Below are 70,950 nucleotides of genomic sequence, written 5' to 3'. Positions count from 1 at the left end.
ACAAACAGCTTTTTGTTAACATTTTCACTAGCACTGCAGATTTCTAGGTTTAGAATAACACTGATCACTTTGAGCCAGTACCGTTTTGCTGGGACGGAGGGATGGGATGTCATACATCGCAGTCGAAACCCTGAGATGCAACCATTTTTCTGGCAGTGTCCCTGAAATTAACTGGAATGAGTATCAGCCGAAGGCATGACCCTCAGGCTTTGCCTTGGCTTTCAGAGCCCGGGGGAGCTGCTGGGTTACAGCTTCATCTCACCCCGCAGCCGGGGAGAGCCATGGGCAGCAGCACTATGGCAATGGGCAAGGCACCCACTTCAACCCGTGTGCCATGGCTGGATGGAGGCAACAGAGAGAAGGAGCGGCCGGATCTGTTGGAAGAGTCATTGCAGGGGTGAAAGGAGGCTGCCAGAGCTGATCTTTTCCTGGAAAGAGAGGAGGATCTAAGGAGAACGGCCTTGCCAAGGAAAGGAAACAATTCCTTTGCCCTCGGCTCCTGCTCTTTCTTCATCAGGTTCTCCTCCTCCAGCACTGCCGGCTGCCGGGCACTTCGCTGCTGGACTGGGCCTGGCTGGGGCAGAGTGGAGTTTCTTCAGAGGCACTGGTCGGGTGCTGTGTTTTGGATTTGTGACTAAACCAGTGCTGATAACACCCCAGTGTTTTAGCTGCTGCTGAGCAGGGTTGGCACAGCGTCAAGGCCTTTTCTTTTTCCCACTCTGCCCCCGCAGCAAGGAGGCTGGGGGGGTGAGAAGCTGGGAGAGACACAGCCAGGACAGCTGACCCCAAGTGACCAAAGGGGTATTCCATGCCACAGGACGTCGTGCTTAGCAATAAAAGCTCAGGGACAGGATGAAGGGGCGATGCTCGGGGTTGTGGTGTTTGTCTTCCCAAGTAACCCCTATGCACTTTCCTAGGAATAGCCAAACACCTGCCGGCTGATGGGAAGTGGTAAATGGTGATGGGAAGTGGTGAAAGGTTCTTATATTCCTTTGCTTGCTTGTGCAGCTGTGCTCCACTTATTAAACTGTCTTTATCTTGACCCACAAGTTTTTTCTCCCTTTTGCCCTTCTGATGCTCTACCCCATCCCACCAGAGGGGAGCGAGCAACTGGGTGGGGGCTTACCAGCCCACCACAGCTAGATAGGTTTCCTTCCATTCATCCTTTCTGTTTCTTTTGTTATATATCCCCTCTGTCCTATGAGATGGTTACCGCTCTTGCCAGCATTAAATCTTTGTTATTGTTGCTTTTTCATTTTACCTCTCTTAAATCTGTACTTCTCCCCTTATCTCTGCTCCAGGCTGCAGGAGCGATGTTGCTCTACCCAGGGCAAGAAAGGCCATATGGCCACGGGAAGGGATGCCCCTCTCTATGATACGGGGCCTGCGTGTTGTCTGTCAAAAGTGATTTGTGGAGTAGGTGTGAACAGGAGCTGTGTTTTATCAACACAGCAATTGCTGTCCTGGCAAGGGATTACAGAGATAACAGAAGAAGCAGAACATTCTACTAGGGAGACACTTTAGAGGAATGCCCATAAAACCCACCACCAGCTGTCTCTGATGGAAAGGAGACATGAGAGGAAGCGTGGCCTACTAGTCAGAGCAGGAGTCAGCACATTCAGATTATTATTTTTCTCTTTGCTATCACTTTGCTGGATATCTGGACATCTGAACTGGATACCTGCATCATTCCAGCTGTGAAACTTCTCTTCCCCAGCAGAGGCACCATGGGCAGGGTAACGAGTGTACCTAAAAAATCTAGATCCTACTGCTTGGATTCCCAACAATCTGCTAAACAGCACTGGGCAGAGATCTCCACTTCTCTGGCTGCATCAGGGCTACTGAGCAGAAGCAGGCTGGAAGCTGGGAAGACCCAGCTGGTGGGAAATCTGTGTGCACACTGTCATTAAATCACACTTTGGAGTGCCCACCCCAGGTGCCTCCCCGTGTCCCAGCTGCCTTTGCTGTGCCATCCCGTTACTGGCAAAGGGCAGAGAAGACTGGCATCCTTCTTGGAAGGGCCCTGCATTGCCTCCTGCGAGGGCTGGCAGGTTTTGGAGGCAGCTCGAGAGCAGGCTGCTCATATGAGCATGAGGTGACAAGTCCTGGGAGTGCCCAGCAGCTCCAGGCTACCGCCGTCAGCGAGAAATGCAGTTGTTTGTACAGTTGTTCTCTTTTCCCATTGCCATTTGTTTGTAGACATGTCACAGCAGATGCTTCTCACCAGTACAACGGATACTTGGACTCATTTGGGGCTGGTACCAGTAACTGTAATCCAGCTAACAAAACACTCTGTTTATCAGAGTTGTCACAAAGATTTGTTAATCCCCACTGACAGAAGGGCTTTCACGATAGTCTGTAATAAGAAAGGAGGAAGAACTTTTAATTTATATGCCAACAAGAATGTAAACCAGAGAATACCTAAATACTGCCCTCAACAAAAAGGTATTCAGCATTAAAAACAACCCCCGGCAGAGGGGCAGGCAGTGAAGGAGTGCTGTGGGAGGGAGGAAAGCAGGGGACAGGCAAGGCCAAGCTCCCTGCAGCTGGTATTCGGGTTTCACCTCCTGGCTGATGAATGGCTTCTGTCCGGGAAGCAGCTGCCGCCGGGTCACCAAGGGCGAAGGCAGACACAACGCTCATGGTCCCCCCCAGTGCATGGACCCGCGTCCAAGGAAGCTGGTGGCAGCCAGGTCCAGAACAGAAAAGGAGGTGGCTCTGCTCACAGCCCAATGCAAACAGGGGACTGGCTGCCAGAGGAAGCGTCAGATACTGTAAGTTTCCACAATTTCAATATACTGAAGAGTAGCTGGAGAGGCTATCGGGAGCAGGACTGCATCTGCTTGCCCTGCTCTTTTGTCTCTCGAGATGTCTGCTTACGGCCTCTGCTGGCTTTCTGTAGGGGAAGGGGTGGTGGTGTTTTTTTAAATTCTAATTCTAGCCTGCCCATAATTGATTCTTCCATTCTTGGTTATTTTGTTTGTTTTTCTTAATTTACAAATGATGGTTTCTACTGCTGGCATCTTCTTTCCCTGTCATCCCCTCTACACATGCACACATGCAAAGTGCCATCCAATTCTGGGATGGATACACATGCACCAAATATATAGATACACTCCAGAAATCACACGGTGTGGGAGGCTTAAACTTGCAATGCTTGTTTGAAATTAAGCATCGAACAGCCCTTTAAAGAAGAAACTAGCTTGACTTCAGGAAGACTTTCAGGAAGAAATGGAAAAGGGCGGTACTTTGTCATCACTGCCTTATCTCGCCTCATTTTCTGAGCATGCAGAAGCATTTGGAGACCACTGCTGGAAAGAAGACCCAGGGCCTGCAGGACCTGCTGGCCTGATGCAGTGCGGCTGCGTCCCTGGGCCTGGCAGAAGACACAACTGTGGAGCTGCATCATGCTGGGCTCCAGCTCGTGGTGCGGTCAGCGCATGTGGCTGGTTGCCTGTGGTGGCCAGAAAGGTCAGATAAGTAAGTGGTGTTAGTGAAAGCCATCTGTGCCGGTAAACAAACAGAAACCTGTTTACTGGGAGATTAGGGTGAAAAAGTGGGAGCAGATTTCCCCAGTCTTTGCAGGTCTCAAGACAAAGTGCTGCTTAGAGAGCAGGAGACCCTGTGAGATGTGCTTCCCAGCTCACCTGTTGACTCGCTGTCCGTTTCAGGGCCGTTTCTCCAGCCTCTCTGTGCCTCAGTTTAGGCATTTGTAAAATAGCAACTGCCTCCTGCTGAAGCCTGTCACTAAGCATAAGCCATTCACACTGGGAGAGTCACGTCTTGAGACAGAAGGCCCATCACACACTGCTGCGAGAGCGGACTCGGATGAGTCACGGCGCACAAGCACAGCACCAGCTCTGAAACACATGAAATGCCTGAGTTCTCAGAGAAAAAAAATTCACTGTTTAAAAGCAAAATCGAGAGAGGACAATTCTTCTATGTCCTGTCTCTGGGGCAGCACCTCCTGCCCCCACTTGACAGTGTTTGAACCATTCACCCAGCAGAGCCTATCTGTTGGGAAGCCGGTGAGCTCTGTGGATGGGGACTGTCCTCTGTGTCCGCCTACCCGGCAGAGCGGCTGTTGGTGTGTGGCAGGGCACAAGCCAGCGTGAACAAGCATCCGGTCCCAAAAACAAGGAAATGAGGCTGGGGTCAGGAGGGCTGCGTTTCCCTGAAGGGCAAACAGGGCTGGAGAAATCAGCCATCGCTTCTCGACAAGGTACTCCTCACACCGTCCCCATGTCCAAGGCAAGGGGAGTTCAGTCTCCTCAGCCTGTGTATTCAGCCACTTGACTAGCAGTGCCAGCAGGTGACATGACAGTGTCCTTGGGAATATTCCGTCCTGCTGCCCTTTGGGTCCCTGGGCTGATCCCATTTGTTTGCATTTCAGGCAGATCGCAACCTCTGGTAACTGGCTATAGCAGCGCATCTTGCTGGGCACCGATTACAGCCATGCGATGTGCTTCCCTGTGTCACTGCTTCCTCCTGGATAAATTCCAGATTTAGCATGTCAAAAACAGACAAAACATGAAATGAAAAGCAAACAAACCAAGCATCCAATAGTTTCAAACAACAAATACCAAAGCAACAGGAGAGACATTATCTGCTGAAAACTCGTGCCTGGAATTTGTCTCTCTCTCTATTTGTTTATATTTATACGTATGAGTGTGTGTATATGTATGCACACAGCATATGCCTACTGCATATATCTAGAGAACAAGAGAATAAGATGCTATATATACTAAGACACATTAAGAAGATATAGAGACAAATCTATATAGTGATGTGTTTAAAACAATTTTCAGCATGTCATCAGTCAGCCTAAGGGAATCCTTCCCATCTGCCCAAAAGCAATAAAGCAAGCAAATTACACGGCTGACTCTTTGCCTACCTTCTTAGCGGCATGCTTAACCTTTGCCTGTATAATAAATAAATGTCCTGAGTTTGATAACAAAGATCATTCATCCTTCTTTTTAAAGTACAATCAGTTCTCTCTTTCTCAGTCTCATACTGGCGTGCAGGAAAATCGAGAGAAGGGAGTAGGAGGAGATGAACTTTTTGCACAGAGGTTGTTTTCAGGCCAACGCAGCTCCCCGGCATTCACATCCCAGCCTGCCAGCATCTTCAGGAGCTGTGATAGAGCTGATCCTGGGGGATGATGAAGCCCCCAAACGGCAGGTCTTCTGTAAGCAGTAAGTGCCCTGTTGTCACTTCGGTGCTGTAGCCATAGGCATTTCCTCACACACAGCCTACAGACACTGACATTTTAAGGCCACTGCTGTTTTTGGTATTGTCGATACTACTGATTTTGCCTGATGCCTTTGAAATCCCAGGCTCATCTTCTTGTTTGGCCCATACCATATTCCATGCCAGAATCAGAATCTGGCCTCAGGTGAGCTTAGAGCTGAACACCTCTCCACACCCTGGGAAATATTTTATTTTTACTATAAAGCCAAGCTATGAAGGTGATTGGAATATTTAAATACTTGCATGATAGTTCTACAGTAAATCTAGGTGAAGCACTTCCACCTTCCCTACAACATCTGGCAGCCTCCTCCCACTGTCTAACCGCCCAACACTGCAGGAGGAAGTTCAGTGCTCTCTATTTCAGGAGACCTTGAATCAAGGGTGACTGTTCAACCCGCCTGAGATCACAGTGTTTATAGATAATCTAAAAAGCTAACGCAGATCTCTCCAAGGCCAAAGACTGACATAACTGCTAAACCCAATCCCTAGAGTAAATCTGGCATGCCCTTGTTCTTTAGAGCCCGCAGCCTCCACTTGTTAGAGAGAACAAAGTCCTGTGTCTGTAAATTAGCGCCTTCCCCTACGTTTCCAGCACGAGGTTACAGCTGGTCACTTACTCATCTGTGCCTGCCCTCAGCGTTCCACATAGCTATCTATTTAGGCTGCTCTGTATAATTTAAGAATTAAAACTAAACACTATGTTACCTACAGCCACATCATCTTAGATGAGCTTAAACGACTGTGAAATTCCTGGGATCTATTAAAAGCAACATTCAGCGCACACATTAATCAACAGATGCTCAGTAGCTGTGCATCAGAAAACCACAAGTGAGAAGCAGGCTGAAAGGCCTCCTGCCTAAATGATTACTTTCTGCTGCAACCAAGTCCTTGAAAAACCATCTGTACAGCGATGCTAGACCGGTGTTTGGTTCAGTAGTTATCTCAGTGGTAAGTCTGACTTACCCCTTTCTCAGTGGCAACAACTGGTCAAGCAAGCAGTAGTATTTCCTGCTGATGAGTCAGAGATGAGACATGAAAATCACCATCTCTTCATACAGAACGTTTTAGATGTTATAATTCGATATCACTTGTGGTTACTTCACCCATAGTGCGCAGCTCTGAGGTGACGACATTTCGTTTCAGTGGAAACCATAGAATCATAGAATCATAGAATCATTCTATGTGACAATTCACAGCAGCTGACCAACTGCACCTCCTGGTACCTGGGGCTTCCTGTTCGCACACAGTCGCTTGACCCAGCAGCCCTTGATCCCTCCAGCCGCTCTGATGCTCCCCCCTCCTACAGGGGTCCCTGGGATCCTTGTCCTCCTTCTACCTTTTCCCTTTTTTTTTTTTTCCCCCTTCAGATCCTGGCTTTTGTGAGGTTCAGTCCTGGGTTTGTGTTTCTCTAGGTTCCCAGGCCTCTACTTTCCTGGCTCAATCCTCCTTCCTTCCACACCCCTTCCTGAACCCTTCCCATGGCCTCCAACACCCATCTGTGATCCCCCTTTGGCCAGGGCCAGCAGGCACAGTGAAGGAGAAGGTCAGCTCACATCCTGAAGAGTTACATCTGCAGTCATCCCTTTTCTACCTCAATCTCTCATGATTAAAAGCACATGACAGCTACAAGGCCAGTAAAACAAAACAAGCGTGGAGTTTCCTGATCATGCCAGTTGAAAGATTTAAGGAACAAAAACAACCGAAAAAACGAGGCCAAGGCCAAAACCAAAAAAACCCAAAACAAAAGCAAAGAAAAAGCAAAGAGAAAACAAAAGAGCTAAAATTTCCGGCCTTCATTCTTAGGCCAGATGACCTACTCTTCACACCAAGCAAAACTCGAGTGACTAGGAAAGATAAGTTTTAAGATTTTCTTTATTCTGCACCAGCGTGGTACAGAATTGAACATCACTCTGGTGACAACTGCAAGAGCCCATTGCAACAGGTGAAGATTACACAAGGACTCTAGCCATGCCCTTTTCCCTGACGGACACTGCTGCAATGGCTCTACATCTTCCACCATTTGCTGATTTGCTTTTAAGAAACTTTGCCCTTGCAGGCAGATGCAGCTACTCCTTTTAACTCAGAGCAGCATAGGCACAGCTGTAAGATAGGGAGGAAGGCGGCTACAGGGAGGAGGAGCAGACTTGTCAGAGCTGCACAACAAAAGAGGCACCAGTTATGAAGTGCAACAAGGGGGCTTCCAGCTGCACAACAAGGAAAAAGTTCTTCACCCTGAGAGTGGTGCAGCACAGGGACAGGTCTCCCAGAGCAGCTGGGGATTCTCCACCCTTAGAGATATTCAAAATTTCTCTGGACAAGGCCCTGAGCAACCTCCTCTAACTTTGAAGTTGGCCCTGCTTTGAGCAGGAGGTTGGACCGGAGCTCTCCAGAGATGCCTTTCAACGATTTTTTCTCCAATTTCTAGGTGGACAGAATAACGACCAGGTGAGGAGGACTGGATTGCACAGAAGGGGAGCTTCTTCCTGCACGAGCCGTCGTATAGCGCTGAGGTGAGACGTATGTGGCCCCACCGTCCTTCTCTGCCACATTCCCACCTGTTCTCCCTCAATCCCTTTCAATTTAACTTGCATTTTCACTGGGCTTCCCAGAAAAGCAAAAGAAAAACCCCAGAAGTTATTATGAGCTAAAAAGATGCAAATTTGCAGAAGACCGATTTCTTTTTAGAGGTGTTCTCAAGGGAAACACTGACAGTTCACCTTTTAGCGACCAGCTACTTGCAGCCATCTAGAGAGACCTGCACCAGCCTCTGCTCACACTGAAGCGACCCTCCATACCCCTCTGGTGCTTTGACAGAGCACATTTGGAGCACTTCACACATACTGAAATTGGCCAAGGCTTGGCAAACTTTGAATTTTGATTTTTGCACAAAAAAGGAAGACAGTGTTCACAAGGAAATTTCCTGTGTTTCATCAGCTTAATTGTAACACATTCTAGATCAAGCTTCATTATTTACGGATGAAGTGTTGTTCATAATCTCCACTCCAGAGCATCATGAAAACTGAGATCAAAGAGCAGAAGCGCCTGAGCTTCTGATGTGTTGGAGGCCCACAGGCCCCCCAGATTCCAAATGGAGTAAGATGTGCACATCACCTCTGGAAATCAGCTTGCACCGCCTTGCAAAGTGCCATCCTCATTTTTCACTGGCACCAGTGAGCTTTAAGTGTGCCACTTCACATGTGCCTAAGCTGAAGTCATGCACTCTAAACTGTCCCAAACACTACTGGGATGGACAGAATGAGTTAAAGCAGATGGGGATTAGCAAACTGCAGATTGTCGGAAATTAGCCAGTGTGGAAAAAAAAATTTGGTTATAACTGTAGTAAGACTATCTAAGTAGGTCACCACAAAACCACATCAGAAGATGAGAGCAATGAAGGAGGTGTGGGTTTAGTCTCACTACAGGAAACCAGACGTTCTCCAGCTCTGCCCCGCCTGTGACACGAAGAGAAAAACAGCTGCTGCCCAAATCTCACTGTTTTTTAAAACTCATGCATGTTTGTACCTATTTGAATGGCTTTCACTTTCATGTAAACGGATCACATGTCAGTGTGCCTGTGCCATGAATCTACAATTTCATTTTGATTAAAGTGCACAGCTGATATTCTAAAGGGCCTTGAAAACGACCTGAGGTATACAAACCAATTATGTCTGTTTGTACAACCCCCTTTTTTTTCCCTGAGGAAGTCCAACCAGAAATGAACAGAAATGCATGTGATGCTGTTACACTATTTGTTTCCATAGTGCCCGTCATGCCAGCATCTCAAACTTTCACAGACTGGCTGTATGTATGTCCATGACTGGCTGTGTAAGCTGGGAGGTGCTAATTAGCCCCATTTTCCAGGTAAGAACGGATGCGTGGGAGAGCTTAGAGACCCAAGTCACAGCAGCAGCCTGTGCCAGAGGAGGGCATTTGAAACTTACACCAGATAAGGCTGACAACTCGACGATATTTTAATTCAAGAGCATTTTGACACTGATTTTGAGGCAGTGGCTTTCTGATTCAGCTTGATGGTAACTGGATAAATGCTAATTTGACACTTTCTTTTTGCTGTAAGGCTAGGTTCTCAGTCTGTGATTCAGCAGTGAAAGTCAGCCATGGATCCGCTGTGCACTTACCCAGGTCTGCTCAGCCAGCAGGACAGGGTTAGGGGAGCTGCAGGTTGAACATGTCTTATTTAAAAGGTCAGGATCCATTTCCTGCTTTTCAGCACCACAGAGTATTTTGAAGTGATGCTTCAGCACACTTTTGCAGTCATTATACCCAGGTTTCCAGCACACCCTCTGAAACAATAACCCTGTGCCACCATGACCTCAGTCTCCATTTAAGCACAAGGGGTTACTTATGAGCTTGGGTGATGGCAGTTGAGGGCCAAGGAGCTGCTGGGTGATGGCAGCTGAGGGGAAAGGAGCCAGGCAATAGCGCTGGGGAAGGAGCTGCCAGCTAACAACAACTGAGGGACAAGGAGCTACTGCGTGACTGTGGCTGAGGGAGAAGGAGCTGCTGGGCAATGGTGGCTGAAGCAGAAGGAGCCACCAGACAATGGCAACTGAAGGACAAGGTGCAAGGCCATGGCGACTGAGGGACAAGGAGCTGCTGGATGATGGCAGCTGAGGGACATGGCGCCAGGCACTAACGGCTGAGGGACAAGGAGCCGCTGGGCGATGGCGGTTGAGGGACACGGTACCAGGCAGCAATGGCTGAGGGACAAGGAGCCGCTGGGGGGTGGTAGGTGAGGGACATGGCGCCAGGCAGCAATGGCTGAGGGACAAGGAGCCGCTGGGCGATGGCGGCTGAGGGACATGGCGCCAGGCAGCAATGGCTGAGGGACAAGGAGCCACTGGGGGGTGGCGGCTGAGGGACATGGCGCCAGGCAGCAACGGCTGAGGGACAAGGAGCCACTGGGGGGTGGCGGCTGAGGGACATGGCGCCAGGCAGCAATGGCTGAGGGACAAGGAGCCACTGGGCGATGGCGGCTGAGGGACATGGCGCCAGGCAGCAATGGCTGAGGGACAAGGAGCCGCTGGGCGATGGCGGCTGACTGACGGTCCCCAGCACGAGCCGCGGGCAGGACACCCCCGCTGGGCAGCGCGGGAAAGGTGACATCACACCACAGCACCAGCGCATGACGACGCAGCGTCACCACGCAATGGCAGGACCGCGCTGCCCGGCGCGCGAGCAGCCGCCCCCGCTCTCACGTGACAAACTCCCCCCCCCCATCACGCGCCCGCTTGAAGGACGCCGGCGGCAGGCGGCCGTGCACGCATGCGCGCTCTCGCCCCCGCGACTCTCCCAGGTCCGATCATAGAGATCGCGGACGCGCCCGCTAGAGTGTCGCCCAGGAGCCCCGGAAGTGGCTGCGTGCGGGGCCGCAGGAGCGCGGTGGGAGGCTTAAGCCGGCGGCCGGCAAGATGGCGGAGTGAGTGTGGTGGGGGTCGGGCCGCGGGAGGGGTCGGCCCGCTCCGCTCCGCTCCCCCGGGCCCTGCTGGCGGGAAAGCCTCGCCTCCGGGGCAGGGCCTCGCTGCCGCCTGCCCGACGGGGGTGCCTTTCCCCTCAACAGGAGCTTGCGGGGGGGGGGGCAGCGTCCCCAGCCTCTCGGTGCCGGCCCCTCCGCTCAGCACGGCGCCTGGGGCTGAGGGGCGGCCCGCCGTGTGGTGCGGACAGCCCGACGGGTTGTGCCTGCCCCTGGGCTGAGGGCTGCAGCGCGGGCCCCTGGAGGGCTTCCGGGAGCATCCTGCCCACGGGAGGGGGAGGCCGGCTCTGAAGCGGCGCTGCGCGGCAGGGAGGGCTGTAGGAGCTGGCAGGTGCGGTCCCGCAGTCCCTGCGGGTGCCGTTGGTCCGACACAGCGGGTTTGTTACGCTCGACGGGCCAAGTGGGCTAGTTCATTCTCTGTGTCAGGCTTTCACCTGCATTCCGAGCTGCAGTGCGGAATATTTGGTGTCTGCAGTGCATGAAGGAACTCGGCAATAATCAGCTCCATGAATCTGAACTTCCAGTATTTGTCTGTGATCAGAGACCACTTTTAAAAAGCAACCTTAATGTGTTGGTCACGAGTACAAATTCAGTATGATCTGGTGGTTGTTTCATGCGTGCATGTTGTTAGTAGGCTAAGTCTTTGTCATGCTGCTCCCATCCAGTATAATCATGTATTGTTTTATCCTGACAGATCTGCAAATGCCAGCCATGAAGTCATCAATGTCACCCTCCACACTACGCTGGCTGCTACTACCAAATTGGTGGTACCTACACCTGCTAAACCTATCCTTCCAGTTCAGACTGGAGTCCAAGCACAGCAAGAGGAGCAATCTAGTGGCATGACGATTTTTTTTAGTCTTCTTGTTTTAGGTGAATGATGAACTGAAAGTCTTTTAATCTCTGTTAATCGTACTCTGTATCTGAGGACATAGGCCAACTTTCAAAATCATAGCATTTTATTTCTCCTCTGGTTTTCTCTCTATGAAGTGGAATATTGTACAGGCACAGGGATTTAGAAAGTTGGGTATATAACTGCCTGAACCTCCCAAACCTGTGGAAAGCTGAGGACCATTGCAAACCTTTTCATCATGGTCTCAAAGCGCAAACAACATGTTTAATTGTCTTTGCCTTCTTTATCAAGTACATGGCATGTGTTCCTGTATGAAAAAGACACTGTCAGAATACTCTGTGGTGCTTGCAGCTGTCTTTGCAAACAACGTACTGGATAGATGTCAATTTAACTACTTCTAGCACTTCTGGACAACCCTCAGATATTTTGTTATATAAGCCAATAGAAGGCAGTCAGATTTATATGCACGAGTACTAAAGTTCAGTATGTATTTTTCTGGCTGTCCTGTTGTTCTTAAGCTCCTACAAGAGTGTGATAATAACATGCAGGTTGCCATAATTATATTAACATTGTTGTACATATATAGGCATTTTGAATGGCAGATGCACGCCCAACTTTTCTGTAAGTCTGGGCTGTTATCTTTCTTTAACAGAATATAGTTATCTCTCACCATCTGCTTAGAGCAATGCTGTAGTCAAAACTGTAACAAAAACAAAACTTTCATGGAGGGTTAAGGGTTTGTCTGTTATCTGTGTGTTTGTGTGCTTGGTTCCTCCAAAGCAAGCTACACAGAGACTTTTCTGTGACAGATGGGTCACATAGTCTTCGAAGTGGTTATTCTTTCGGTAGCAAATGGAGAAAATAATAGGTATGGAGTTGACAGCAATGCAGAAACTTCTACAAATCATTTGGGTTTAAAAAGAAGAAAAATTGGTCTCCTATAAATAACTATTCTTAGTGCGGCAAAAAGTAGAAGGGTAGAAGGGTTCTGCTTATTTCTAAAGTATCTGTCTTCAAAGAGGGTTAATATTTTCCCAGAGATCAATGGCATATTAGAATTTGAACAGAAACGAAAGACCAAAGCAAAATGCAGTGGATCAGAAGACTTCCAGGATTAAAATAAAATTTCTGGATATGTGTGTCTCATGGATTTTAAAAGGGCCATTCATAGTAAAATTGTATTCCTAGGACTTAAGAACAGAGCTATAATTTTTTTGGCTGTGTTCTAGCCTATTTATGCCAGTCTAATAGCTTGATGGATCTTAAAAGCATCACCCTCAGGACAGGGGAGTTCCCCGAACAAAGTAAAACCAGTATAAAAGCTTATTGCTCATAGTTATTCCCATTCATAATCTCTGATTTAAGGGTGTAGGAAGGGTGAAAATGAATGTGTCTACAGTACTCTTAAATCTGGATGTTGTGAGCTGTAAAATGGCCTTTAAAATGTTCTAAACTGGAATAGACCCAGAAGCAGATCTGTTCTGAGCTGTGTTGTGTCAAAGCCAAGCCGTAAATTTAAAGTGCCTGGAGTAGCATGAGTTAGTCTCTGACCCCAGACTTCTGTGCCTTATTTATCTGTTCAAACACCACTTCACTTTCAAAGTCATACCTCTGTTCTGCCAGGTTTGTGTGATCCATGAATCCCTTCTGTTACATTATATGCTTTTACTGTGCCCTTCCTTAAGGGGACACTCAACGTTCTTTTAGCCTGTCCAGAACACCGCTTTTTCCAGCCTCTTGCCTGATTGTTATACTCCTGATACGTGCAAGTGCCTGGAGCAGATGATAGGCTGCCAGATACAAACTGAGCAGTCTTACACAAGGAATGGGTGACCAACAGCTAAAGAATATACCAGGCTGCCATAATATTTATGGTGGTGGGAGTTACTTCTTAGACTATGGTTGCTTTTTGTTTTATTGCCAAAGCAAAGTAGTCGAAAGCTGGTAGAAAGGAGCTGGTGATTAGATCTGCTAAATAGAAAGCATGTTTGTGCTTGCATTGGAGCTGCTGGAAATGCATAACGTCCAGATGCCTTTATGGACCTATCCCAAAGAGCAGCATGGAATGCTTTTAACACAGTAATCCTAGATGTCTTTACTGGGTGCATATTTTTCATGTTTAACAGGCAGGAAATTGATACAAAACTCAGTAATACTGATTGACAGGTGAATAAAAACTTCGCTTGAGATACACGATGAAGCTATTGCTCCCATAGTCTGTTTGGCAGTTGGCAGCCAAATGTCTGAGTTGCTTGTTAGTCAGCTTCTGAACTGCTGCAGTTTCTAGTACAACGTTTTAAAGTAAACACCAGTTTGAGTCTGCATTAACGTATGGTGCTGTAAACTCAGGTGTTTTGAGAACTGATTGATCGATATTGTAAAGATTGGTGGAGTGGAAGTGGGGTAAATATGTGGGGAAGGGACCCCCACCAATCTTCATGAATGGAGCCATCCCTGCTCATCACTCTGAACCCACAGCTTTGTCCCTGAACAAATTACATGCCAGTAATTGAGCAAATACTACTGTTTTTCATGAGTCCTTGCTCAGTTCATAAGCCCATGCATCTATTCATGTGCTCATCAGTGAAATGCTCACCATGTGTACGAACTGGGTGTACGAGATAACAAATGGGAGAATGCAGGCATCGGTGTGATACCCGTTCCTTAGCACCGTATTGGAGAGTAGGACGATGAAAAGTGGTGTTTGTATTTGAGGTTTGTACTTTGTTTTTGTGACACTGTATAGTAAATACAGATCACGTTGTAGACCCCAGTAGTTCACAGGTGGTGTGATCCAGCAAACCATGCCAGTGCTCAGAACTACTTGTGGACCGTTTTGCACCTTTTCAGGCTGTAAATTGAAAGCGCTTTTCTGAACCATCTGCGCGTGGCTGTTTGGTTTTTAGTTAACTAGAAGGAGCTGTTAAACCAAATCACTAAGAGCAGTTCCGAGAAGCTAGTTCACTCCCGAGTTCAAAATGTGTGCTGTTGTAGTGTGGCCTGGCACTGTGCTGCCCACACTGAAGTACGGTGAGAGTCACAGACACTTACAGGGCACAGAGTAAGGAGAATGAAGATTCCCATTGCAGTTATGACTATCTGTGTTTGTCAGACACATAGTTTAAAATAGTCTCTGCTGCGATTAACAGGCCACAATTTGATTACAGTATATAAAATGCTGTTGACTTAGCTTAAGCTTCAGTTGCTTTCTGACAAAACGCGAGCGGTAATACTGTTTATATCCCAGGCCACTGCAGGAGGATTTGTTAGCAAGTAGAGCGAAATACATGTATTACAGACATGCAGGTCAGATGTTGTTTCTTTGTTTGACCCTTTGTTGAGCTAAATTAAAATGGTAGAAGAATTGTGGTACTTTCAATGCGGGGAATATTCAGATAAAAATTGTTAGGAATTTAATAATCCAGCCTTATTTGATTCTTATAGAGAAGTTTCCCACCTGTAGTAGTTCTAAAAGAATCAAGCGGTGTCTTCCAACCATATCTGCGGATGGTACCCAGATCTGCTAGAGATCCTTTGTAATTTGCCTTTACCCTTGGCATAGAGGCTGTGATGGGATTTTCATATTACTGTAACCTCCGTTTTTGTTGTGAGACATAGACTTTCTCCCTACTAGGTGAAATGTATTACTACAGTACAAAATTGAATTTTTAAAAACAATACGTGAATGTTGCATCAGATTTAGATTCTAATTTTTTTTTTAAACTTCAAGCCAAATCTGTTCCGTGTTTTTCTACACTGGTCCTTTGCCCTTACTGGTTTAACTTTTAGCAACGCTCAGCAGTAAATGTTTCTTGCTGATTTGGATAAGAATTTGGCTGATGCTTGTTATGAGAACCAGGATATTTAAATGGTTACCCATTGTGCAACCTCATAGCCCCACTGAACGGGAGTTACAGAGGCTGTGGAGCCAGACTCTTCGGAGGTGCACAAAAGAACAAGAAGCACCAGTCACGAGTTACAACAAGGGAAATGTGGATTGGAAAGAAGAAGAAAATTCTTCACCGTGAGACTTAAGCACTGGAACTGGGATTGAGAGAGGTTGTGACTTCTTCATCTTCAGAGATTTTCAAACTTGACTGGACAAGGCCCTGGGCAACCTTCTTTGACTTTGAAGTTTGCCCTGCTTTCAGCAGGAAGTTGGACTAGATGACCCCGAGAGATCCCTTCCAATGTAAATTTTTCTGATTCTGTGATTATCCATTTGGGTAAAGCCCATCTGCTCAGAGGGGCTTACATGTGAAAGTATGTAGCTCTGAAATCTTAATTGAGGCCATGTGTACATCTATGTTTTGTTTAAAAAATACGAAATGTTTACCAAAAACGTTATTAAAACAGTGTATTCTGTATAACTGACTTTTTTTACAGCTACCGCTCAGAGAACGTTTTCTTGTAAGCTGAATCAGGCTCTAAAAGTAGTAATACTGGTATTTTTAGAAGATAATTTTAAGTCCTAAAATGTGCGTTAGTTATTTTCTGTCATTTGTAGATCCATTGACGTACTTCAGTGAGAATTAGGTTTGAACTAAAATTTGGTTACTTGCATTAGTGGATTTCTACTAAATCATTAGGAGAAGTTTTGCTGCATGTATTTTAGAAATACTACTTAAAAGTGTATTTTATTCTCTTCTAACACTTCTAAATCTACAATTTATTTTTTTTCCTTCACAGCTATCTGCATCATATTGGTGCATTTACTGATAAAATACCGACTTCATTTTTTACCAGAGAGTGTGGCTGTTGTTTCTTTAGGTGAGTAACCATGAAATTTTTATATTGAATTTGTGTTAATTCAGGGACTCTCAGTAGTCTGTACTTGGAATTAGGCTCTGTTGTGTGTTAACTATCGCTAGAAAGATGCAGCAAACTGGATGCAGTGAAGAAAACAACAAATTCATAGAATTAAATTCATGGAAGAAATCAGAAGATGAGCATGTGTGCAGAGACTGGCCCAGTAAAATGACACATATAGGCGCTATAGGGATGTCACTACCTAAGTACCTTGGCAGCTTCTTCTATTTTTGCATCTGCACTGTAGGACAAGAAACTGCAGCGCTCCTGGCAGTGAGACTCTGGCCTTCCCTTTGAAGTGGTACATGTGTTTGTATGAGTTTTGGTAGAATTATGTCTGTATATGTGACTTTAATTTTTTAGCTGGGGACTGTAATTGTATCCTGAAAACTTGCCTGGACTGCCAGATACTTAACTATCCCTGCAGTACCATGACAAGAGCTCTTCCTATGACTTGAGCGATAAGAATGTCACCCTTAATGAAGATCAAGTGCTTACTTAATTTGAATTAAATTTGGAGTATTCCTAAGGCTGTATTTTTATGTTCAGGTAATTTCATTTATTTGTATGCTGTTGCTCCTGATGTATAAATGTGTAAATGAGGAGGAAATCAGGCCAAATATATTTATTATTTTCTCTACATACTGTCTAACATCATGTTTAAATGACCTGGTCTAACTAATCCCAGCAACAGTTTTTCAGCTGTCTCTGTAATTTGTTTACAAGAATCTGTGATATTTGTGCTCCTATTACTAGTGACGCTTTCACTGACAGCCGTTCTAAAAATACAACAAAAAGAGGAAGATGCTTAGCTATGCAATTCTAATGTAGTGTGGAGGAGTGTAATACTTGTTGAGCAGGTAGATTTTTTTGTTTCTCCTGGACTTTGCCTGCTGTACTCTCTGGTACCTTCTTCTCTCATGTTTCTTAACTGTATTTTCACACAATTTCTCAAGGGGAGGCCATAAGCTTTCTGGTGCTTGTCAGTACCTTATGCTTTCTGGGAAACAGGAATCTTCTTGCATCTTGGGTGCTAGATTGAGAAGATCTTAGAGCTGTTACTTAGCAGAAAGAAAAACATTTTCCTGCAGGCGTGACTCCCTGAATTTTTAGATAACTCTATTTGATGCAGACCACATCACATTACTAGCATACTAGAAGGTATTGAAGCTTAAAGAGACATTCACTTGCAAGGCCCTATTTGAGTTTCGATATTTCTGTGCAGCTGAAAAAAAAATTGACCTGTAAAAAATCTGTCATAGTGCTGGTATGGATTTCCTGGGTATTGCATGCACACCTCATCTTCATAGGAGCAGCATCCATCAGACTTTTGTGCGTTTATGCTTCTGTCTACTGTAGTATGACGTAGAAAGATGAGAGCTGCTGCAGATCATCCTGACTTACTTTGTCATCCCCATAGGAACCATGCAGTGTTTGATTCACTATTGACACACTTCTCTTTCCTTCCCTTCTTCATTATTGCTGTGGACAGGTGTCTTCTGTGGTATGTCTGCCAGTGTCTTGAAAGGTTCCAAAAGGACATTACTATCCCTTCAGTATCCTTGCTCTTTGTACACAAAAATGCAGGTGACAGGTGTTAATTTGGCTTCTAATCAGGTTAGTTACCATTGTTATTAAATAGCTAATCTAAATTAAAGCATAATCCCCAATTTAAAATGCAGCAGTATATTGATTGCTCTTGCTGGCATAGTTCTGGATTTTCTTTACTACCATTCCTTATATTCTGCCCCAAGCCAACTACTGGGCAGTGCTGAGCTGAGGCGTTAGGCGAGCTTGCATCACTGCTCCTGCTGAGCTTTGCAGAGAGCAGCAGAGGCACAGATATCGTTCTCTTTCTGCTTCTTGTTCTTGGCATCTCAGCAGCAGGACAAGGATTTTAGCTGTGCTGGTATGTTCTGTGCTCCTGTCAGTCCCAACAAAAGCTTGTTCATGAAACTGGTAAGTTTTCGTGCTGGGGCTGTCACTGCTACTCGAGATGGGTAAAAAGGAGCAGCATTGCATCTCTTGTATTTTCACATAGAGGGCATATAGGAGACTTGCACAGTTCAGTTTTCGGTGTGAACCACAGCATAGCTGTAGTCTGTCTCCCAAACCAGATGAGATGATACCAGCAAATGCAATTCCACTAAGTCAAGAGAGTGTTACACCCAGTGGCAACCCAGCTAACAGATGTCCTGTGTCGCTTAAGCCTTATTTATTTAGTTTATTGACTCAGTCATATTTAAACTACTGTCAGCTCTGTTGACAGGACACGGCATCTGTATAATCATTGGAATTGCCAGCTAATTGCTGGTCAGTGAACGTCTGTTACTGGTAATGATCTACACAGCTGCAAGAGCACAGCTTGAGTTTCAAGTATTCAGTTTTGCTAGCAGTGCCAGAAGTGAGGTGTGTCCTATTTTGACTTGTAAATTAAGCAAATCTTCTCAGGCAGTTATTGAAGGCTAATAAAAATGGCAGCAGAGAAGATAAGTATGATTTTCATGACTGTTTTTCCTCCCATTGTCTAAGCTGCTGAGAAGCTTCTGTTTTACAATTCCTAAGGCATGTTAGTCTCCTGGTGGACAGGGCGGGAGCGCATTCTCTAAGGCTGGATTTTGATCTTCATCCTTCAAAGTTACTGGAATTTTGTTGGTAAAAATAGTTGCCAGGAAGGTTTTTCTCTTTGATTTGTTACTGAGTTTTAACATGTTCTCAGGAAAAATAAAGGTTGGTTGTAATAAGAAAATTCCTATAAGATTTTCAAAAGAATGAGGCTTAGATCAACTCTTACAGACTTAGCTTTCCAGTTAGCCCCTTGACAAAACTGATCGATCTGATTTAATAGATGGAACCGGCTGAACAAAAACTGCATTCATTAATCTAGTAATAAAAGAAGAGTAGTTTGTAAAGATGTGTTTTAAAAATCTGTCCCACAAAGTTTGATTCTGCTGCTATTAAACACTCTTGGCGATGCATTATTTGTGCCGCTCTCTTTCATGACTTTGCTTAGCATAATCTTAGTTTAGTAGTACTGCTGTGTGTAATATGCAGCTAGAAGTAACTTGTGCTATATAAAGGTGTAAGTTGTATGATTCAGGCTCATCCTTTTCCCTTAACCTCTGCTATTGCCTTACATTTATATTGTTGTTCATTTAACTTCTGATGTCATGAAAGGACCTCGTCTGTCCGTGACACTGTTGTTAGGGTCAGCTTGTGATTAGCTCTCCTTCTAAAAACAGAGATTGAGACCAGCCTTTTACTTAAGCTCATAGGATAGGGATGCCCAGCTTGTAGCCCACAGGCTATGGTTGGCCTGCTCACGGGGGTCCAATTTCACAAGTTGTGCTGGAGCCCTTCCACTTCAGCAGAAGTGAGTTAAGGGATTCTCTTTTCTTTTAAATCCCCTCTAAACGTAGTTTTATGTGAGGGCTCTCAATACTAATAAGATACTGAAAGTTTGTTCAGGAAGTACACTTCCTGAAGTCTGTGCCTTCAGATGTATAGGCTCTGGTTGTTGTGGTTTGTTTTTTCCCCCCATAAACTTACTGTTAAGTGATACATGTACTGCCTGTACCCACTGAAGACAGTGTTGCTGCTCTGCAAAAATCAGAAATGTTCTGGTCCTTGGCTTCTGACACAGCTTCCATCCCAGAATGGAAAGCCCGACTGTTAGTACTGAGACCTGTGTTTATATGGCATGTGAGTGGCTGTATCTGCATTATGTCCTCCTTCAAAGAACAGCAGACCTTTGATGTTCCTTCATTAATGTTTTGCTCTTCCTTTCCATATAAACCATTTCATGGAACAATTATTTCTATCCTCTGGGACCAATGCCTTCACATATTTTTGTATGAAAGAAGGCTTAAGCCTCATGGCTTTGTGTGGATGACACATCCATCAGGAGTAATCCATGTGATGCTCTTTTGATAGCTACAGCATGAGAGAATAAAAACACATGAGTTACAGGAAAGCTTACTTTAAGCTTCTCAGCCAGTTTTTACCTTTCATTCAGTGTATTTCAATTCTACATCCCAGTGTTTGACTATGAAGTCTCCATTCTGTAAATAATAAAACACAACTGTGAAGAAACACAGATCTGGAATCTGACTAAAGAAAAATTCCTCATAACTCCTTGAAAGCAATTAATGACAGCTCATGAATTATCTTCATGAGTTCCAGAAGAAATCTTGTTAGTTTGGAGTTTTCTGTCTTATCTGTTTGAAGATGTATAGGAGGAAAGAGCATGATAACGTTTAACCGTTGAGTTTGCAGCACCCTTGATAAAATTCTTTTATACTCAAATTAGTTTTTCTACATGACTTAAAAGATGTGTAATTCATCTGGCAAATAGTTCTGACAGCGTCTCCACCCTGATCAGAATTTGTTACCTGCTTCATTGCCAGTAAGTGCTATGATTTCAATGAGACAAAATTCACTTCTGTGGAGATGACTGATTTCACTTAAGCTGTGCAAATAGCGTTGAAGTGACATGAAGGTTTTACGCTATCACACAGATACCTAAATAACTTCCTGATTCTGTAGCAACAAAGGTGGAATTTTATTTGAATGCAGCTTAGATGAGAAGCGTTTTTGAGTAGTTAAACCTGTTGCCTTTATGAAACAATGAACACAGCACTGTCAATATGCGTGTTCAGGATTTGGATATCCCAAGTGTCAATCTTTTGTGTAGGGAAGCTATGTAATTATGTAACGTATTGGAAACTGCCATATATCGGCCCCAAAACCACTTTGTGTTTTTGTGATTTAGGAATGAAAGACTTGCTGCTTTATGTTTTGCCTTGTTTTCACTTTTGAAACTTTGTTGACTGAGAGTCGATAAACAGTTAATGGAAACAGTGATGTGTTTTGTGACTATTTCAGAATGCTATCTCATTCTCTCCTAGGTATCCTTATGGGAGCTTTTATAAAAATCATAGAGGCTCAAAAGCTGGCCAACTGGAAGGTATATTTGAAGCAATTAATTTTTAATTGTAGAACAATCCTTAAATGTTTAAAATAAGACTTTTTGTAATATTAGTTTCTTTAGATGTAATATCCAAAAACTTACATACATTATACTTGATGCCAAAGTTTGGGTTTTTTTTAATAATAATACAACCAATTTGAGGTCCTGATCCTGCTGAGTGTTTTTTACACAATATTTTTTCCCCTGAGTAATCCTTTTTATGGTACGAAATCTGTTCCTATTAGATACATGGTAGAAGGTGGTACTGGGAATCTTTGGGATCAGTTTACAGTAACAAATATAGTAATTCAGTTATTTGTCTGTATTTAGTCCTCTTCCTCCTTTTGGAGTTAATTTTGTAGGTGTTTTCATGGGAAAAAAATGTGTTTTGATAGGTTGTAAAGTCATATGTTTTACCTGAAGATGTTAACATAGATTTCACAGAGGTAAAAAGGAGCACTTCTTCAGAATAGCTGTGCTAAAAGTCATGTTATTTACTTATTTTATTTACTTAAAACTGCAACAAATTGTGGTGCTAAGAACAGACAGTTCAGAAAGCAGTCCATTCAGCATGGCATGTTTCTTGGGTGCTCCATTGCTTCTTGTGGAAAAACTGCCAAAACCAGCGTGCCTGAAGCAACAGCATTTTTCATGCTGGCTGAGACATGATTTGAGCTTTATTTCCAGCAGAAAATACAGGCAAAGCTTCCATGCAGAAGGTTGTCCTTGTCCTAGTGCTCGGAGCTTTACAGACTTAGATATTAGGAAGAAAACATTAACAGTGATGGCAACCAAACATTGGAACATGTGACCAGAGAGATTGTGGGAATCTCCATCCACAAAGATACTCAAAGCTTGGCTGGATAAAGCCTTGAGTGGCTGAAGTTGCTCTGAGTTGGCCCTGCTTTAAGCAGGGGCTTGGATCAGACACCTCCAGAGATGCCCTCCAACCGGAATTAGTGTGTGATTCTGTGAGGTCTTATCTGTGCATGTGTGGAGTTACAGAGGCTTCCCCAGGGAGGGAGAATCCTGGCAGAAGTTATTTCCAAGAGGTGAAGTCTACAGTGAAGCAAGGATTTTGCCTGTTACAGTTTATCCACATCATCAAAGCAATGAACTCTTCACTATTCCTGCTTTAATTTCAAACCTTGCAGTATTTAAATTGTGATTTTTTTGTTTCATAGGATCAAACAGTTTATTAGGATTAGATCAGTGAACTGATTGAAATCACAGTGATTTGAATCACCAGTTTTAAACAGGATTTATATTAGCAAGCTGAAAATCTTGGTCTGAGTAGTGAATTTTAATCCTAGCTTGCAGCTTAATATTTCTTGGCAGTTATTTCCCTAAAGGAAGATTTTTTTTTTTTCCCCCCTCCTTAGTTGAAATACATTAAAATGCATAGATTTTTCAATCAGATGTAGCTTTTTAATTACATATTATACTTCTTCTTTGTCAACTAACTACACTAATTCTGTGTACATTCATTTAAGCAATTACATAGTTCAAGAGTCATGTTGTGATATTTCATTTTTACATATTTACTTATTAGAAACAGTGAGTGGTGCACTAGTTAGTGTTTGTTCATTCCTGATTTGTGTCAACTGGATTTGACTTAAAATTGAAAGTCAGTTAAACAGCCACAAAATCAACATTTTAAAATAGCTTCTTATTGGTTAAATAAAATAATCTGAAGATGATCACATATGTAGGAAGAGAAAAGAAAGCTTAAAGTATGCTCTGATTTGAGCACTGATGCTATAAAGACAGGAAATATTGATCATAGCTAGTGAATTACGTAGTTCATTTCTGGTAAGCGTTGGTCAAATCTTGGGAAGGCACTGGGGATACTGCATCCAGGTGCTTACATTATCAGCTAAGGTAAAGGGTCACAAATACCACATTATTATGTGCTTATTTAAGTTACTTTCACTGTATTAAGGCTTAGGTTTTAACATAGGCTGTCATAATTTCAGATGTAAAATGTTCTAATCAATAATTATTATGTACTTTATAAAATGGCTTTAAATGGTTTTAAATTTACTAGAGAATTTTTGTTTTTCTGATGGGGGAAAAAAATAGAATATTTAACTGCAGGCTGTATGCGTGTACAGAGCAAATCTTGGATCATATCCCTGCCCTAAGAACTTTGTAATGTAATTTCTTGCAATTGTGCCTTAATAAGTCTTCAGGGGACCTTGTACTTGCTGGTGACTCTTGCTGGCTAGCATGGCTGATAATTACGGTCCTCATGTTTTATTTTTCTGGTCTCTGTTTCAATGCAGCACAAATGCAGTCCTTCCTTTTCATTATTTCTCGCCTCCTTGTCCAGCTCTGCTTTCAGGGGCTTTTAAACAGTGTAATTAATTAGGTATGTGGGTTTTTTGTTCTAGCGCAGTTACTGCATTGACAGAAACTAGGTAGTGTTAGCCATTGATACACGGAATTGTGCATGCAGAATAACGGACTAGAGCATTTCAGTATAAAGGATGAGGTTTATTTTCTAAGTCCCCCAAATCCTTTAAGATGATTATCACTGGTACAGACAGGAATGAGGCTTTAAAGAGATGAGTACTTCTTTTTTGAAAGCTGGTGTTTTAGCAGAACAGTCAGCTGTTTAACCTGGATTTAAACAAATTAATTGTTGCTCACAAAGGTGACAAGTTCTGCTGTATTCAGAACTGTGGGGACCAGGAGGGAGCCTGGTGGGTAAAGAGAGAGAGAGGCACATTCAGCCGTGATTAATTTGCCTTCTGTGCTTAGTCTGCCAGCAGAAAAAACAGGGTGCCAGTTTGGGGGTACAACTCCATAAAGCAGTGTTAGCCAAGTGATGAGATAGCTGGCAAAGGGTAGGGTCACCAAAAAATAACATCTCACTTCACGGTAGGTTTCATTTATATCACTCTGATGGTAAAAAGGAGCCATCAGAATAGTACCATTAAATTACAGGCATAAATCACATTTGCCAAGAAGAATCAAGCCTCAGACTCTTAACGGTGGTGTATGTCTTGAGCCTGTTCACTTGCAAGTGTACTAAGATGATGATCTGATTTCTTCTTGTCAGGTGATGAGTTTTCTAGTGAAACTGTACTTGGTCACAGTTAACCTAGATTATATTCGAACCAGTGGCCAAGAGGTTGCCATTCCTTGACAGTCCTTACAGATTTTGAGACTCTGAGATAAAATGGGAATACTTTTTGTGGAAACAGAAAGACTTTTCCTTTGCCGTAAATAACCTGATTTCTGTGCAGCTTATTTGGAGACAGTAATTTAAAATAAGTAACGCCTAGATTTCTATCACTGGATTAAAAAAAAAAAAACACAACAATAGAAGTAGCAGCCCTGGAGTAGTTTACTATTCTTCAGTCTTTTATTTTGGGATAAGAAGGGAGAAAGATTAATGCCATTTTTATTTTCCAACTTTTTTTTTTTTAATTTCCCTTTTGAAAGATTTGATGTTATTTCAATAATTATGCTATCCTTGAAATTATACTTCATTTTTGTTTTGCAGGAAGAAGAAATGTTTCGTCCAAATATGTTTTTTCTGCTTTTGCTTCCACCTATTATATTTGAATCTGGATATTCATTGCACAAGGTTAGCCCCTGCCAGACACTCATTTTACATGTTGAGGTTTTGTTTGGAACACATTCTGCTTTTAGTTATCTTCATGAAGTTTAGAATAATTGCATTAAATTCCATCATATTAATCATCAGGGAATTGAGAATGCAAAATTTAAGCCTCTTCAACGCAGAATGCAGGGAATGTAGCTTGTTACTGTTAACTGAATGTTGGCAAGGTGTTAGGTACTGCTTAGAGGTTGTTTTCCTTCGTTGGAGGGATTTCTTACCTCACCAGAGCTGTACAAGAGCTGATGTGGAAGAGGCAAAATGGGAAGGAGGAGGATCAGAAGTGGGAAAGGTGGGGCCACTCCATAGCTAAAGAAGAGGAAAATGTTCACAAGGGTTTTCACCCTTTGCCTGGGAGCCTGTGTTTCTGTGGACATTTCTTACAGTGCTAGGCCTGGCTGAAGTGGTTCTGGTCCTCCCTGTGTGCTGCCTTTCTACTTGAGCTGTGCTGCAGGAGAGGGAGTGAGCAGTGGGCGATAGTAGTATCATGAATTGGTACCCACACTGAAGATTTTTTCATACAAAATCACAACCTAAGAAATGGACTAGCAACTGGGAAGTTTACAAGCCTTTTTCACATGCCCTGTCTCCAATAGATGGATTAATTTACAGTTCTGTCAGGTGGGGAATGTATCAAAGCGCTGGTGAATATCCAGCTGTTTGTCTGAGGATTGGTTTGTTGTTAGGGTACCAGACTGACATCCTGTCCCAGCTATCAGAGGGTTTGCTGTTGTCCTCAAGAGAGCATGCTCTTTAGGCAGATGATGTGGATGTATGTCCTGGGATACCTGGAACCAAACAAATAAAGCTTTATTATCGGAAACCCAGTTGTGAATCAGAATCTAATTTAGATGCAAACCCAAACATGAGTTTTCCCTGAGATCATTTTCACTGATTTACTTACTTTATTATTGCGTTCCAGGGTAATTTTTTTCAGAACATCGGTTCCATCACTCTGTTTTCGGTATTTGGCACTGCAATATCAGCTTTCATTGTAGGTGGAGGAATTTATTTCCTGGGCCAGGTAAGAGTAACTGCTTTGAAGCACTTAAGTTTATCCAGCTTGCTCTTTGAAAGTCCATTTTTCAAGAGCAGACAAACACAGCGAAAGTGAATTCCTGGGTCACAAAGTCCAGTTCTCTGCTATCACAGAGGCAATGTTGTATAACCCCTTCCATAGATACATCATGCTCCATGTTAAAAGCGATTAAGACTTGAGTTGAGTTTTACTTTTTTTTTTTACTTACTCAATCTTTCTATCGGAAGACTGTTCCAAAACCTGTATCCTCTAGAGCCGTCTTCTAATTTCCAGTATTAAACTTGTTTGTTCTTCTGTCAATAACTTTTTTCACTTCTCTGCTTTGGTGTTTCCCCATTGATTAGATATAGACATAGATAATTATATTTTCTCTCAGACTTAATTCTGGTAGGCCAAACAATCCATACGTTCCTCTTTGCCTCTCAGACTTCCATTCCTTTGAATGCCTTAGTTACTCTACTTACCTGTGTCTGTTCCAGTTTCATCTGGTCTTCCCTGATTTCGGGTGACCAGAATTGTAGCAGTAGATCGCTGTTGGAGGGCAGTGTTAGACTGGGTAACATCACTACTGTGATTTTTTTCATCATAACAAGCTTAGGATTTGATGAATAGTTTCGTTTTTAAAAACAGCAGAAAAACACAGTTGATTGTGATTTTTTTTTTTTTTTTTTTTTTATGTTTTACCTATTCTTTCAGGCTGATGTAATTTATAAACTCAACATGACAGACAGGTAAGCTCTTGGGGAAATGGCATAGTATATGAAATAAAGCATTCTTCAAGATAACTGTATATGGGAAATGCACTGTAGTTGGCCAGCTCTTCTGGTTATTGTTTAGATTGCTTAGATTCAACATGGTGTATGAAACTAAAAAATAGATTGAACACTTCTAAACCCTATTTATTACACCCTTATTTCCAAATAGTATTCTGTGCTCAGTGATTTTTCTAGACGAGAAAGATACTGGTTTTTTTAACGAACCTTTAAACTTAAAATATGTAAACTTCGATTAGTTGCTATTATTAATATATATGATAAGGGCGTAACTTCCTCGTCCAAATCTTCTCTTAAAAGACAGAATGAGTTTTTCAGTATCGATAATGTAGATTTTTCAAGAACTTGGCAAAGGATCTGGTCAGTTTTTTAGGACTACACCATCCTACCATTAAATAAAGTTCATCCCTGCTTTATTTGGGATTTTTGTTGTTTCTTGTATAGCCAATACAGCAGTTTTCTGTTAAAATCCATAAATAAATTGGGTGGCAAGCAAGAAACATAACAAGTAACACATGCGTGAACAGCAAAAATCTTCCTTACTTGGTTCCAGTGTTTGACTTTACACAGCTGAGCAGTCCCATTGCTTCTGTATTGTCTACCTTTGGATTCCAAAGTAATGAGGTTTTAGCAGTTCCCTTTAAATGTTCCTCTCTAGTACTCCTGAACAGGAACGTTACGCATGTACGATACATGGTCTGTAAAGTTGTTTGGTTTCCCATTCCTCTGATTTTTTTCTTACTTAGTTGGAGTAAGACATTGATACTGTTGTTGAGAGCTGGGAGATAGGTATTTCTCCAACATCTCTTCCAGCTGGACAGCAACTTTTCTCTTTGGTATATCGGTAAATGAAAAACAAACTTCCCTTTTGTTACTTCGAGTTCTTATGAATGGGAAGAGAGCATAACTTTTCACTGTGTAGAAACTATAACATGTAACGTCTTTGTTACTAGTTGTTCATATAAGTTTACTAGGTACATATTTTTCTTTCATCTAGTTTTCTTTATTGTTTTGTGTTCTCCCAGTTTTGCTTTCGGCTCTTTAATATCTGCGGTTGACCCTGTGGCTACTATTGCCATTTTCAATGCCCTCAATGTGGATCCTGTACTTAACATGTTGGTTTTTGGAGAAAGCATTCTCAATGATGCAGTCTCTATTGTCTTGACCAAGTAAGTGCATTTGAATTACACGTTGAGTATGGAAACAGCAACCACATTATTTTCTGTTAATTAGTTATTCAGATATACAGTAATTCTTCCATCTCCATTTGGAACAAATCATGTATTTCTGGTGTAAAGCTGAATTTTGTATGATCCTTCTTTGTTAAAAGCAATCCATAACATAAACTGTGTAGGCAGAAACAGTAAATGGATTTCTTATTACCACTACCTCAGTGCCTCATCTCATTGACCCCAGATAATTGATTGCTTTCTAAATCCATACATTTACTAGCTGTCTTTCTATCTGAGGGTCCTGATAACAGAAAACCAACAGTGTCCTTTCAGGCTTGCACAAAAATATTTACCTTGCCAAATACACAGCTGTGTCTCCTGTATTATTGGCTCATACCCAGAGTCACACTTCAGTTGGGAGGGGTGGGGAGGATACATCAACATCCATGCAATAGTTTTATATTTGTGTTGGGGCTATCACAGGGAAGAAGAACATCCAATATCCTTATCCTTTGCCCATGACAATTCTTTGGGGCGGAAAGAGTAAAAAAAAATACAGATATATCTTTGTGTTATTGCTGAAGTCAATGGATGTGACTATGAATGTATAGAAGGAGTAGATATACTAAGAAGGTAGTGAAGTTAGAGTCATTTTTCAATGAATTAATTGCTTTTAATATAGTCGTGGTTCTTTTATGGAAGACCATGAACACTAACAGCAGTCAAATGGAACACTAGTTAGAATCCGTGTCTTCTTTGCATGGAATTCTATGAAATACGTTCCTGAAATTCAGAGAGATTTTTCCCCTTTCCTCCTAAGAGCCTCTTTGGTTTTTTTCAGTGACCTTCTTGTCTCTCATCCACACCTAAATATTTGATGAGAGGTCTTCCTGTTCATTTGTTCTTCTCTAAGGATCACATGATCCATCTTTTCTTTTTCATGCCCTGAGTTTTTACCACTGCAAAATGTGTTTTCTTTTCCTTTTCAAAGTTTGAAAATTGTTTTGTAATACTGGGCATTATCATAGCCTATTTACGCCATTCTGGGGATTCTTCAGAAGAGCAATGCTGGATTTCCAGATTTTTAGCAGAATTAGGTTTCCCTTTGGGGATTACACTAAGACTTGATATAACATCTTTTGACATTCCTCTTGTTATATATATCACAGTAAAAGCCTTTTAAGAGTGGTAGCAACAAAGAAATGGAAATCTTTTTTGTTGTTGTTCTCAAAGGATGTTTGGTATTTTTGGATCCAGGCTTAGCATTTATAACCATTTCTTTTTATTTATTTTTTAATTATATCTAGCACAGCAGAAGGTTTGACAAGAGAAAATATGTCAGATGTAAGTGGATGGCAAACCTTTCTACAGGCACTGGGATACTTTCTTAAGATGTTCTTTGGCTCTGCAGCGCTTGGCACGCTTACTGGTCTTATTTCTGCATTAATATCCTTTTTTAATTTTGGTGATACACGTATAAATTGGTGAACTTCAACATTCTAATAGTATTTTTCTTTTGCATCTTCTCCAGCATTTCTTAGGGGATATTTCTTACTAGACATTATTTTGCTGGCTGAGGATTTTCTCATGCTCATTTTGTTTTTATGTTAGTGTGCATGGGTGTGTATTAAAAAGTTGCATCAAATTTTTATGAACATAATTAAGGTCTGAAATGCTGTATAGTAGCTTATATTACGTGCATTGGAGTGTTATAAAATATGGTAATTGTTTTGTAAATTCAAAATACATTAATTCCATTTCAATATTGATCCACTTTACAAGCATACGGCTCCTTTTTTTACATACATAAAACAGTTAATTAAAAAGAAAAAAAAAGCTGTTTTTCTCAAGGGCTTTTGAGTCAGACCAGCTCATTTGTCCCTATGTATCATATTCAGACAGCTGAATACAGATACTGTTCTATTTGGATTTATGCTGAGTTATATTTTGCCTCTTCCACTTCCATGAATTGGTTGCTAAACAACCCAGAAGCTTCTCTGCTGAGATAAGGAAGGGTGTTTGTTGTAAGTCAGACACCATTGTTACTTTTCAGAGCTTGTTTAATGTTAACACTGACTTCACTGTAGGTAATCTTTTGTGCTAGGCTTGTACAACAGTTATTCACGTCATCTGGGACATACTGCTAAGCACTTTGTAAATAACACGAAAGGAGTGTTTGATTAAATAAAGACATATTTCCTCTCTTGGTTCATTAGCCTGATTCCATGAACTTTTAAATTATTCCATACATGACAACAAAAGAGGGAGACAGATGTTCAACACTTCTTTCACTGGTATCTAAATGATACTAAGACAGAGAGAAAAGCAGCTTATTTGCCCTATTACAGTTATTTGTGCCTCAAAGTATTGGATTTACCGTAAGCATGCAAAATTTCAGTGCAGCAAAGGACATCTCTTATTAGTTGCCAGCAGATAAATATAGTTGAAGGTTGTTGCTGGTTCGTGGCCCAGGAGGAATGTGAACTTCCACATCACAGGCATCTAATCCTCTGAATTTTAACAAAGATGGTAGGTGGAGTATTTTAAGCGTTAAGGCAAGGATGTGATTGAAGGAATATTCCTCACCATTAATATTAGTGCAAATCTGTCATATCCATTTGAAAGTAACTAGAAGTCTAGTGACTGAACAGAGGAGATTGCCTGCATGCTTAGTGTGGCAAATAATGATGTCTGAGGCAAAATCTATTTGTACTTGGCAGCTGTGCTGCAGAACCGTGCATGAGATGCAAAGCAGAAGTTGCAGCCCTTGACAAATGTCCACGTTTATGACTGCAAATGTAAAGTGAGTTTTAAATATCTTGAGTATCAAAAGGACATTATTTTTGTTAAAACATAAATGAGAGCTATCTTTTAATTGCTGTTTCATAGCTCTCCCCTATTTTTAGAAAAACCTTTAATGATTCTCTCTGGATTTTCTGCAATAGTTTTGGAGTAGAGATTTCAAAGACTGAACGTGTAGGGAAATGGCCCTTCTAGATGCAAACAGTTTGGCATGTTGTTATCAGTATTGTATAGGTACATCAGCAGCAGATCTTTTCTCTCTCTAGGTCTGTCCATTCTGATAGACTTCTACCAGCAGTAGCTTCTATAAGAAACACTCCTCCTAAGAAATTATTAATCTTTCCATACTTGAGTCAGAAGCCAATGTGTAGACTTTATTAGCTATTCAGTAGACAAATACATTAAGCATAATTACTGTTTTGTAATGGAATGACACAGATTTAAATTTTTCTTTGAATTTTTATTCACTTTTTCCATAACGTTTTCATGTGTACGTGCTAAAGCACATTGATTTAAGGAAGACACCCTCCCTAGAGTTTGGGATGATGATTATCTTCGCTTACCTTCCTTATGGACTTGCAGAAGGTATCTCACTCTCAGGTGAGTAGCAAAATGAGTATGTGCAAGTTTCTTTGATAAATTTAGGGAGCTGGTATTATTTGTGTCTAAAAGGGCCCCTGTTTTTTTACGTGTTTTCTCATTTAACCTGTGCTCGCTCTTTTAACTTTGACTTACTCTAAAGAAACACTTATTCTCTACTTCATGTTATAAAAGTATAGAAAAGGTAGTTGCAGTTTTCACAAGCATTAGTTAGCCAACGTAAATACTAGTATTCTCCCCAGTTACCTCTGCCTAACACAGAATTAAAATTTCAGCTGCACGCTGTAGATCTCAGCCACGTCGGCTAACTTAGATAATGTCCAGCCTACTACCCTGTAGCTGCTTTTCTGCCTGTCCTTCAGTGCCATTGGGGAAATCAGCTGAGACCACTGAGTGTTGTGTGTATCTCTGAATACTTGGTAGAAGTTTTGCTGAAGGCCACGAGAAGAAGCTTACAGGTGAACTTCTTCCATCATTCTGTAGAATCAAGTACAAAGACAGGGTCCAGTTCTGCTGGATGCCCAATGTCTCTGACCTTTGCTGATTTAGTGGTTTTTTAAGGCAATCAGCTTCCTGTCTCATTTCTCAAAGGGAAGTGGGAAGGGGTGCAACAGTTAGCATAATTCAAATAGCTAGGGAATCTGCTTGGTTCTTTTTTTTTTTCTTTTTTTCTTGTTTGTTTTTTTTTTTTTTTAAGTGCATTAAAAGATGTATTTGCTCTACCACTTGGACTATATAGGAATGTTACAAGTTTGTGAGGAGTAGTAGCAGGACTAGATTTCTTGTAAATGAGCTGCAGGTATGAAATCGGACTTTCTGAAAATGTACATGTGAGCTAATGTGAATATTTTGGAATGGATCTGTAGCAGTGTATATCAGCATACCTTCACTGATGTCAGCGGAGTTGTATTTTTTTTTTATATGCATGAAGATGTGGCCTGTAATCATGGTAGTTACACAATCAAGATGTATAATCCTAATGCAAACGTTCCATTCTGCCCACTTGTATCCAGAACTACTCTGTATGTGTGTATAGGCCAACACATATGTAGGGGAATGAAATTATATGAAACCTGAGCAAGCAGTTTGATATGTTAAAATATTTGTATTGCTGTAAAAACAAGTTTTGCCTTGTGAGAAGATTATTCTGGAGGGCCTCAGCATGTGGCCTTTTCTATTTCTAATTTGTATTGCTTATTAATATAAAATATTACAGAATTACAGCACCATTGCATTACATAACCAACACATCTGTATGTTGGTATACAATGAAAAAGAATTTACAGTAAGATTCCTAGTTAGTTACTCTCAGGATGAAAGAGGTTCTTTGTCGTTTTATTTGTAAAGACAACCTCTCTGATTTGCTCAAGTGCCTTCAAGAATGACTTATCAAGAAATAGAAACTTTGAATGACCTTAGTCAGGTCACCTCTTCTGTTTCTAACAAAGGATTCTTTTGACTGTACCTCAGCTATTCTAATCCTTGCATGTGTGTTCATCTGGGCCACTCCTAGATACGTATCTCCAGCCAAATACTTCTAGTCTTCTAAACTTCCCTTGTTTTGGGCAAAGCAGGCATACTCCCACACATCATTCTGTCCTCTCGAGATCTGCATTGCAATTGATTTCTTCCGGGTTATATTGTCAGTTTTGGTCAGTTATTTCCTCACAAGGAGTACTGTGGTTGTTGTTCAAGTGGACTGCTAAATTTTTCCACAATCCTAACCATCATCTCAAATGACATCCTTTGCAGGTGTAAGTCTATGCGGCAGTCGTGGAAATGCTTAAAATTTCCTTTAAGATACCCAGCTCCTTATGAACAGTGAACAACAGGCAGCGTCTGTGATATGTCTTGAGCAGTTTGCAAAATAAGTTGAAATTCAGATTCTTTCCATAAATAACTAAGAGCTGGGAAGCAAGGTAGATGGAAAAAATCCCTAACACAAATCAAAGATTTGTGAAATACAGTGAAATCTGAGGTAGCTGTTCTGGCCTGTGATATCAGTTGCTGTACCTCTGTCCAAGCTGTGCATATCATTAGGGCAACTGAACTCTATAATGGAAAATTTGGTGGCTTTTCCCATAGTTGATAGCTGAGATTAATCTCTGTAGTAACTTACAGCAGATGGTTTAGTGACCCTTTCTGCTGGAGGCCAGGGACATTCTGCACAGTAGCACTCCTTGCAGGCCCTACGTATCAGGCTGTACCTTCCTTATGGTTGGACTCGGTGATCTTAACAGTCTTTTCCAACCTAAATGATTCTGTGATTCCTACAAAGGTAATTTTTGCCCTGAATTCTCAAGTCTCAATAGTTTTTCTGATTCTCAGATTGATAGAAAATTGGGGGTACACCTGTGTGTGCTGTTCGTTCTTAATTTTTTATGGTATTAGATGTGGCGCACCATACTGGAGCGGATTCACACCCATGCCCTGTTGGTCTCATTCTACTTCTGGTGGAGTGACTGGGGCCTGGCTGATCAGCAGGTAGGAAAGAAGGACACACTTTCTGGGAGAACTGAATCATAGAGTTCTCTAGCCCTGCTATTCTCAAATTGTTTTTCTTCTTTTGATCTCACCTCTCTACCGGTTAGGAGAGTGAAAAGCAGAAAAAACACTCAAGAATTCGCTTTTTATTTCCCTCACTTTTATGGGAAGATGTGACATAACAGGGATTTATTCTAGCTTGCAAGTGACCTATACTGGACCTCCTGGTATTTAATATGACCAGTGGAATGAGACCAGTATGAATAACAATGGTAATAGAAACCCCAGTTATTGCTTCATAAGCTTTTGTGTTAGTAAGGGCTATAAACACAAATATTTGCAGAGCGCAAGCTATTCTTCCGTTCACTGCCACATTTTTATCTACAGGTATCATGGCAATCCTCTTCTCTGGCATCGTGATGTCTCACTATACACATCATAACTTGTCCCCGGTTACACAGATTTTAATGCAGCAGACACTGAGAACTGTTGCTTTCATGTGTGGTAGGTGCTACCTATTATAAATATCTAATATTAATATTTTAAAATTTTATTTGCCTGAAATGGTGATTCTGATGGGAGCAGTGGAGGTGTGAATTTTCTTCTAGCTGTTTGTATGTCAGTGTACATGTCTTTAAGAGAAAAATTCCTAATAGTGGGGGCTGGAAGGCAGTCAGAAGTCACCTTTCCTGCCATACTGGATAAAACATACAGTAAATCTCTCTCTCCCATCCTGCAGGCTCCTGCTAAGATTTGCCACAAGATTGATAACCGAATAGAGATCTCTGACTCCTATATTCCTCTGGTCTATTTTTAGTTTTAGGAGATGGGTTTTTAGCAGTATTTTTTAAAATGGTTTTGGATATAAAAAGCTACTTACAAAAACAGTAGCTTCACAAATTGAAAAGTACATTATTTTATGTACTGTATGTAGTAACTTACAATAAGAGTAGAAAAGGTTTTATAGAATTATTTATTTAAGATGATGTGATTTCTTTTTCAGAAACGTGTGTTTTTGCATTTCTTGGCCTGTCAATTTTTAGTTTTCCTCACAAGTTTGAAATGTCCTTTGTCATCTGGTGCATAGTAGGTATTTACTTTCTTACGTACTTGTTTAGATGCTTTTTTGGTATTGGGGAGGGGGGAAACACCCTACAGTTAAAGTATTTTAGAACAGTTGTTACGTTTTACAGGTTTTTATGAAAATACTTTTATATTTTGATATATTGCACAAAGTTAACTCTCACTAATAGCATGGAATTGTTCTTCTTGTTCTCAGCACTTTCGTGTACAAATACATCAGTCGTCTTTAAGGAATTCCAGTTTGCTGCTATTTTGAAGCCCTTCTGTATAAGATTATTAAAAACAAGGAAAAGAACCTTGCTTGTTTTGACCCTATTAGATTTAGTAAAGTAAAAGAAATCTCAAAAGATGTTGAGATTATTATACATGCCACTTTATTCCACAAGATATTTTACCAGAAAACAATCCTCAGTTTTTACGTATCTTTAGCTTCATATGAATGATTTGTGTGGATGGGCAGTTCGTAGAAACTACAGGGCAAACTGGCAAACTAGTACCAAACTCTGCTCCATTTCATCTCTCCAGGACTACAGCTTTTGAGTCTTTCTCTCTCATATATTGTTCCAGTTTGTTTACATAAACCAGTTTAGTCCATACATCGCTTCTTCACTCTGAGCTCACCTTCTTCAGAGGAAATCCCTACTCGAACCTTCTCCAATGTGTATTCGTTCTCTGACTCCATTCTTAAGTCGTCTTTTTCCATTCTGTATTTCAGTGTAGCTTTATGTAGTGGCACTTTGAATTATGTTTCACATGGGGATTACCTACATCTATTGCTATTATAATTGTTTAATGTAGACATGAGAAGTATGTTGTCTTTTGCAGAGTCAAAAGAGAGAAATGTGAATCCAGTCGCATACAGCAATGTATACTAGCACATTTTAGCCCACGGTTCAAGGGAAGAATTGTTATCTACAATTTACAGATAGTGGTATCAGCACGGGGAACTGCTCTCCCTGCATTATACCCGACTTCCTTATCTAAGATATATCTAAGTTGTAACACTTCTTTCTATGTAGCATTGCCCTCACAGGCGTAATGCAAATTGCGTTATTTTGAGGTGATTCATAAAGGAAAACAGCACGGCCCTTCAAGGATCCTGCTGACTAATTCTAGGATATTTACCTTATCAAGGTCCGTTTGTGGTGGAATTTAAAAGCAAAGCCATTGTGAAAACCTTTGCTTTTCTGAGGTACTGTATTTGTTAATTGTCTGCCATTAAATCAATAGTACTTTTTTTGTCCCCTCTCAAAATCTTGCTTCAGTGGGTGGTGTATTTTATAACCATACTCAGGGAAGTGTTGAGGAACCCAATTACATGCTATTTGTTTGGCTTCTGGCCTTTTTCTCTGAGGAACTGGTCCATGGGGAGACAACAGAAATATCTTATTGCCTCTTAGCTGCTGTGCCAAGGGAATGATTAAAGGAGCTGAACTGAGGAAAACTTTCACCCAAAGTAATTCTTGGTCTCCCTGGAATGCCTCTTGGGTTTCATTTATTTATTATAAGTAAGGTAGTGTCTGGTCTCTGTCAGTGACAAGTCTGGTTTAGTTTCAGTTAAGCAGACAAAATGTTTAAAAAGTTAAATTCCACGTTGACCTATGCTGAGAGATTTCTATATGTTAGCTTAGCAGCACACCTACTTGCAAGACTTGTGAGTGAAAAGAGCGTATACACCTTACCCTGTAGAAACCAGATGCAACTGGGGCCTGTGTGAATGTAACACATCAAATGGTCTTTTGCTTTTATTTCTGTTTTTCAGGTACTTGTTCTGTTTGGTAGAGCAGTGAATATTTTCCCACTTTCCTACCTGCTCAACTTTTTCCGTGATCATAAAATCACCCCCAAAATGATGTTTATCATGTGGTTTAGCGGTAAGTTAAAGCTCAGAGTATGGAGAACTGGAAAAAATGTTTTATCTTTTTCATTGTGTGGACTACTCTGGGAGGAACTGGTTTCCATCTGTGGAGCAAAACTCAGCCGAACATTTGCACTGTTCTCAAACCCAAGTGCAACAGATGTATTCTCTTTCCTCTTTGTGCTAGAGGACTATGCAGTGGTGATCCCCACTGAAGCTTTTCTGCAGAGTCTACTTTTCTTTCTACGTCTAGCAACTTCACAGTTCGAACAACAGTATCTGAAGAGCTCAGATTCATTTTAGGGCGGTAACCAAATGGTAGATAAATGGACATGGTATAGAATTGTAAAAATCTTTTAAAGATGGAGGATTCCTGTAGAGTTATCAGGGTGCTGAGGACCAATGTAGCTGTTGATTCACTCTTCATTGGTTTACTGTTCTCTCTGATAAGGTTTACGTGGTGCAATTCCCTATGCCCTCAGCCTCCATTTGGGCTTGGAACCAATAGAGAAGCGGCAGCTCATTGGGACAACAACAATCATCATAGTACTGTTCACAATTTTGCTGCTGGGAGGAGGAACCATGCCCCTCATCAGACTGATTGACATTGAGGACTCCAAAGCACGCAAGAGGAACAAAAAGGACATTAATCTTAGCAAGACAGAGAAGATGGTTTGTTTGGGTTTTTTATTCAGAGGATCACTGATTTTTTTTTTTATTATTTTTTTACATTTTCCAAGACTAATACATTATTTTTTACAAAAAAGTAAAATGAAAGCAATGGAAAAAGCCAAGGTGGTAGGAAAAAGCCAAGCAATATAATTTTAAAATATCCCAAAGACGGAGCTTGGTTAGTGTTTACACAAAATAACCATTTGGACAAAGGGAAGAGAAACAGTCTCAACTCAATCGAATTATAAATTGATCCATACAAATTAAAGTAACCCCTGCAAAAGCATAAAGCAGATGATACAGGATTGAGTCATATACAGAGGAGAAGTAGCTAGTACAGTGTGACTCATGAATTAATCATAAAAGGCAGATGGGAATTATTTTGAAAAAGTCAAAGCAAAGGCCATGAGAAGGTGGTAACAACAGCACCCCTCTGACTGGGTTTTATTTTAAAGCAATTTCTAGCTAAGCAAGAGTACTGAAGAAAACTAACAGCCAGCCTGAAACCTCATGTGCAAAAGGCTGGAGTACATAGAGTATCCCAGAGCATTTGCCTGGTTGTCCCCCAAACCATCGAACAATACATGCAGGGTATTGTTCTGTAGGATCTAAAAAACAGCTCCTCTTGGCACGAGATTTCAAAAAGCGTGCAGTCTTCAGAATTATCTTACTCTGTCCACGTAGGGAGGTGTGTATAGGAAGAGCACAGGGGTATGGTGTGTTCTGATACAGGGCTTGTTTTCAGTGAGACAATGACATTAGTGTTGCTTGCTGGATAAAACCATTGTCCAGCTCACAAGAGAAAACCTGCACACTAGGAATCTGTTCTCAGCAATAGTAACTATACAAAATATGGAACATTTGAGGTCTTTTGCCTTTCAACATGAACAGGGAAGCTAAGTGGCTCTGGGAATCAACAGCTAGACAGATTCATACAGCCATAAGCCCCGGTAGGCTGGGACGATAATTTCCCTGTTGTTCCAGCGTGGGAATTGGTTGTGAGAAGGGAGAGCACAGAGTAGGGGGCTGAAGCAAGCTGGAAGGATGACTGCCACATTTCTCAGGTTATTCCAATATTTGTGATCTTTCTAGGGAAATACCATAGAATCCGAACATTTATCAGAGCTCACAGAGGAGGAATATGAAGCCCAGTACATAAAACGCCAGGACCTCAAAGGGTTTATGTGGTTTGATGCCAAGTATTTGAATCCTTTCTTCACCAGAAGACTCACACAAGAAGTAAGTCTTTCTTGTTTTCTTGAAGAAAAGAAACTGTGGTAGAGTTGGTTGTCACTTCACTCTGTACCATTCAAGGCTCATAGTGTAGCCATGCAACTTCTACATAAGGAACAGTGAGCCACCTAATATATTACTTGTGCCTATGTAGAGCAGCTGTAATGAAAAGCTGCGCTGTAAAATTGCAGGGTGGCTTAAATGAGCATCTCTCAGGGCTGCCACAATTAAACTTTAAAAGGTGTATGGATTTATTGAACTCACCTCTTATCTTGCAGAGTACCATGAAGAGTATCAGGAGTTACTACTGTCGCTAGAAAAAGCTGCTGCCACTCATGCAGAGTTTTTAAAGTGCTATCACACAAAGTTGCTGCCTTTTACTGTACAGGGTCCTGTGAATTCTGGTGTTGTGATTTTTCTGCAGAATGCAGTTTTTATCTGGGAAATATGCACCAGAATTGCAGCCTTCGCTTTTAAGACGACTTCTTCACTGAGAGACCAAGACTTTGAAGCTGTAAATGCAAAATGACACCTGACTTGAACGTGTAACTTTACACCTCTCGGAGCCACTCAGTGTTAATACTATGCCATTTTCACTCCACGCCTCAGAAACCCGAGACTCCTTGGCTGTATAATTCACTGTTTTTCCAGTTTGCCATAGAATTAAGCATTTTTGCTGTGGAGTTGATAATTTTGTGTAAAGTGGGCACATTCCATCTTTCTAGCCTGCACAAATGTACTATTTTTTCCTCTTGTTTTGTACCTTTCTTTTCAAAAGAATGCTTTCAGCACTTTCCCACAAAAGCTAAAGGCATTTTTTGCAAAACCAAAAAGGAAACAAGAAACCAGAGTAAGCATCTGATTCGTAGTTAGTAGCTAAAAGCACAGGCTGCCATCCAGTTTGCAACCAAAGGCTAGAAAAATAAGTATGTGAATCACCAAAGCAGGCCACAAGCTTCCCGCTGTCCCTGGGAACACGTAGAGAGGAGTGATATTCAAAGCCAGGCCATCCAGACAGCATTAGGCTTGTTGAGACCCACAGAGCAGGACTAGAAAACCACAGGTAAATGTACCTGTCATCAAAAATATCGTCCATGGAAATAGTTACTGATCGAACACTTGATAAATATTTTCTCGTAGGAAACAGAATTGCTTTGCATGCTTAGAGACCAGGAGTGGATTATTTCCTAAGAATATGTTGAACTTGTCTTTCTCTTTTGCTCTAACACACAAGTAGTGTTGTAGCTGAGAGACTGTTCTGGTTTGCTTTTGCCTTAGGATTTGCATCACGGGCGCATACAGATGAAAACCCTCACAAACAAATGGTATGAAGAGGTACGACAAGGACCCTCAGGATCTGAAGATGATGAGCAAGAGCTGCTATAGCAGGCCGGGGCAGGAGTGCAGGGAGTTTATCATTAGAGCATTAGAAAGAGGATTTAAGTATCAAGAGTCTGACTGCACAAAAGCTGGAAAGCTAAGAATGAACTTTCTGCTTTCAGGCATGTCTTGTGCTACATGTTTAGGTATAAAACTGCAGATCTGCTGTGCTTGATATTACTTAGTCAATGATGGAAACCCCTAGCTGTCAGACACTGGACTGAATGAAGAACCTCTCGTTCACATTTTACAGCATAGCAAATTTCATGCAGTCTATTGAAAAGCAGAAACATCTGCCATGAAATAACAACATTGTTTAATGGGGGGGTGTCTTCTTCCTATTATGAAATCTGCTGAAAACATATGCTGAAGTTCAGAGCCAGTGTATGACTCTGCAAAACAGAATGAATTGCACTTTACTTTTTTTTTTATATATATATATTCATTCACAGCATGGAGAGGCTTGACAGTTTATACTGTGAATTTGTTTCATCCCTAGTAAGGGAATCTGACTGGAATAAATCTATAATTTATGGGATTTGCACATTATGAATCCGGAGAAAACGCATACCTTGACAAAAAGCAGATGTTGCACATACAGGGAAGCACCTCTGAAAACTGGTGGGTTTGTCATTTCAGAAATTCTTGATTTCTATTTTATGGTTTGTTTTTTTTTTTTTTAATACTGCAGTATTGTTGTGGTTTAATCTCAGCCAGCAACTGAGGTTATCTAATCCGCAGTACTGATTATAGCATGGTTTGGGGAGGTGGGGAATTGTATGACACAGTACAGAACTGCATGTGAAATTCTAGTTTTAATGTGTTTTTTTTTCTTTGGCTAAAGCCAGTTGCAGTTGGGTTTCTGTAATTGGCAGTTGCTCCTCGCTGGCACTTTGGCTTCAAATCTTAGAAAACAGCAGCTTTTGTTTTGCCTAATTCACAAAGTGTCCCTAACACTCCAGAATTCACTAGTGGAATTCTTAAGTTCTAGTGGAGGAAAAAGCAGCATTTTCCATATCGTTTGCTTGCTGAATTAAATGCACGCATGAGGAAGAAGAGTCTACAAAACCTAATCCAGGTTCAGAAAGGTTAATATTGCATATTGCTGAAGCAGCCTCAGTTGGGAAGTGCCAAACAGCTTTCATCAAGCTGTCCTGTTTAGTAATACGATTTTTCTCTTCTGCTTACACCGTTTCAAAATCAGCAGTATCATGTCACTTTTTCTACGTGGCCTAGTCCGTTTGCTCAAAACTGCGTACACCTGAACGGACACGCAGCGTTTGCGGCGCACCTGCTGTGGTTACACATGCAGCAGTTTGCTTTCACTGCCAACCCAAACTCCTCATTAGTCATTTGCATATTCGCAGTTGAAATGTGAATTGTAGTTCTGCATATCAATCTGACATGCAAGTGCACACGTTTGTTTCTGAAAGTGAGACTTACATTTTTGGTCTGGTTTTGCTACTAAGGTTTTTAATCAACTGCTTACCTGCTGGGAGGAATAAAAGAATGTATTCAGAATCCTAAACCTGTGTTGTCTAAGCAGTTTTTCCAAGATAACACATCTTGATACAGGACTCCCTTTTCCCCCCCCCCTCCCTGTTAGGTCAAAGAGCTTCTCTCTGCTACTCCCAGAGCTGAAACACCCACTGGTGGGAATCTGAATGGGGCACGAACTCAGCTTCTGGTGTTGACCAGAAAGCAATCGGTGCTTGCTTTATTCTTAGGAGAGGATCTGTGTAAAAATCAGACTTTTTCTTCACCTTTCTAGACAACAGTAGACTTAATTACATTTTAGTTACCCATCTGTCTTGCTCCGTTTCTCAACGTGAGCGTTTTAAGCCCAGGAGCTGGCTGGAAGGTCTCTGGGAGCTTCTCTTGTCACTGGAAGGTGTACGTTGATCTAGATGCTATTACGCTGGGCTTAGTGTGGCTTAGTGTTGTGCCATAGTCGTGCTGAAATATAAAATAGCCCCTAATTTCTATTGTTATTCCGGTGAAATAGGTCACCTGAGAAATAAGAGGTCTGCACCAATAGATCAGCCCTTTGGTAACTTCCATCAAGGTAAATTGATCGTTTCCTGCCCTCTGCTGGCAATTAGTGATAGCACTCCGATATCTAATGAGAGCCATGTACTGGGAATAATTTTACACATTAAATTGAAGCAATTAACTGATATAGCTAGAACTAATGAAATCACTTTGAAGCAATTAAATTGAAGAAAATTTGGATGGTTTAATTTAAAAGCAACCATTCTAAAACTTAAGAAAAATACTACATTTGTCAAAACTTGGAGTTAAGACAGTTTTATCTTCTCTCGAAATACGCACTTCCTTCCTTATTTTGGAACGAAGAGAAGTTTTTACCATTATTTCAGTGACCAATTTTCATATTCATTTATCAATACAATGACTTTTCTGTGACAGTCATTTCACAGTTTGGATTTCTTCACTTAAAGTAATATGCTTAGAAAAGCAAAATTATCTGTCTCCTTATTGACTTGCATTGCAGTTACTTCAGATCATTTCCTATTTTATCAGACCCATATTAAACGCTAATCCTCTTTCCACAAGTACTACCAGCCCCATCCTAACTTGGTGTCATCTGCAAATTTGTGCAAGTGTAAACTTGATTTTTTTCTGCTCTCTCAAATATGGAACCACTGGGAAGTACAATGCCGATGTTGCTGATTACAAAGGCCCTGAAGTTCTGCCAGGCTGCAAACCCAGTGGCTGCTTCTCTTGACAGCTGAGGAGCTGTGCAAAGGAGAGGCAGGGGGAGCCCAGAGCACAGCTTTTGGCAGCTCGGAGCCTCCCAGAAGTTATTTTTCCCTCTTCCAGCCCGTCCCGCAGCCCTGTGTTAGCCCACGACAAGGTGCCTTTGCTGCTGATGGCAAAACCCACCATCCACTGTGGGGAACAGCAACGGCACCCTGAAGCTCCCACCACCAGGCAGGGCTGAGCCCCTCCCCAGTTCCCCATTTCCGTGCCGGGGATGTGGCCAGGGGCATGGTGTCAGCCCAGGAGCGAGGGGAGCCACTGAATCGCCCCAGCCGCCCCTGGGGTGCTGGCACAGAGCAGACGTTTCCCCAAGCTCAGCAGCCCTGCCTGATGAAGAATGCAACAGAGCTGCTCACAGAGAACAAGAAAAAGGTGTTTTCAGCAGCGGCTCTCCTCCCATCGGTGCACGGCCGGGCAAGGTCCCCAGGGAATGGCTGTGACACAGCCAGCCCTCATCGGGGGCTGCAGGGAGCAGACCCCCTTTCCCTCCCGGCAGGCTGTGCCAGGAGGCGGCGGCGATCCCCGCACCAGAAGGAGACAACCCAGCCGGCCGCCTCGCCCGGCGGCTGCCTGCTGCCACCGCCATGCCATGGGAGAGGAGGCAGGACACCCTGCAGAGCCTCTTCCCCAGGACAACGGGGGCTTTTACCAGGTTCCACTCCACTGCTCAAGAGGACAGCAAACGCGCTCTGCCTTGTCACCACTGCCAGCTCCCATGCCTGCTCTGTGCCTCAGTTTCCCCACTAGTCAACATCCCCCTTGCAAAGCCCCCTCTGAGCTGCTTGCTTCTTGGGGCTACTAAAACTACGGTCAGACTGGCCAGCCTGACGGCAACCCCTGTAGCAGACAGGGAGGAAAGCAGGCAGGGAGGGGATGCCCCAGCCTGCCCTACTCCCTCGCATCCCCCATGGGGACAGCTGCACAGGGTACGGTCATGCCACTGGGCTTGGGACACCACCCAACCGCCCCCTCCCTGGGCAGGGCTGCCACACGGCAGCTATAAGACACTATGGAGCATGTGATGGGGCTCCAGCGTGTCCTTCCTGCAGACACACCATCACCGCTCCTGTCCCCCCCAGAGTGACATGTCTGTGGGCACCGAGACGGCTGTGTGGAAGTCACTGGTAAGTGATCGTTACCACGGAGTCTGATTTACACACAACCTGCTCTACCTTTGAGCCCATCATTGCCCCGGGGGCCCGAGAGCCAGACCCCAGCCCCAGCCCGCTCGTGACTCACCAGCCAAATGCGAACAAACACCTCCAGCTTTCCCTGCCTTGGTTTCATCATGAAGAAGATGTTATTTTTAACTCAACCACACCAAAAGACACTCATTTATTTTAAACATTAAAGCACATTAGGCTGTTTCTACAGCCTAATCTAAAAGCTGCCATAAAAGGACCGAAAGCAATAGTCATTATCTGCCATCCAGGAGCTTAACCTTTGGAAAGAAAGACCAAGGCTCTGAGCTTTGCTTGTTAAACAACCTTCGCCTTTTCCCAGCGACTGTGCAGCCTGTCGGTGAGGTCACCCACCCCAGAGAGCAGGTTTCCACCCGTGGGGCCGCATGTAAAGGTCAGTGACACAGACGGCGGCTGAGGCTGCCCAACCCTCGAGAAGAACGGGGCCACAAGAGATGAGGCAGCCAGAGCACGGACAGCAGAGGGGAACATGCACCATCGGCTTTGTGCAACTGCTGATTTTGGAGGTACAAAGGATGCAAGGGGTCGCTGGCCATTACTTGGAAAAACGGTGCAGGCTGAGGGCAGCTCCGATTTGAGCTGATGGGATCTTCGTCAGCGATTCCCACTTTAAATTTGAACAGGAGTTGGATGAGCTTGTGGGGGGCCTGCTGGGGAGGCTGGTCCTGCCTCCCAGTCCTGCTGGCAGGGAGGCCAACAGCAGCACAACAGCCGAGAGCCACCGGCTGGGAGGGTTTTATACATTCAATTAACCACCACAGCCAGAAGTAATGAAATCACTCTGAAGCAATTAAGCTGGAGGAATGTTGGGGGCGGGGTGGTATTTAAAAAGCAACCGCACTAAAACTTCAGAAGGCACCCACTGCACTTGTCACAACTTGGAGTTAAGACTTCATTTTCCCTCACACTGCACGTTAACCTCCATAGTTTGGAGCCACTGGAAGAAATTTCTACAATTATGTCAACGATGACTGATTTTCACATTCAGTTATAGTTTTGCTGACTTTCCTTGACGGACACCTTATTCCCCATTTTTCCTTTCCTAGGACGCGTGGCTTCCCTGCCACCTTGGAGTGCGCTGTTGTGCCCTCAGACCCCTGAGCAACCCCCTGTTTTGGTGGAACACAGCTCACGGTGGGCCCTGGGGACATTTGGGTTGATGCGCCCTGGCTACAGGGCGCCTCCAGTTGTTCTGTGTTGTTCTGTCCATGGCAAACTGAAAACCGAGCAGAGCAGTAGAGCACATCCCTGCAGCCTCAGAACAGCTCTGAGGGGAGCACAGCAGGCACCAGGCACCTCGTTTGAGGTGAAGCTGTCCTTGCAGAGCCAGTTCACAGAACCAGTGTTAACAGAAATTAAACTCAAGGCGCAGATTTTTTTTTTCTAAAGGTTCATATTTGTACAGAATCTAACCGCTGCTACCCTTAGCCGAGCCCGCTGTCCAGACAGGAGCAAAGTGGCAGAAGAATGACATTTGCTTTCAGCTTCATTTATGTAAAAATCACATTTTACTGGCCATGACCGCTGTGAAATATGGCCCTAGAGACTGCTCCTGGGGTCTGGAGGACACAGCCCCACCAGGGCCTAGAACACACAGGAAGGGACAGCCTTTGGGCGAAGCCATTTGATGAATTAAGACAGAGGCTCAAATCACACCCCACCCGTTTTGCCGGTGCTATCGCACAGCCAGCTGCTGGATGCTGCATTGCTCCAGGGTCCAGCCCCATGCGCAGCCGAGGTTGGTGGGACACAACACTGATTTGAGGAGCGTGCCCGTGTCCCCAGGACAAGTGGGAAGTCTGTGCGGACACACACCGGCTGCTTTAGTTCACCCTTAAATTCTCTTTCAAACCTAAACCCCTGCCAGGCTGTGGCTCTCCCGAGAAGGGCAGGAGTGCATCGCTTGCCTGCTTACCTTTCAAGGTAGGGCAGCAAAGGAGAAGGTGTCCTGGAAGAAGGACTTGGGGGCACTGGTGGATGAAAAGCTGGACATGACCCAGCAATGTGCGCTCACAGCCCAGAAGGCCGATCGTGTCCTGGGCTGCATCCAAAGCAGCGTGGCCAGCAGGTCGAGGGAGGGGATTCTGCCCCTCTACTCTGCTCTGGTGAGACCCCACCTGGAGTCCTGCGTCCAGCTCTGGGGCCCTCAGCATAAGAAAGACACAGACCTGTTGGAGCAGGTCCAGAGGACGGTCACGAAAATGATCAGGGGATGGAACAGCTCTCCTATGAAGAAAGGCTGAGAGAGTTGGGGTTGTTCAGCCTGGAGAGGAGAAGGCTTCGGGGAGACCTTATTGCAGCCTGTCAGTACTTAAAGGGGGCTTATAAAAAAGATGGGGACAAACTTTTTAGCAGGGCCTGTTGGGACAGGACAAGGGGGAATGGCTTTAAACCAAAGGGGGGTAGATTTAGACTAGATATAAGGAAGAAATTTTTTCGCTGGAGGTGGTGAAACACTGGCACAGGTTGCCCAGAGAGGTGGTGGGTGCCCCATCCCTGGAAACATTCCAGGTCAGGTTGGACGGGGCTCTGAGCAACCTGATCTAGTTGAAGATGTCCCTGCCCATGGCAGGGGGTTGAACTAGATGACCTTTAGAGGTCCCTTCCAACCCAAACTATTCTATGATTCTGTGATAAGTGCTGCTGCTTTACAGGTTATTAACAGTCACACTGAGCAAACTGCATATCCCAGAGCCCTACGGTACTGTCGGTGAGGGAACACAGAAATCCCAGGAGTTATTGCCCTATACAATCAGGTTAGTACCAAAGTGATTTTATGACACTGAGGGATGTGAAATCATGGGAGATTTGGGCAGAAAATAATCCCACAATGGGCCAACTACCTTTGAAACTGCCATATGGTTGTAACTGGCCTCTGCCAGCTTGCCTTTGGGAAGGAATCTCTCTCCTTGAGAAAGATTTCTCACTGCAGGTTTTCTGGCTCACGCTGGGCTTTCGTTAACTATATATTGCTTATGTATAGATCAATGAAGCATACGTGTCTGCACTTGCCTCAGCATCTTCAACCTCAAGAGGTTGATTGAACTTGGAATATAACGGCTATTTGAAACGAGAAAAGGCACAAGTGCTCTCACTTGGCCAGCACTGGGTGGGAAACCCAGCAACCATAGCACGTCTGTCTGCCTAGGCACCAAACCCAAACCAAGGCAGCCCTGGCTTGTCCCCTACACCAGGGCCAGGCTCCCACTGAGCAGCCCCCAAACCCCCTTCCCACCTGGCCCAGAACCAGGGACCAGGCTGCAGCAGCACCAAAAGCTAAAAAAATCGGTTCTCACAAACGGCAACCACCTCCCAAACCCTGCCCGACCGCAGCGGCTGGCGCAGACCTTACCTCGGCCCCAAGGGGCAAAGCCACCATCCTCCTCAAAGCCCCGGGCTCACCCCACCAGCAGTCACCACAGCAGCTGCCCTTGTGTGTGGGGGGGTGTGTGTGTGTGTGGGGGCTCTTATCCTCAGGTAATTGGTGGCAGCTGATGGCACTATTCCCAGCTGGGGACACTGATTAAAGCAGCACCAGCCCTGCCATTCCCCGGGGGCTGGGTCCAGCCTGGCAGGTAGGAGTACCTGGGTCATGGCAGCCCTGGGTCCTGCCAGGGAGGGACCCTGGACCTGCTGTTTGGCCTGGCCACAGTGCAGAGTTAATTAAATTGATCTGGATTTTGCTAAGTGGCTGCAGTGCCGCTGCCTGGGCTCCCCAGCAGCAGGAGTGTCTCATCTGAATGTAGATTAAAGTACAGTCAGTATTAGGTGTTCTCGATATAACGCATTCTCACGCCAAACTAAAGATGCAGATGCTGATCTGGGGTTTTCCTGGGGTAATGAAGGACCTGGGGGATTTGCAGATTTTTTTTTCCTACCTCCTTCAGATGATTTCTGGACCACAGTATTTTTTAGCTAGCGGGGGACAAAGCAGCAGGCTGGGCGGTTGGTAAGCAAAGCAGGGACCCACCTGCACCAGTGGCTGGACCATGCCGTGTCCCCAAGCCCATCACAGGCCAAAGCGCCGGCCCGGCCAGGGTCACGTCCTCGGCCCCCCAACCTGTCCCAGGGTGGCCATGCCCCGAGAGCCCCCAGGAGATGGCAGCAGCCCTTCGTGTTCATGTCCTCTGGTGGGAAATCAGCCCCTTGCACCTTTCCGGAGGCTCCTCTCCTCCCGGGGCAGCGATGGGCAGCGGGTACAGCTGGGGCTTGGCCGAGGTGGCAGCTCAAGTGGTGCAGCCCAGCCCACGGGCACGGGTGCCCCAGCACGGAGCGGTGCAGCAGGGCCACATCCCCGCCGGCTGCACCATCACTGCTTCACCCCGGCGGGAGGAAGGCTCGGCTGCTGAGGAGGGAGAGCTTTGCTTGCCCCAAGTCCCTGTGCCCCGGCCAACGGGCCGTGCCCTGCCTCTGCAATCGCTCACCCACAGGACCAAAACCTGCCCACGCTCTCCTGCCCCGGCCACGCGCAGCGGCAGGCACAGCAGCGATATTTTCATTTATCCCGGAACACGGCCGCTAACACATAACTGAACCAAGTCGAATGCCAGTTTTGCATGAGTGAATTTACTTGAAAAATGTACAATTTCTGGAACACGATGACTAGTCAGCAGAGACACCAAGTGCTTGTGATTCCCTCGTGTGCCGGAGTGCCTGGGACGGGGCACGGGGAGCAGTGCCCCGAGCTGTGGGGTGGGAAGGGGCCAAGCAACTGTGCCCTGGGCCGGGCGGTGACTGGCCCTCCTAGAAACCTGCACCCACGCTGGAAACTTTGTCCTCTTTCTTCACTGGCTGCCCTGATTTTTCTTTGTTTGTTTGCAGCGTTTTGCAAATATTGCACATCTTTGGGTTGGGTGGGGGTTTTTTGCATAGCAGGAGTAGGAAGCGAAGGCAGGAGTGTCGCTCCCTGTGTGGCTTTTCAGTTATTACTTGGCTCTTGTGCATAAACCCTGCCCTGCCCCAACCGTCTGCACTGCAGGTATCACACGTGGGCAAAACCATCCCGGGAGGATGCAAGTGCACCCCAGAGGTATCGGTGACCCTCTCCTGTCACGGGGAAACTGCTAATTAAAGTGGCTAAGTGGAAATGACCAAGGGACGAAAGCAAGTGCCACGACTGCCATGCTGTCGTGCGCTAATCAGAGCTGTGCAGCAGCAGCCGGTAATGATGGCACACACAGAAAGCAGGGGCAGGACCGCCCACGCCCCAGCACCCTTCGCTGGGTGCCTCTGCACGCACGCAGCAACCGCTTTCCCCGCCGCAGAGCTCGCACTGGCCCCTTTTGCCACCTACAGTGGAACTGGGCCATAACATCGAGGCCAAAAAGCCCAGCTCCTGTTTTTAATGCCTGGGTTGCTTAAATGACCGGTGGTGGGCACTTGCCGTCTGCTCCCCCGGGGAGCACACCCGCTCCCCTGTATTTCTGCGCACCCCTGCAGCTAGCGGGTCTTTCGTGAAGCACTCCGTGCCCTCGGAAGAGAGGCTGCTGCTAAGAAAAGGCAGTGATACATCCCGGTTCTGGGAGGGACTGCTAAAAATAGCAATATCTGTATCTGGGGAGCAGAGGGAAGAAGGAGAGCTCGGGGTCAGCTTACAGGCAGGGCGGCTGGCCCGCAGAGCTGGCAGGCAGGGCTGGCGGGCAGAGCACAGCCAGCGACAGCATCGGGGGCAGCGGCTGCTTCCCAGCGCTCAGTACAGAAAACAGTTCACGGTTCCCATTTAGCACGTCCATGATTTAATGCCGCAGCTCTGGCGATGGGTTGTGGCGCGGTTTTGTTCGTTAACCAGTGACAACGTAAAGCGCTCCCACGAGTAGCTGGCTGGCTGGGTGCCTGAGGGCAGCACGTTTCCCACTTCTGCTACTGACTTTTCTCATCACCTTGAATGCATCTTTGAATTTTTTGGGGCATAACCAACCTCTCTCAGCACCCTGGCCGTGTTACTCACACCCTGCAAAGCAAAACCAGCTCCCGCCGTGCCCAAGGCTGGGCACACGAGCAGCTCGGTGCCGGGGGGTGGGATGGGGAGCCTCCGAGCTCAGCCCCAGGTGAGCTGCAGCGCGGGGCTGCCAGCATGCTACTGGAGAGAGACAGCTGCCAGCCTGCCCTGCGTCTGCCACAGCGGATAACCTGGGGACTTTTCTATTGTGGCTTTGCATCGGGCCCTTTCACAGCTTCTCGGTCCTTTTCGTCCCAGACTCTTCCCGTGGGTGAGCTGCCCGCACTGATCTCCAAATGCCGACGACAAGCCTGTGGGATGCTGTCGCCCAGGCAGCTGCTCCCCTGCGCAGCAGCGCAGATGCCATGAGCTGCCCCATCATCCCAGCCGCCGGGAGACACCCTACGGCCACAGCCCTGTCTCCAGGATGGTGCTCAGCCACAGATTCGCCATTCCCTGCCTGGAGAGCATGACCTGGGACTGCTATTACTCACACCGGGATTATTTTAACCCCAAATCCTTACTCTAAAGACAAGCTCCCATTTCGATCTATAGGACGGTGGTGGGTTTGCGTTCAAATCGAGGGAGTGGGGTAACCCAGCCTGCACAGAGAGTAGTCTCTTGAGAGGTATATAAAGATGCTTCATAATCCCAAGTGAGGTAGCTGAGCGGCGTGGTCCCGCTCCCCGACGGGAAAGGACATGGTCAGTGGGGGCTGCAGGAGGTGGCGCGGGAGCCAGGATGCTTCTCGGGGCCTCCTGGCCCCTGGCCCTCCCTGCCAGGCACAGTTTCTTAAGACAACCAAGTTCCTACTTGGTCATCAGAGCACCAGGGTGGAAAAAAAAGGCCAAGGGCCCCGAGAGCAAGCCGCAGGAGAAACTGCGCCCTGGACTTGCGCCCAGGGCAGATTTCAGGCACTGGGGTCTATTTTTTTTTTTTTTTTTTGCAAGTACAAAGACTAGGCTCAGAGTTGCAAGAGCCAAACCAGAGGGGGAGGCAAGGTTGGTCTTAAATTTTCATGTCACTTCATCTGCAGAACATGCTGGGGACCCATCGGATACGTAGATGAGAGAAATGTTGCGTTTGGGTTTGTCTTCCAGTGCGCTGGTAGGACACAGCCGGGCACGGCTGGGCTCAGAGAAGGTCTTTCATGATATCCGATGGCAGGGCTTCCCCCACCACATTCGCAGCGCCCAGGCCCGACCTTTTTCGTGTGACAAGCACCATCACCTGCACCGTCCTCTTCAGCCCCGGCTGGCAAGCAGCTCCATCGGCCAGGATAGCCAGGGGAGCGCATCGGGGCGAGCTGCCAGGTGCCTGGGGGAGTTTGTAGCACTTGGGGTAGTTACTGAAACACTCAAAAGTGTCATTGCAGTTTCTGCAAGCCCCAGGGTGGTCACCGATGCCCGAGGATGGGAAGGGCTGGAGCGCGGCGCTCGGGCAGCTGCAGCAGAGGAGGGTGCGGATGGCCTGGAGGAGCACCACGTCCTTGGAGAGGAACTTCTGGAAGTTGGGTTTGAAGAGCAGGTACACCAGGGGGTTGTAGAGCGTCGAGGACTTGGCAAAGACGGCTGACAGCACAAAGGCCAGTGCCGGCACCTGGCTGGCGTCACCAAAGACTGCGCACAGGGCAATGACGGCGTAAGGGGTCCAGGCAGCCAGAAACCCCAGGCACACGGCAATGCTCAGCTGGAAGAGAAGGAGATGGAGATGGCGGTGCCATGAGCCTCCTGCGGCACATGTGGGATGCTGACCCGCCCCCACAAAACTCAGCCGTGTGCAACGGGACCCCGAGCAGTCGGTCACATCCCCAGGGAAAGGTGCTCAGCCTTCTGGACCCACCCCACTGCAGCACTGGGGTGTCAGACATCAGGGCAGCAACTCAGCACGTCCCAGCACGGGTGTATAAACCTGCACTCGCTTCGGGTGACTCACACCCGTCTCACCTGGGAAACTCGGGAACTGCCTCAGCCCGCCGCGGCAGACAGGCACGAAGCACACAATGACCCGGCTGGGACCAGGCCAGCATCGGACTCCAACAGCCTTTTGGCAGCGCTCAAAATCCCTCCGGCAATCTGTGTGCCGGGGTGCAGACTGACCGAGAGGCTCTGGAAACAGGCCATGCTCAGACCCCCGTTCCTCTAAGCAGACACGAACGCTTCCTTCAAGGCCAGGCTTGCAAGCTGTTTTCTTTCTTTTTTTTTTTTTTTAAAGGGTATCCACTTTTCTTTTTTACATATCCTTGGTAAATTAGAGTATTAGCTTGTAGTCTGGGGAACAATGACTCATGCATGCTCCTTTTATGATCTTTTCCAGTGTAATTTAAAATGAAAACTCCTCCACCTGATGGCTTTAAACGAGGAGAAATGTGTTATTACCCACACTGATACAAACACCTGGAGAATTCATCAGGAGCAGCAGACACCGCTGGCTGGCAGAAGGGGTTCTGCCACGTTTGCCCATGGGGCGGTGGGCTGGGGCAGGGGGCACCCTGAGACCCCGCACTGCCCCGAGCCCTCCCCTACCTTCACGACCAGGCTGTGCACGCTGCGGGCTCTGCGCTGGGGGGACGTGTGCTGCCTGACGGCTCTCCAGGACACCCGCACCGTCCAGAGGATCAGCGAGTAGGAGACGAGGATGAGGAGGCAGGGGAGAAGGTAGCAGAAGATGAAGAGGGCGAGGATGTAGAGCGTGGCCTCCCTGCTTGAGGCTTTCCACGTGATGCAGCAGGCTGTCCCGTAGGGCTCGGGGCCGTAGCTGCCCCACTCAGCCAAGGGGGCCGTGGCAAACATCAGGGCGTATGCCCAGACGCACAGCAGGAGCACTCCGGCATGGCAGGGCGAGAACTTGTTGCCTGCAGCAGAGGGATCAGGGTGAGGATGGTTTCCCACGGGCAAGGGGGAGCGGAAAGAGGGGCTGTGACCCCGAGCTGCCCACACCTCCAGCGCTGGGGATGAGGCCAGCCGCCCTGGGAGACGGCCGGGGCCGCCTGGGCAGAGCAGGAGCTGCTGTGCACAGCATGGCAGCACTGCAGCCATGGAGCGGGCAGAGCCGCACCAGCGCTCACCCCCGGGCCCCGGGACACACGGGCATCCTCCTGTCCCCTTGGGCGGGCGGCCAGAGCAAGGAGCCAAGAGAAACGTAAGGGTTTGCCCCAATCTGGGCAGCAAGTGGCAGGATCAGCAGTGCACTCTCTCGGCTTTGGGAGGAATTGCTGGGAGGTCGTGTGGCTGCTGTGGCATGGCGGGGGGATGCTGCACCCGTGGCCCCACAGGGATACGGCTGCACCCACGGCCCCACGGGCAGCTGGGGGGGGGAGGGAGGCAGGCTGCGTGGCTGCAGCAGCCTGAACACAGGGCAGGGAGAGCTGGCTCCAGGACTGCTCAAAGCCATTCTGGACGCTGTCATTTGAAGGACCTTTTCCTCTCTGGCAGACTGAAGCACTGAGGGAGGTGGGTTTTTTTCTTTTTGTCCCATCCCCCACCAAATCTAAAAGTCCCTGATCTTCTAAGAGCTCAGTATAAAGTGCTAAATCTTCAGCCATACATAGGAGTAACATTTTTCTTTGAAACTAAGCAATTAAAAGCACATTGAGATTAGCCACTTCCTCACGGAAAATGGGCCGGGGTGTAATGGGGAGAAAAGCTCAACGTGCCAAGCACTGGCTCATCTAGAGAGCAGAACCTGCACAGGGAAAAGCCATTGGTACCTGGGCTGCCTTTTAACAGCCAACTTCTATCTTTATCTTTCCTTCCACCTTTTTAGTGATCTCCTGAGCTGTTGTGCTGGCACATAACCAAGGTGACTCTGCTCCAGCATTGTCCTTGAGGCACCGTCAGCTGCTGGGGACAAAGCACGTTGGCGGTTGGCAACAGCCACAGGCTCGGGGCAGATGGGCAGCAAGCCACGGGAGAGGGGATGAGGATGCATCCTGGGGTGCTGGTCTGCGAATCAAACTAATATCTTTGATTTCCCATTTTATTTCTTTTTTTGGACTTGAATCCAAAGTCTTTTCTGAAGATACATGCTAGATGGAGGATTAGCAGCTGAGCTGAGGAAATTAAGAAGCAACTCCAAACAGGAGGAGCTGCAAATGTGTAGGGGACATCCCTGGGTCCCCTCGCTTCCTCAGGTGCTCTCTGCAGCGCATGCGCTCTACAAAGAGCTGGTGCCCAAGCTTAGAGCTGCAAACGTTCACATTAGCACTGCAGAGGAAGTCCGGGTGAAAACAGGGCTACAGAAGTGAGCTACAACACTGCAAACCCAGCCCTCCTGTATTAATTATTTCAGTGAATTATTAAATACATTTGGCCTATAGCTCTCCCACCAGGGACAAGGGAAAGCGGCTCTTCCTTGCACTGTCAGAGCTTGTGGCTTCCCAGATGCAGAGTCTGCTCTGGCCTAAGCTCAAGTCTGTGTATGGATGTTTGAAACCCTGTGACCTGCTGCGATACAGCAGCTGGGACTTTCCTGCAGAGGGAGGACAACGCTTTGATACTTTTCTGGATGATGCTCCTGAGCCCTAGAGTGAAGCAGGCTCTGGAGGCAGGGACGGCTGAGATGCATGCACAGGTCATGGGCACAGGGTGCCAGGGCTCCATAGCCCCATGCAGGTGGAGGGGAGTGAATACACAAGTGATGAAAGCCTTCAGCGTCTGCTGCGCCGGTGTGTTCACTGGGAATAGGTAGCCCTGGGGCAAAGCTTTCCCAGAAGAGGTGGATCTGGCCCATAAGAGAAGGAAGTAAAAGGGTTATGTTAACAGAGAGGGGTGTAAGTATAGATCAGATAATGCATCCCAGCACCTACCATATGCTGGGTAACAGACCTTCAGGCAGCAAACAGTGCTGAGCACCGTCAGGCTGGTGAGGCTGCACAGCCCAAACAAGACGCCGCAGAAGGCATAGAGGGTGCACACCGCCTGGTTGAACAGCCACCTGCAAGGGAAAGCCTGCGGGTAAACCCAGCCCTTCCCCTCTGCCCGGGGCGGCTGGCTGACAGCCCCTGCCACTCGGCTGGACGGGAATTGTCTCCGTGGTCCCTGCTCTGGAGGAAGGCTGGGTATTTTCCAGCCGCTCTCCTGGCGGTGAGGCCTCAGCTGCTGGTCCCACACCAGAAACAAAGCTGTCCATGCATGGAGCGGCTGCAATGGGCTGCACGGATACCAGCACCTGATTGCCCAAGGAAACATGGGCATGATCTTGCCCCTAATTTGTTCCCTGAGCATCCCAGTGACAGGCACAGATGGAGCCGCGGGAGCTGCCCTGATCCACGCCGGCGCACACCACTGCAATGCCTGTGACATGTGGGTGCCAGCTCGGAAACCCACCACCAAACCCCTTTTACAGCAAGTCTGTTTGATAAACCGGAGGGACAGGGAACAGCAAGCCACCCCTGCTGTGGGGTGGATGTCTGTGAGGTTACACAGCGGCCCAGTGCCACCAGACTGACTCCTTGGGTCCCTCCAGACCCCTGTCAGGGATCTCCCCATTTCAAGACAAGGTTTGCAAACTGCACCCAGGGCCATTGGCCAGCGCAGAGCCGCTTCCACAAGGTACCTGTGTGCAAAGAAGGATGAGGTGGCCAAGGGGAAGAGCGTCACCGTCATGCTCAGGTCACTGATGGCCAGGTTGACAATGAAGAACTCGGCAGGCTTCAGCATGGACCTCTTCCGATAGGCCACCAGCAGAAGCAGCGAGTTCCCAGAGAGGGACACGATGCCTGCAGAGAAGGCAGAGGAACAGTGCTGTATGTAACAGAGCTGGGAAAGGAGCCAAGATCATCTTGAGATGTTTGGAAGCAAACACCAAGATGTCTACAGAGGGTGAAAAGGGCTCCAGGCTTCCCTCTCCGGAGTGGGTTGAGCAGGACCTGCAGAGCTCTGTGAGCACATCTGGAGCTGCTTTACATTGAATTTGATCCCTTCCCCTTCCTGAGATCCTACAGAGGCATTTGGTAGGAGGGCAGTGGTGGGATGAGACTGCAGTGGGCTCCGGGTGCAGAATCTGGCCAGACTCACTTCTTCCAGCTGGAAGGAGCAAGGGAGGTGCTTCCTTCCAGCTAGATAAATAACGGGAGCTTTGTGCGATTGCTCTTCTGATGTGAGGCCAAGGAGCTGGGCCCCTTCGCCTTTTTAATTTCTTCCTGGCAATGTCACTCCTGTGAGTCTGTGTTGTCCAATATCATGGTAACAAAATAAACAAGAAGAAAGGCATTATGGAGATCAAGGAAAATCCAGACTAAACAAAAGATGGCTCTTTGTTTGCTATTAGTGTATTTAAAACAACAGTAGTGATTAAAATTGTATAACAAGGGCTTCCTCTCTTTTTTTAATTACAAAATTGTGCTTTCATTGAAAAGAGGTTTCAGTGTCCTCAGAAGGGGAATCTTTGCTGCTCATGGGGCAGGTTGGGTAGGATGAGAGTTTCTCCCTAATGGATTAGGCTGTAAATTAAATATTATGGTAAGAACCAGCTTCCAAAGCCGCTGAACGGCCAACACTAAAGTTCCTCTCAGGAACAGGATTCCCACGCAAGACCTGGCCAAATCCAGGGCTTGGAGGCTTTGGAGTTGCTGGAGGGTAGAGTGCTGAGATGTTTGTCCTTGTTCCCAGCCTCACGAGGCGTTTTTCCCACAGAGCTAGTCTCACATCTGTACTAAGTACATTTGATTAGCTTTACTAACTCCTAGGAGCTGTAGGTGCCTATAGGACTGCTGGCAGTCCCAGTGGCATAAGCATCCCTTGGGTTCCCCATGCTCGCAGGCATGAAAAGCTTCTAGCGTTTGGGAGACAACGTGCTCAGGGCTCAGAAAATTCGAAGGCTTTTCTCTGCCCATCATTCACTTCTGGCCCACACCAACCAGGTCTAGGCCACCTCAGAGCACGTCCCAGCCCCTCAAGTTGTGCCTGCTGGCTTTTCAGTGCCACTGACTCCAAATCGCAGGACATTCACCGGCATCTTCTGCGGAAAGCAAGGGCCAGCTGGAGGTCCAAATCCCCTTCAATAGTCATGAAGCTGGCAATGCTGACAGAGTCCCTATCCGTCTCACATCGGGTGGCTGCAGTAGGAGTTACAGCACGTTCCTCAAAGGTTGTTCTTCAACTTTCCAAATATTTAAAAACATAACTGGTACTTGCAGCTCCCCTGAGAGGGGAGTGCAGTCACCAAGCTTTGGCCAGATCATCCTTTTGAGTAACGTGGGAGGGATAACATGGGAAGGGCCAGTTTGATTATTCTGGTAATGACTGAACACTTCTGGAAGTATCAGTGACTGCAAAAGGCCTGAATGTCTCTGGCAGGCAAGCAGGCACCTGGGCTGCCCGCAGCAGACGCAGGTATAACAGCCTGTCGTTCCTTACCAAAGACTAAATAGAGCGTGCCAAAAATCAGGTCTTCTCTCTCCGATAAGGTGGAGATGAACACTGAGGCGTTGGACGCATTTCCCATCTGCAAAGCAAGATACAAATACAAGTGAGAGTGAATTTTGGCTAATGAAGGACTGCTCGGCTTCCTCGGTTCCCAGGGAGGACAGCTCTGCGACACGCTCCTGGCCCGGTGCTACAACCAAGCCGGCAGCGTACAACCCCCCCGGCCCCGCCACTGCGGGAGGTGGCTTCATTAACGCTGTGTGCAGCACTGACCTAACCGGCTGGGCAGGGGGCCGATAATAGGATCAGGCTGGTAATCTCACTTGATTACCATTTCTTCAATTACAGATTTTACTGATTAGCATTAGTCTTTGGATCTAAATTTTCTTTGCAAGTCTCAGCCATGTGCTGACTGCAGCAGGCGCTGCGTGTTTGGACACGGGCACCGGCTGCTTGGAGCTGGAGGCTTCGTGTTCTGCAAAGTCCCCCACCTCCTCCAGGCTTGCCCCGTCCTTCACGTGCCTCTGCCTGTCCCTGTGTCCACACCAGCAGACAGACTTGGCCCAAACTGCCCTTGCGATGCAGCCAAGACCTGTTCATGTGCCATCCTGGTGGCACTTTTATTGCCTCCACTGTGAGATGTGCACTGCATGTGCCAAGAAGGGCCTGTGCAGACAAGGGGACTTGCAACAAGCTGTCCATCAAACCCCTGCCCAGGACACCCCACAGCTGGGAACAGAAAGGAATTGTCACCCCGATCATCACTGCGCCTGCCTGGGACCTTCCTTCTCAGCTGTAACTAGATCTGATCCGTGCTGCCAGCAGTGCAGGCGGTGAAGAACTTGAGGGTGAACACATGTATTAATAAAAAAAAAAAAAAAAGTAGTAAAAAGTCATTCCCTTTCTTGGGGTGCCTGACTCAATCATTGAGTTTTATTGGCCTAATTAGTTTCCCTGTTACTTCGTGCAGCCGAGCCAAAGGTTCCCAAGTGCTTAGAACGTTAATAGGGGGTAGTAGAGCAGAACAGCAGACGCGTTTCAGGATATTCACTCCCTTCACTGATAACAAATAAATGGAAAAATATTTTGTTCAGGTGAAGAAAAAAAAAAAAGAGAGGGGGTGAGAGAAAATAATGGTTTAATTTTATGTTTCGATAGCTGTTAGCTTGCTTGGTGGGATGTTTAATGCATGCAGTATTCCTGCCTCCTTCCCCAAGGTCCCTACCTGCATGCTGCGGGAGAACTGAAAACAGTGCCCTGCCGGGGAGGGGAAGGCAGCTGGGGCCAGCCTGGGCATGGTTTAACCCTCACAAGTGCCAACAGGCTGCTTATTCCTGCCCCATAGCCTAGGCTTCACGGGGCCATGCTGCGAGCTGGAACAGGGAAGAGATTTGGCCTTATGGGGAGGAGGTGAATAAAAATAATATCCCCAGCACAGATCCCTACCTGACCTCTAACTGCTGTGAGGCGGCTTGGGAGCTATCGAACGGGCCAAGAGCCCTGGGAGACGGAGCCTTTCTTTCCATGAGTTTTGCTGACATGGACTTCACAAACAGAGCAACTACCCTTGTTACCTGTACCCGGGTGAAAATGCCCGCCTCACATCCACGGCTGCATTCAGACAGATGGAGCCAGTTACTCGAAATAAGGAGTAAATTAGCTTTCAGTGTAAATTTATTTTAAGACACTAATTGGTGTTAAACTGCCAAGAGATCCTGCCAATAGTTCTTCATTCTCGGTGTTACTGGCCCATACAGCCAAATACTGGTGGACCATGGTTCCTGTGGCCTACTTCATGGCTTTCTTGGGTTAGGTGGGCTCACAACCTATGGGATGTTTACAGCTCACATAGTCCCACTTGCTACTTTTCAGTGAGCCTATCTCAAGCATCTGATGTTAAGCAATCAAATATTTTTATGGTCGGTGCCTACATACCATGAGTATGATGGTGTTGCCTCTGCAGGCCAGGCAGGATGCTGGTTAATTTAGTTAATGGGAGCTGCAATGGTCATCCACGGTTCTCAATTCACTCTGTTGAACTTCTGGCCTCTCTGGATGGTTCCTGCTCCCCTTATGAACAGAGAAGGTGGAAAGCAAGAGAACTGGTCTGTGCAAAACAGTCCCGGCAAGTGTGTGCTACGCAGAAAGAGGTGTCATCCACTGAAGGCAGAAGGAGCAACAGCAAGCCAGGTTTTGGCTCGCTCTAGTAAACATGGCCAAAGCCCTTGCGCTGCTGGCAGACTCCCACATCCTTGAGACATTTTTTGTCCAGGTTACTGGTTTGACAGCTTGAGGCAAATGTGATTTTAAATTAAGCTCCATTTACATCACCCTGCTAAACTGACAGAGGCTCTCAGGAAGCTGTGCAGCACACTTGCCTCCTTCCCCAACTCACTTACTGGCTTTTGGTAATGAGAAAGAGATACTGCACTGGTTTGAAATGCCCCATCCTCCTGCCTGGGTCTGGAAAGTCTGGTCTGTGGCACTGTATGGACATCGTGAAGGCAAACACACACAGCCAGGAGGTCTAACCACTTCTGTTTGGGTTTCCTAGTACAAAAAAGTTTCCTGCCACAATCTTTCACTTCGGAGAGATAACCACCACACCTGGGATTTTTCCAATCTTTTGTTGTGCAAAACAAAGCATTCATTTAACATCAGCGTGTGCTTTACCAAGAAACTAAACTCCAGCTATTATCTGCCGGCTTGGAAGAGGCTGCTAGCCCTTGGGGTTTGATATGCAAGCACCTATGGGAAAAAGCACCAAGCAGTGTGATTGCCCAGGCGGGCTGACAGCCACACAGCCAGTTTGCTACTTGAACACATCCAATGTCCCCTATCTTGTTACCAGTACGTACAAACACAGTAAGGCAACTTCTCATACATCATTACTTGTATTTATGCACACGCAGTTTTGATGTTCAGCCTTAAAAATTCATCACCTTTTAATAATTGCCTGCTAAAATATGTAAGGAAAATATTAACATTTGCATCTTAGAGGCTTCCTACTTTAAATAATATAGTGTTGGTGTCAGAGCAGCAACTTGACTTGGAGGACTTCTTGCCAGCCCAGCACACACTTTGCAGGTGCACGCTCCCCTGATCTGCTTTTCTTTATGCTTTCCTGGCTGGTGGACGTTCCTCTCTCAGTTCTGCTTTGGCACTGGGGTAGCCTTGGACCGCTCTAACACATTTGAATGTCTTCATTTGCATGATATATTTCAGCTGCATCAATTTGCTTTTCTTAGCAAACATAATTCACAAGGTACTTGCTTTACACCCTTCCTACCCTCTCCCTGTTCATCTTGCCTGGTCACAATGCGGAGAACCAAGCCCTGTCAGCATGGCCCCACAGCAGCAGATGCTGCTCATGAGAAGGTTACAAGAAGTCACTGTAACCTCCATCTGCTCGCTTAGGCCTTCTAGCTGCTCTGGGCAGACTGCAAACTCCCTGGCCATCCCCGTAAATGCCTACACAACATAATTACCAGGGCACGCAAGGTTGGAGTCTGAGCAGCAAAGGGCCAAGATCCACCCTGAGCTCTGCTTAGAGGGAAAAGGGTTTAGGCAGAAAATTATCCCAGCTAATATTAACTTGGGATGCTGCACGCCAGTCCTCAGCCTGCACTGGATACCCAGGGAAGCAATTCACTGCCTGATCTTTCTGCACTTGCACCACACTAAAAGCATCCCAGAGTAACTCAGCTTGCTCAGCTCGTCACCTGCTTGCAGGCTTTCATTTACAGGTTGATGTTGAAGGTGACTGTCCCCTCTCTGTGTCCTCAGCATGACTGATGGCACCTGCAGCTCCGGGAAGCTCCTCCTTGCCTGCCCGGCCGAGGCACTGGGACGTGCCGGTGGCCAGCTGGGGTTGCCTTTCCCGTTTGCTCCCTGGGAGCTTGGGAAATTGAACCGACAGGAATCCTGAGTGGAGCCCTTGAATCCCAGACAGAGGCACCAGCACAGAAGTGACGCCAGGCAGCTTTAAGCTGTCCCTCCTCGCCCCGGTCTGTGCTGGGCCCATCTTTCAGCAGATATTAAAGCAATAACAAAACTGTTGTTACCTGTTCTGGGAGCTGGGTAGCCCCAGGCCCTGTGACTTCGGTGTGCTCCCTCTGCAAGGGCAACCTGCAGAAACAGCCCAACTGCTGCTCTCCTGCAAGGTTACACCTCAGTGCAAGCCAGGCTTTAGGCATCGAGTACACACTGCTTGATTGCAGAGAGACTACAAAAATCATTTGGGAGTTGAGCACAGCAGCTCTGGGGGTGGGAGATGTTTTCTCCCTTTACGAGATCAATCATTTCAATAAAAGGATGTTCCTGGATACCTGGTACTGACCCTGCGATGTGAGCCCCTTGCAAGCACTCCAAGTGCTTTCACGCCCAGGATTCAAGCCGAATCTCTCCCTTTATTGACTGTCCAGTGGAGACTTAGGTTCTCCCTTAAGATTTTCACTGACAATCCCGACTTGTTGGACACAAGTGCTGGAAATCCCTAGCAGGAAAAAAGGAAACATTTCCCAACCTTTCTTCACCTGCTCTGTGCAAATCTTGCCCCTAGCTTCAAATCCTCGCCGTACTATGCAGTGACTCATAAAGAATAGCAAAATAAATGGGGCTTGTATTCAGGTTTTGTTTAAAACCTTGTGAGTCATTTTATCTTAAGAAAAAGCAGCAATGGCAAATCTGGGCTTCAGTGAAAGACTAAAGTTTGCTGGCTGCAAGACAGACAACTAGGGGATCTAAGGCTTTAACCGAAGGGAGCAGGCGGTACTGACAGGATGCTGCAGAAAAGTTATCAGATGAGATTTCTCCATCACAAGGAAGAAGAAAAGGTTGGAGCCCAACTCCCTTTTTCAGGCCACCCTCTAAAAGGTTTGTGAGGAAATGGGCTTTCCTCCCTACCAGCACATGCAGGAGCAGACAGGGCAGGGTGAGAACATCACTCTGATGCATATGCATAATTGTCAGGGTGAAGAAGCTGCTTCAGAGTATTTAATTTCACAGCTAACGAAAATTCAATCTCAATGTGCTTTCTATGATGAATGTCTTTAGGAGCCCACCTCTCCCTTCCTTGTGTGCCAAAGCATTTTAATTGATGCTAAGGTTAAATTTATTAGAAAACCACCAAGTTATTAGACCCACAGTATGACACTGTGGATGTGGAAATGGAAGGAGGGAGGAGGTTTTGCTACATATTCATCAGCTTTTAAGTTTCTCTTCAGAATTTCCTGAGAAAGTGACTCTTTCTTTCCCCTTAACCACAAACAGATAAAAAATGGACAGAGCTCCCAGAGGCACATTTTGGATGCATGCACTAAGATACGAGCCTATGCCTTTGGGACAAATGCAAACACCATCAGGCTAGCTCTGTCCGGGGCACTGAGTTACACCACTTGTCCATACAAGTACCTTCAGTGTTGCTTGTTGCTCTGACCATCCCTACACACATCAGGCCGCAAGGAAGGGAGCTGCAGTTTCTGGTGATGAGAGCCCTGCAACGGTGCAAGCTGGGGGAGACCTAGCCGAGGGGTCAGAGTGCTGGAGTGATGTCCCAGGCTGCAGAGTGGCACCCGGGAATGGAACTGGGAGTCACTCACCCTGGGAGCAAAGTTGGTGCAGAGGAGAGTGAATCCAGCGGGAGAGGAGGATGTCGAGGTGCCGGACACTGGCAGCCCCCCTTGTACTATGGGTGGGCAGGAGGAGATAGCGCTGGTGGTGAAAGGGGGCTGCCGGGTTCATCTCCTCCACAGAGCACCCTGCTTCAGAGCATGCTTCTAAATGCTTCAGAGCACAGCGAAAATAATCTCCCTTATTCTCCTGTGCTTTTTGGAGGGTAAAGAGTGTCCATGGTACGGGGATAGCTGATTTATACCTCCCTGTATCAGACCGAGTGATTCTGGCCATGAGAATGACGTCCTTCATTAACCTAATTGGAAACAACCTTTATTTAGGGCTGAGCAAATCATTCCTGAAATTCTCATAAGGCATAGTTCTCCCCTAGGCCATATTTCATTCTTCCTCAAGAGCCCTTGGAAGCAGATGTGCTGAACACAGCACATGCACACCACCTCTCCGAGATGCTTCAGCAAAGCATACGTGTATTAAGAACGTGGAGCCTGGGAAAAAGGACGGACTGGTCACACAGCTGCACTGGTGACGAGACAGGGCAAGGCCCAGCATAAACAGTCTGGAAGGAATTGTTCCTGCTCCTCAGCGTGCATGCACACACGCAGCAAAGGAAGAAGAGAACTGGCAAAGCTTGCAGGAACTTCGTTTCCTTCAGAACCCTGGCAGGTCTCCATCCTGCAATACGTCAGGGGAGCTACAGGTGTCCTGTGAGATCAAGCTGGCAAAAAGTAACAATAATCCAGGGGAGAGGAACTTCTATTTCTGATATATTACTTGGGATAGGCCTTATTTTTATGAGTGTGCTTGAGCTATTTGTAAAGCCCACATCTCCCACTGTAATACAGAAAACGATAAAAATGCATCTCTTGCACTGATAGATATGCTGACGTCATTGACACACGGACAATAAATCAGTTTTACAGAAATATGGAGAGCTATCATTTTTGTGTCTCAAAGTAAATCATAAACTAGATGCTGTAAACTTATTGTAGCTATGTGCAGCGCACAGGCAAGTGAAGCTAGGATCAGTACACAAACTATTGCAGAAATCTCAGACTTTCCCCTGCTGCTTTCACTGGGGGCTTGTAAAGCCTTCCCCCGAGATAAATTAGAAGGTGGTACACTTATTTGAGCTCCTCTGTGAGGGGGATGCTGGGACCTCTTCACACCTAGCCCCAGGAGGTGCTTACATGGTCTTTACCCTTGTTGAAACAAGACGGTGTGTAACCTGCTTCCCTGCCAATTCACAAACCTGTTCTGGTTCTGCTTGCCTGCTGAAAACCTGCCCAAAGGCCTCCCTCTCTCTGAGATGTTCCCTCAGGTGCGCGTGCGACAGAGGGGGAAGCTTGCACAAGCCTTTCCCTGTGCTGTCGTGTTTAGTGGAGAGTCACGAGCTGCAGAAGCATCAGTGCAGGTACTGAACACATTCACACTCATTTCTGACAGAAACAGCTGCTGGAGTTTTCTTCCAACTCAAAAACATTTCAAAAACATGACTATGCTCAATCGAGACTAAATCTGTAACTCCTCTGGGAGGGACTTCAGACGAGAATGTCTCATCGGGGGCTACCCAGCCGGCACAATGCAGCCCTTCAAAATCAAACTGCTTGGCCACGTAGTCTTTGGGCATACCAAGCTGCTGTTGAATTTGATTTAAGCTCCATTGCTCAGACTCTGTTCTGAGAAGAGACAGGCTGTGAAAGCTCCTTTCCCCTCAATTTAATCAGACTTCAAAATGAGATGAAGTTTTCCAAGCAGCTGCTGCCACAGGTATATTACCAGGAAACCCTCGTATTCTGCATCCCAAACGCTGTTCTTGTGTTCACAGGAAGAATCAAACCTAAACCTACATCCCGTGTCCATACCTGGCACCTGGGAGGACGCTGCCATGGCTGGGCTGGCCTGACCACGTGCACTCTGACTACCTGAAAAACCATACGTTTCATTTTGTGTGATTGTTGGTCTTGCCATTTCCCTCTCCAGACTTGGACAGTTGCTCTTCTTCAGCCAACGTGCACAAAGCCGGAGACTTTCTTGGAGAGGAGAAGGAAACCTGATGAGCCTGGAAACTCAGCTGACCTCCTGTCTCTTTCAATAGTAAATAGCAGGAATCGATTTCTGCAATTCCTAGCACAGGGGAAGCTTAGACACTGCTGCCTGTTTAGCAAATACAGCAAGCCTTAAAAAGTCATAGAAGAGCAAAAAAGCATAGCACAGTGATTGCTCAGTATCTGAAGAACAGATCGCAGTGTAAGGAAAGGCAGCCCTCAGCCCCCTACCTGAAATCACTTTGTAGATTACACAGTTTTCCTGTGCCAGGGCTGCCTATCCCCATCAGTTACAGGCAAAACAAGTCTGCTTTCCGCCTCCCTGTCAGCCACCCAGGACTCTTGCAAGCCCCTTTGAGAGGGGGTGCAACCCCATGCACACGTGCACCCTAAAGCTCTCAGTGAGATGAGAGCACACACACGCACCAGTGCCCAAGGCTGCCCAGGCGGGGAGCAGAGGTCGCACCCAGGGCTGGCACTGCCAGTGCCCCATGCCCACCCCGGGACACGCACTGCCCCGGTGCTGTGCTCCAGCACCCCCCCGGGGGAACGTGTCTCTCTCAGCCCCCGGCGCACAGCTAGCGGGGCTGGGCTTCCTGCACCTGGGGACGCCCACGGGGACCGTGTCCCCCCACACCCAGGGCCGGGGATGCTCGGGGGCACCGTGTCCCTCCCGGGGATGTTCGGGGCAGCGCCTCCCCCGCGGCCGGGCCCCCCTTACCTTTCCCGGAGGAGCCCCCCGGCGCAGCGCCCTCTTCTCTCCGCCGCCAGAAACTTGCCGGGGCTCCCGCGCCAGCTCCGCGGGGCGGCGGCGGGGGGGGGGCGGGCGTAGTTTCCGCGCCCGCGGGAGCGCGGCGGCTGCCACCGCGGCTCAGCACCAGCGGCCGCGGACAGCTCCGCTCCCGCCGCGCCCTGCCCGGGCTCTGCCCTGCCCCGGCTCTGCCCTGCCCGCACCGGGGCTGGGCTCTGCCCTGCCCGGGCTCTGCCCTGCCCGCACCGGGGCTGGGCTCTGCCTTGCCTTGCCCGGGCTCTGCCCTGCCCGCACCGGGGCTGGGCTCTGCCTTGCCCTGCCCGCGGCGCTGGGCACGGCCTCCGGGCTGGGGATGCTGAGGGACGCCGTCCCCACAGCCGGGGCAGCTCTTGTGCTGCAAGGCTGGCACGGCCAGCTCGGCTCAGGCACCCTCCTTCCCCTGCACCCTGCTCCCCACCAGGCACTCAGCCCAGGCACCCTCCTCCCCAGCTGCACATCCCCACCGCCTGGTGTCGGAGCCGCTATTTTCATAGCAAGGGAAACTGAGGCATGGGGAGTGTAGCTTCAAGCAGCACCCCGTGGCCTCAGCATCCCCAGGCGCTCTCTTCCCTCCCCTCGGCCATCATCCCCCTGCCGCCCCACCAAGAGCAGCAGGCTGGCAATTCACTCACCTCTCCCTGAAGATCTGGCTGGCCACCCGGCTCGACCCCATGCTGCGCCATGAGGTGCTCCAAGGACATGCTCAGAGTGACAGAGTAGACGAGGAGGTGGAGATCGCTGTGCTGAGCCTGTTGCCAATCGGAGCTGGGTTTTGTTTTCCACCCAAATCATTTGACCTGTCTCTGCTTGGCAAAACACGAGTCACGACCATCACTTAACCATGCGTTTTGTTAATTCTCTCCACACCAAGAGCTTTCCCTTGGTTGCCAGTTAGAAATGGGAACAGTATCAAAAATCCTAGTGCTCATTTTTAGAGCTCCAAATATTGTCAGGACTGCTGGTCAGCTTGGATTCGGGTGCTTAAATTTGCTTCAGAAAGGAACCCTGAAGCTGGAGAAATGCACAGCAATAGCCTTATGTACTCTACGTGCTTTGGAAAGAGCCTTCATGAGAAACATTTATGGACTAAACAGCTATGTAAATAGATACATACTGAGATTATTATAAACCAAAAGTTAGTTGTTGTTTGTGTTCCAGAAACACAAAGGCTTCAGCCAAGTTTGAGGCCCCGTTGTGCAGTCCCCTCCACATGGCCAGAGTTAACCCAAAGAGCTCGACATCCATCAGGGAATGTGCCCCATTTTCTCCCTTTCACCTGGGATGGACCTGAGGCATGACGTTCAGTGACGCGCCAAGGGACACAGAGAGTCCTCGACAGAGTCACAAGCTCAAGTAGGAGCAGCAGCACTTTCCACTCCACACTGTGCTGTACACAGCGACTGCAAATAGTTACTAAACTTTGTGGGTATGTTTGCACAATTGCATTATTTTTTTTAGCATAGTTTCCTTGGGAAACAGACCTCCATCTCAGTCTGTCTTTCCTCAGCAACACCGCTCCTCCCCAATAGCACTCATTCATCAGCCGTTCTCACCCAGATTTGGAAGAGGGATTTAAGTCTTTGAGATAATTTATTTCCCACTTGGTTTGTGCAGTGGGGAAAGACCCAAAGGAGCTGGCTGAGAAGGTGAGAAAGCTCAGCAGAGATGCCATGGGCAGGCAGCTGATCAAGCAGTGCCCACAGACCTCTGCTTGCTACCTCCCTTCTTGTCTGCAAGAGATTTCTCGAGAGAGGTGGAGGAGCTGGGGGTTACGGAGGTGAAAGGACAGAAAACCAAACCTGCAGGAAACTAGACTTCATAAGGTCGGCTGTTCATGGAACAGCTTTTTTCTTAAAGCCTAAGCACGTGGTGAGCTGTCCTTAAACCCAGACCTACCACACTCTCAACATTGTTTTTTTATGGCAACGGTCAAGGCACAGAGCAAGTCTTTAAAGGAGTACTTTTGAACTGGGATTTAACCAACAGGTTGATTTCTAGAAATCAAAATTGACCTGAAGCATAATTCTTTGCTGTGAATCCTAGAGATTTTGGTATAGCCTGTGTTATCTCAACCATCTAATTTTGTTTTTTAAGCTCTCCCTCCTTCTTCCTCCCTCGCCCCCCCAAAAAACAACCAGAAAGAAAGAATGAATATTCAAGCTGTCAGTTCCCCAGAGGAACAAGAGCCCAATCAACAGAAAATGACCACAGGACGCTGGCAGCATTACAAAGACAACAGAAGAGGTACGTCAAACCTACACAATGTTACCTGTCCCGGACATAATATTTCTGGCTGCCAGCCAGAAGAGCCTAAAGTGGAGAAGACTTGCCAAGCAGGTTACATCGTGTGATTAGGCAGGCAACTCAGAGAGCCCTGTTCCCCTTTCAATGCCAACATTAATCATAGCATTGGGACTGTAATCCTGTTTCATGCTTCTCTGTCTCTCCCTCTCTGCCCCGTGGCCCACAGGCGAAGGCTAACCAGAAGTTTTTGATTCCTCTTTGGGCACATCCTGAAGACATCTACGCTGTTTGTGTTAAATCTCGAGACTGTAAGTACTTGCTTTTGCTCCTAATCCACTGGAGCCCATTTGCACCAGCTGAGGTGGCTTTGTACAGCAGATCCTGTTGGTCTAAGGTCTCGGTTTCCAGCTACGCCTCAAAAAGAAACCAGGGTTTAACTCTCTAAATGCCTGTTTAATCCTGTTCTCCTGTCAAGAACAGCTTCCTTGTTGGAAGATGCTTTCTCTAGATGCTTTTGTAACTCTGTGCTAATCAAATCAAACAAGCCTTTTCATGTAATTAAACATTTAGGTTTTTAAGCATACAATCGCAAAATTTACAGCATAATTGCAGAAAACTGAGGGGAATGGCAGTGAGCACAGGGACAGGGGAACTCCCCTGCTCACCGGTGAGCCAGAAGGACATTGCAGCAGCTGGCAGGACCTCCCCTTTAACAACGCCAGCCTCCGGACCTAGAAGCATTCCAGCTTTCACCTTTGAAATAAAGGTTGTGGGCTCTTTTTCTTGCAAAGAACTTGAAAATGGAAACAAAGAAACAAAATCGAATTACTATGGCTCTTCAAAATGGATATCTGGGTTCTCCTTCAGCCAAGGGAAACTGGTAGGGGAAGAAAATGCACAGGCACATGCGCACACCTGTGTGCACATGCTACATTTGCCTGTCCAGAGGAACCCAGTAAGTCATGTTGTAGCCAAAGAACAACACAGTTCACCTCCTAAAGCTTTCAACCAGCTCTACACCCAGTGACAAAATCTATGAAAGTTGCCTTGTTTTGCAGCTGCACCAGTGAAACGTTATATTCACTACTGCTTGCTCAGGCTTTCAGCCTTTCAGGGCCGGTCACTGCTTCCTCAGCACGCTGCTCTCCCCCCGTGGGGCCGGCTCTCCTGCTCCCCAGCTGGCCCAACGAGGATGCGGGTATCGCTTTTGCACCAGGTGAAGAAGGGACAGTGCAGCCCGGCTGCTACCCATCAGAGGTGCTTTGCAGCGCTGTGTCCTTGCCCAGCCTCAGCTTAGCATTTCTGCGGTCCAGATGGTGGGAAGTAACCTGAAACTCATATCCCTCTGTCTTCTAGAAACTACCAGCTCGCCACCAGATACAGGACCCTTTCCTGAGAGCACCCCATTAAAATGCTGGCAGCACAACTCTGATAGTGTTGGAGATAAGAAGGAGATGAGAATTCAAGAACCACTAGCCTGGCTGCGTTCGGACTTCCTTCCCTGTGGTTCTGCCCCTGTGCTGAAGACACCGACTGCAAGAATTTGTAAGCATCCAGTGCTTTCAGTCATTTAAACTACATAATTGTGCACCTAATTTGTATGTGCAAATACTACAACCTTTTCCATGCAAACTGGGCATTTTGACACACAAGCATTCATTATGGAGATGCGTTTACAGTTAATTTACTTGTGTAATAACTGTATACGGAAAATAGACACACAGCCATGCCTCTCTTCTGCATATCAACCCTGATGCCAAATACTGCTCCAGCAGCAATCTCTGGCTGGGAACTCTCATCCTCACTGCAGTACATGCTTTGCGATAGTGAGCAGGGAAATCTGTTTTTAAGAGGCCAAGGACAAGAGGGTACATGGCCGCGGGCAGTGCTGCCAATGTTTCCAGGTGTTCACTTCTCTGTATGTTTCTTCCATCTCTGGCCATTTTTTTTGCATTGATGGTGAAATGAAAAAGCATTCCTTGGGGTACCAAAGGGACATGGCAGAGCATCTGTTTTCTGAGACAAAGGAGGAGGGATGCTGCTGCCCAGCAGCAGAAACCAAGCCAGCTGATCAGATCTGTAAGGAAGTAACTTAGATAAAAATAAGACAAACAAACATCAACTGGGGATAGGAAATATCCTGGGAAAACAGTGGAAGCTCCCCAATACCAGGAGACTAAAATGATTCAAAGGGGAAAAAAAAAAAAAGAAGAAAGAAACAGATTGGTGTGGTGGAGAGTTAATTTCCATGCTCGCTCTGCTGTGGAACAGGTGTCTGAAAGACCATCCAGCTACAGCATCATTAGAAGAAAATTCCAGCATAATATATAAGATATTCTAATTGCTACATCTAATTATGAGGAAGAGTAAATCACCATGAAAAAAAATATCTGTCAAACAGAGTATAAACACATAACTGACAATCAAACTGAGAGCTGTCATCCATCTTCAGAGGCTGCTGCTGTGTATAAAAAGACACTACTTGTATTTGTGAAGTAGAAGAGTGCTTCTGGAGTTATTGTAAAGTCCTATTAATCCGATAAATCTTTAAATATTTACATAAACTTGATCCAAAAATGAAAACTTTGTCAAGTATATTGTCTCAAACTGAAGACCAGTAGGACTCTTCATTATCAAACTGCATTTTGCTAAGACAGCTGGACAGATGTTTATAACGCTGCTTTGTGAAACATCTGGTACTAATCTAACTAAAGAATTTTTAATTAGCCATTAATTTCCTCGATAACACAAACGTCTAGACCACCTGCTGTGACCACAGACAGGTCTAACTAAACCAGGGTCCCTAAGAAGGCAGCATGAACTGTGCACCTTGCCCCTAAAGCTCAAATTTTT

At 46.1% G+C, this 70,950-nt stretch overlaps 2 protein-coding genes across 3 annotated transcripts; one reads left to right on the top strand and one right to left on the bottom strand.

Moving 5' to 3' along the window:
* The first annotated feature begins 10,602 nt into the window (after window positions 1-10,602).
* Window positions 10,603-41,624, top strand: SLC9A8 (solute carrier family 9 member A8). Of its 2 annotated transcripts, XM_076351607.1 has the most exons (16): window positions 10,603-10,687; window positions 11,436-11,614; window positions 16,284-16,364; window positions 21,311-21,369; window positions 24,884-24,967; window positions 25,923-26,024; window positions 26,736-26,770; window positions 27,838-27,981; window positions 29,292-29,430; window positions 31,281-31,386; window positions 34,258-34,374; window positions 34,874-34,956; window positions 36,716-36,827; window positions 37,263-37,483; window positions 38,576-38,722; window positions 39,995-41,624. In XM_076351607.1, exons 1-16 carry the CDS (start codon window positions 10,680-10,682, stop codon window positions 40,100-40,102), a joined length of 1,725 nt encoding a protein of 574 aa, XP_076207722.1. In that variant the 5' UTR covers window positions 10,603-10,679; the 3' UTR covers window positions 40,103-41,624. The 2 variants fall into 2 exon arrangements, with proteins under 2 accessions (XP_076207722.1, XP_076207723.1); XM_076351608.1 differs by lacking the exon at window positions 10,603-10,687 and having other exon boundaries at window positions 11,549-15,786.
* Window positions 41,625-50,968: 9,344 nt separating this feature from the next.
* On the bottom strand, window positions 50,969-57,463 carry LOC143167037 (opsin-5-like). Its single transcript, XM_076352032.1, has 5 exons — window positions 57,376-57,463; window positions 55,574-55,736; window positions 54,825-54,952; window positions 52,543-52,871; window positions 50,969-51,706 (listed from the first exon to the last, which is right to left on the bottom strand). Exons 1-5 carry the CDS (start codon window positions 57,461-57,463, stop codon window positions 51,152-51,154), a joined length of 1,263 nt encoding a protein of 420 aa, XP_076208147.1. The 3' UTR covers window positions 50,969-51,151.
* Window positions 57,464-70,950: the final 13,487 nt, after the last annotated feature.

The sequence above is a fragment of the Aptenodytes patagonicus genome, chromosome 14 (genome assembly GCF_965638725.1).
Source record: "Aptenodytes patagonicus chromosome 14, bAptPat1.pri.cur, whole genome shotgun sequence".
NCBI lineage: Eukaryota > Metazoa > Chordata > Aves > Sphenisciformes > Spheniscidae > Aptenodytes > Aptenodytes patagonicus.
Note: the sequence above shows the minus strand (reverse complement) of the source record. Positions and strands in the feature narration are given on the sequence as shown.

What these genes read in the sequence shown, in the direction of transcription:
- SLC9A8 (XM_076351607.1), top strand. An exon ending in TGTGGCTGTTGTTTCTTTAG is followed by an intron (nt 16,365 to 21,310) that starts GTGAGTAACCAT and finishes ATTCTCTCCTAG; the next exon opens with GTATCCTTATGGGAGCTTTT. An exon ending in CCAGAAGACTCACACAAGAA is followed by an intron (nt 38,723 to 39,994) that starts GTAAGTCTTTCT and finishes CTTTTGCCTTAG; the next exon opens with GATTTGCATCACGGGCGCAT.
- LOC143167037 (XM_076352032.1), bottom strand. Translation starts at nt 57,463, where the DNA reads ATGGGAAATGCGTCCAACGCCTCAGTGTTCATCTCCACCTTATCGGAG. An exon ending in CACGCTCTATTTAGTCTTTG is followed by an intron (nt 55,737 to 57,375) that starts GTAAGGAACGAC and finishes CCTTCTCTGCAG; the next exon opens with GCATCGTGTCCCTCTCTGGG. An exon ending in GGTCTGTTACCCAGCATATG is followed by an intron (nt 52,872 to 54,824) that starts GTAGGTGCTGGG and finishes CCTCTGCTGCAG; the next exon opens with GCAACAAGTTCTCGCCCTGC.